General features: G+C 43.4%; 4 protein-coding genes across 4 annotated transcripts; all 4 read right to left on the reverse strand.

Annotated features, from left to right (window-relative positions):
* Positions 1 to 2,029: 2,029 nt before the first annotated feature.
* Positions 2,030 to 2,974, reverse strand: LOC125444362 (olfactory receptor 2D3-like). The gene has a single exon (XM_048516770.1). The coding sequence runs from the start codon at positions 2,972 to 2,974 to the stop codon at positions 2,030 to 2,032; it is 945 nt and encodes a 314-aa protein (XP_048372727.1).
* Positions 2,975 to 6,955: 3,981 nt separating this feature from the next.
* On the reverse strand, positions 6,956 to 9,758 carry LOC125444363 (olfactory receptor 502-like). The gene is made up of 3 exons (XM_048516771.1): positions 9,320 to 9,758; positions 8,828 to 9,126; positions 6,956 to 7,006 (listed from the first exon to the last, which is right to left on the reverse strand). Exons 1-3 carry the CDS (start codon positions 9,756 to 9,758, stop codon positions 6,956 to 6,958), a joined length of 789 nt encoding a protein of 262 aa, XP_048372728.1.
* Positions 9,759 to 15,235: 5,477 nt separating this feature from the next.
* LOC125444364 (olfactory receptor 502-like) lies at positions 15,236 to 16,180 on the reverse strand. Its single transcript, XM_048516772.1, has one exon. The coding sequence runs from the start codon at positions 16,178 to 16,180 to the stop codon at positions 15,236 to 15,238; it is 945 nt and encodes a 314-aa protein (XP_048372729.1).
* Positions 16,181 to 22,495: 6,315 nt separating this feature from the next.
* Positions 22,496 to 25,245, reverse strand: LOC125444365 (olfactory receptor 2D3-like). Its single transcript, XM_048516774.1, has 2 exons — positions 25,114 to 25,245; positions 22,496 to 23,452 (listed from the first exon to the last, which is right to left on the reverse strand). The coding sequence occupies exon 2, from the start codon at positions 23,438 to 23,440 to the stop codon at positions 22,496 to 22,498; it is 945 nt and encodes a 314-aa protein (XP_048372731.1). The 5' UTR covers positions 23,441 to 23,452; positions 25,114 to 25,245.
* Positions 25,246 to 54,257: the final 29,012 nt, after the last annotated feature.

Raw genomic sequence — 54,257 nt, forward strand, 5'->3', positions numbered from 1 at the left:
TCTTCCTTATTACGTCACCTTACTCTAATATTTTATTGCTATGCTACAATATATTAAGCTTGGAATGTAGCATGTCTCTGTAGCTGCTTCTGAAATGTTTATCTGCGGTATTAATTTTAGATTTAATATGTGTTTGTATTTCTGTCTCTTGCTAATAGTAATTATAACAAACATGGCCAGTATGATGCAGACAGAATTTGCTTGTTGTTGGGTGATTCGGGCCCAGTGGAGTGTGAATTTGGGGCCTTCTTTTTGTGTGAAGATGTGAACATGGACTGATGTGTCTTGCGGGTTGGCATTGGATATGTTTTGCTGTATTGGTTTGTTTTGTAGCTGCGGTGTTCTTTTAACATGCCAATAAAGGCTTTCTGTTTTTTTAATAGTTATCTCTCAAAAGACCAGCCGTTTTACCTCAGAAGTTCATAAACATGAAGAGAACTTTACTTTTACTGAGAGAGAAAAATAAACTGTATATACATATCAACAAAGGATCACATATATTGTTACATTCACAGCTCATGGTTTGTTACAGTTTGGTTGTGATAGTAAGCTTATACAGTATCTTTAGTCAAAAAGCACTTTTACATAGCATTGGTTAGCAGTACACAGAGAAGCCTCTTTTCTCTCAGTCAGTCAGGGAACAACAGAACACTACCAACAGTTTTTAACTGTCACCTTTAGAATGTTCGTGCAGCTTCCCAGAATTCCCTGCTGCTTGTGCTGCTGCTGCATGCAAACAAGGCTGAAAATTCCAACAAAAAGCACCTCATTTCTAACTCAACAGGTGCTGGGGCTCAGGTCTTCCTCGAAGCAGGATCACAGCTGGGGTTGGCAACCTGACCATCTCCTGGAATTACAACTCATCTCCAGACTTCAGAAATCAACCTCCCTGGAGAAATTGACAGCTTTGGGATGTGGGGTCTATGGAATGACACCATGCAGAGGTCCCCCCTCTTTCAATAGCTGGGATGATGATGATGATGATGATGATGATGATGATGATGATGATGATGATGATGATGATGATGATGATGATGATGATGATGATGATGATGATGATGATGATGATGATGATGATGATGATGATGATGAACATAAGAACAAGCCAGCTGGATCAGACCAGAGTCCATCTAGTCCAGCACTCTGCTACTCGCAGTGGCCCACCAGGTGCCTTTGGGAGCTCACATGCAGGATGTGAAAGCAATGGCCTTCTGCGGCTGTTGCTCCTGAGCACCTGGACTGTTAAGGCATTTGCAATCTCAGATCAAAGAGAATCAAGATTGGTAGCCAGAAATCGACTTCTCCTCCATAAATCTGTCCAAGCCCCTTTTAAAGCTATCCAGGTTGGTGGCCATCACCACCTCCTGTGGCAGCATATTCCAAACACCAATCACACATTCCGTGAAGAAGTGTTTCCTTTTATTAGTCCTAATTCTTCCCCCCAGCATTTTCAATGGATGCCCCCGTGACCTGTTTGAAGGATGGTTCTAGTATTGTGAGAAAGAGAGGAAAATTTCTCTCTGTCCACATTTTCTACCCCATGCATAATTTTATAGACTTCAATCATATCCCCCCTCAGACGTCTCCTCTCCAAACTAAAGAGTCCCAAAGGTGATGATGATGACAATGATGATGACAATGATGATGACAATGATGATGATGATGATGATGATGATGATGATGATGATGATGATGATGATGATGATGATGATGATGATGATGATGATGATGGTGATGGTGATGGTGATGGTGATGGTGATGGTGATGGTGATGGTGATGGTGATGGTGATGGTGATGATGATGATGATGATGATGATGATGATGATGATGATGATGATGATAAAATGGTCATGCTACCGTCCCCCATGTTATTTAGACAGTGCAATCTCTAGAGCTGACCTCAGGAGCCACTGAGTCAACATCTAGATGGAGGCAGAAATGTAATGTTCATTGCAAACACCCCTCAATAACTTTATTAAATGCATTGATCATTGACACACAAAAGTCTACTTTGGACCAGGGTCAACTGTCAGTTTCTTGGCTTACAGCATAGTCTTCGCACCACCTTGGCTGTCGCCTCATGGACATCCTTGTTCCTCAGAGTGTAAATGATTGGGTTTAGAAAAGGGGTGACCACAACATAAAAGACAGCAATCCTCTTTCTGTTATCAAGAGATGCTCCAGACTGGGGTACGATATAGATAAAGGTGGTGGTGCCATAGAACAAGGTGACCACGGTTAGGTGGGAGCCACATGTAGAGAACGCTTTGCGCAGTCCCCTAGCCGACTGCATTTGGGACACAGAGAAAAGAATGAGCCAATAGGAAGTCAAGATAATTGAAAGAGGTCCAAGGATTACCATTGCGGCAAGCAAGAAAACAACGGTTTCTGTGTTACGGATGTCACCACATGCAAGCTTCAACACCGCTGGCAGTTCACACATAAAGTGGTTGATGAGGTTGGAGCCACAAAAGGGGTGGGTAAAGGTGAGGAACACACATATTACAGAGCCAAAAAAGCCACCTACCCAGCAGGCGGAGGCAAGTTGGATCTGGCGCCATCTTCCCATGACTGTGGCATAAGTCAGGGGGTGGCAGATGGCCAAGTAACGGTCGTAGGCCATGACGCCCAACAGAAGTGCTTCAGTAGAACCCAGGGACAAAGCTACATACATCTGTAACGCACACCGGATTAAGGACAATCCTCCGTGACCTGTTTGAAGGTGAGCCAACATCTGGGGTATCGTGCTGGTGATGTAACAGATCTCTATGCCTGAGAGGTGCGTCAGGAAGAAGTACATGGGTGTGTGGAGGTGGGAGTCCACCAGGACCAACAGGATGATCCCCAGATTCCCCACAAGGGTAATGGAGTAGATGAAGAGAATGGCCACAAACAGCAGAGTATGTGTCTCTTGGTCACTGGAGAGTCCCACTAAAAGGAATTCTGAAACAGATGTGAAGTTTTCAGCCCCCATCCAGTGTTTTTTCCCTGCAGAAAAATAGAAATAATAAGAGAATCACTAGGAATAAAAGTAAGCCTGGCTTTCCTATCCAGGTGTTCAAGTGAGTACAAACTACCCCATTTAACTCAAAACTAGGGAGCGTCCATTCAGCGAAGCCAAAACGGCCACTGAGCTGAAAAATACCTTATTGGTGGTTTTGGCATCATTTGGGCTGCTTCAACCCCACTGCCATTTTTTTTAAAATAAATGGGTTGGGGGTAGTGGTGAGATTCAAATAATTTAACAACTGGTTCCTGTGGTGGGATTCAAATAATTTAACAACCGGTTGTTTACAAGTACCATTTTAACAACGGGTTCTGCCGAAGTGATGCGAACCGGCTGAATTTCACCACTGGTTGGGGGGTATTCTCTCCCCCCGTCCTCCTCACTTATCAGCTGGCTGAGTCAGTGGTGGGATCCAAAAATTTTAATAACAGGTTCCGATGGTGGTGGGATTCAAACAGTGGCGCCGCCGCGCACACACACCTCCAGTCCCTATTGGGCAGGGAGGTTGCTTTAGTGACCCCTTCTCGGCACTCAGAAAAAATTAGTAACCGCTTCTAGAGAAGTGGTGAGAACTGGTTGGATCCCACCTCTGGGCTGAGTCCTGCGTTCAGCTCTGTGTTGCCACCTGACTCCAAAGTCCACATGGAGTTATTTATTTGTTATTTAGTCGTTGCTTGGATTTTTATCCTACTCTCCCTGGCCCAGCAGGCTCAGAGCGGCTTCCAACAACGTTCCAATCAAGCCGTACACGATTCATGATGACGCCCTAAAAACCCAACTGAGGGTGAAACAATGTAAAACTTCATCAAAACGTTTTCCCCAACCTGCAATCAAGCCCAGAACAGAAGAGGAGAGAAAGGGAGGTCACCCAATACAGATCAAACCCTACTGCTGCCCGGAACGGTAGGTCTGAGGGAATTGGCAGGAATGTTTCAGGTTTGGGTTTAATATGCCCTAAAAATCTCAAATGTCTAAAAAAAAAATCAGAAACACCCCCCTCCGTATACCAGTAAGGGGATTTGGCTTTTTCAAATTTTTCAAAAAAAACTCTGAGTCTATTAAACCTGAACAATTCCCCACCCCCTAAAAAAACGGTGCACCCCCTACTGAGAATCCTGATCTCAATCCAAAAAATAGAAAGGCTCTATAGTTATTCCTCCAAGATTCCTGTAACTGAATATACCTGCAAAGTGTATTTTTCTCCAACAGTCAAGAACTGTAAGCAGCCGGACCCTCATCCTGCTAAGAGGTAAAACAAAGGCACTGTTTGTTCCCCCTGTAATAGAAGAAGAAGAAGAAGAAGAAGAAGAAGAAGAAGAAGAAGAAGAAGAAGAAGAAGAAGAAGAAGAAGAAGAAGAAGAAGAAGAAGAAGAAGAAGAAGAAGAAGAAGAAGAAGAAGAAGAAGAAGAAGAGGAGGAGGAGGAGGAGGAGGAGGAGGAGGAGGAGGAGGAGGAGGAGGAGGAGGAGGAGGAGGAGGAGGAGGAGGAGTTTGGATTTATATCCCCCTTTCTCTCCTACAGGAGACTCAAAGAGACTTACAATCGCCTTTCCCTTCCCCACTTACAACAAACACCCTGTGAGGTAGGTGGGGCTGAGAGAGCTCTAAGAAGCTATGACTAGCCCAAGGTCACCCAGCTGGCATGTGTGGGAGTGCAGAGGCTAATCTGAATTCCCCAGATAAGCCTCCACAGCTCAAGCGAGAGAGCTGGGAATCAAACCCGGTTCCTCCAGATTAGATACACGAGCTCTTAACCTCCTACGCCACTGAAGCAAAGCATATGGAATTCCCAAAATGTTCTCAAGATCCTATAGAATAAGTTACTATTGTGCATACACATACACACAGCTGAAACATATAGCTAAGCTTACTCCATTAATTTGAGAAAATAACTTATCAAGATTTTCAGACAATGGAAACCCCTGACAGACTTTTGCATAACACAGAAGAAAATGAGTTGATGTGTTGTCAGCTACAGATCCTCTGAAGATGCCAATCTCTGAATAGGCCAGCCATAGATGCATGTGAAACGTCAGGAGAGTATAACACAGGAACACGGTCATACAACCCACAACACCCTAAATTAGTTGCTGCTTCTCAGATTTCAAGAATAGAAAAGTAAGAAAAAGGATACGACAGAGAAAAGTGTGAGGCAGATTAGTGAAAATAATTTAAGAATAAATTTTAGAAATGCATGTAGAAAGAAAGCGTGTTGTCTAGTAAGTGTGTTGAGCCTTACGGACAAAATCGGGAGCACTTTTCTTAAATGTTTTCTCTAGAACGTCTATGTTGCCTCTTTTTTTCTTTGCCAGTTTTTTAAGTCTTAATAATATCAGACACTTTTCAAGAAAAATGTGTAAATCATGTATACATACCTGGTTGGGAGTAGGTTGCTTACTTGCTCCTGATGCAAACCCAAGTCTCATGTAGAAAGACAGAACTTATTTCTGATACGCATCTTTCTCAAACAGGTCCTGACCTTTAATACTGGGCTTTACGCTTCGCTAGAAAAATGGTCCTTCTAGCTGAGCATATGTTGCTTTGAGGAACAGTGACTGTCTATGGCCTCGGGTAGACGGCCATTCTTATCGTAGACACGTTGGAGACCTTTGAGATGAATGCAAAGTCTGTCATCTGGATTTCAAATTCTAAACCACCTTGAGAATTTCTCCTCCAGCCCAGATGTGAAGCCCTCTTAGATGAGGGTCAGTCCACACTGGGCTGTTTGGCTTCTGGATGATTCTCAGCTTTAGAAAATGGCAGCATGGTGTGTGGTCTCATCTCAACTGTTTCAGGATTCATGAAGACGACAAAGAATATAAACCTTCTCCACAAGGACCATGTCAACCCCTTGGGTATTCTGAATCATTTATAGTTTGCTTGTGATCTCTTGTGTGCACCTCTTGAGTCTGAAGTGCATGATGTAATTATATTTTTAAAATCCTTTTTTTTAAGCCCTTTATCTGGGCAAATGGAGGATTTCTACGGGGAAAGGTGTTCCAGAGAACACAGCTTGTGGAGCAATGAGAAGGGAGTGGATGGAAGAGCAGCCATCTTTGAGATGTGTGTGGGTTTTCTGTTTGCTTCTCAGCATTTGTAAACAAGAGAGACCTTGCCAAATACCCAGACCTTGAGGAAGTGTAAGAGTCGGACATCAGAGACTGAGATTTCCTTCTTCTGTTACCAAGACTTTGGGATTATTTAATATATTTTATTGTTGACACAGTTCGTCAGATTCTAGATTTCAGATTCTGGATTTCAGATACTTGAGAATTTTTTCTCCAACCAATATGAGAAGCCCTCTTAGATGAGGGTCAGTCTACACTGGCATGTTCAGCTTCCAGATTATTCTCAGAAAAAGGGGAAACAGTGATGGGGGGTGGGGTTGGACCTGTTTTCAAAACAGGGCCACTTAGTTCCCTGTGCAAGCATTCCCTCAGCCCATCGAATAGCTGTCAGACCTCAGGTCCAGAGGTGGGATCCAGCAGGTTCTCACAGGTTCCCGAGAGTAGGTTACTAATTATTTGTATGTGCCGAGAGGGGGTTACTAATTGGTGATTTTGCCACGTGATTTTTGCCTTAGTTACGCCCCTCCTCTCAGCAGTAGCGCGCAGAACTTGAAGCAGTCTAGCAGGAGGTGCACCAGCGTGCGTGGCAGCCTGCGCCTGCATGCATTCGTTTCCCACCCAAGGACCGGCGCAGCGGCTGCATCCTTGCCACAGCCCCGTCCAGGAATGCCCCCCCCGGAATGTCTGGCCACGTCCCCATCATGCCCCGCCCAGCCCCATTGGCGCTACGCCACAGTTTGAATCCTGCCACCATGGGAACCTGTTACTAAAATTTTTGGATCCCACCACTGCTCAGGTCCGAAAGTAAGACAAACTGTAGGTTTGTTCAGTAATATTTATTTGGAACCTTTTCAGATGTTTCTGAAAAACCCACGTAAACCCCTAGCATATATTCCCTTCGGCACCCTGCCCCCCTAGTGAAAAGGTGCCACTCTACAAAGCAAAGGCAAAGAAACAGTTTCACACTTGGTAAAGGAATGTGTTTCCTGTCTTCAAGGCCACACTGAGCAGCAGCGATAACCAGACACCTGCAGAGAAGAAAATGCTCTCAGTCTCCTCCCATCCTCCCGCTGTTTCTCGATTCCAGGCTCCAGCCTGGCATTCCACCTCCCTTAAGACTCCCCCCCACACACACACCATGTGGGGCCTATCGTGATAGGCGCGATGGAACGCCTTCACTAGTTTCGGAGCCTGCACATGTTGGGAGTCAACCCATTTGTTATGCCCAGCCAAGAAATGGGCCCATGCCACCAAATACTGTAGGTGCTTGCGGTGGATGTGAGAGTCCAGAATCAATTCAACTTCATAAAGCAACTCGCCCCATACTCGTATGGGAGGGGTACTTCTGGACTGCGATGCCAGTCATCTGGGGGAGGTGCTTTTCCTAGCCCATTGCCTTTGCAACAAATGGGGCTGATAAGGAAAGGCATTTTGGATGACAAAAGGGTACTTTAACTTGCTGCAAGATAGGTGTAATTTGTCTGCATATGTAATGGACCTTTCCCTCCTTTGAGCTTTATTGCTTGGTACAATTGTAGATAACTAGACTGACCCTGACAATATGTGCCTGTTGCTCTTTGGGAGTGACAAGCCAGGTGAATGTATCTCTCTCTTTCGTGACCTTGGATGCCTAGCTCTTTTCCCTTACTTTTCCCCAACTCTTTTCCAACCTCCATTGGCCAAACAGGAGGGGGGAATTCTTGGGGATAAATGGGCTAAAGAAAGCCAGGTCAGGCTTGCTGTGTTCTAGTAAACACGTCTGATCAACAAATCCAGAGTCCGTTTATTGACTGAAGATCCAGGACATAACATTGAATAAAAATCTGACCTTTTAAAAAAATAGTTTAGCTACTGGTCCTTGATGTTCTACAGGTTATTATATAGTGTTATCCCAAAGACCCCTCAGTCAATATCTATGCTGAACAGAGACCAAATCTACATTATAAACACACAACTTTCAATGTGTTTGTTCACAAGATCCATACTCTCAGCCAATGACTCTTTGGGCTTTCCAAGGCAAAGTCTGATCTGCGCAGTACCTTGGCCACCGCCTGATGGACATCTTTGTTCCACAGAGTGTAAATGATGGAGTTCAGCAGGGGGGTCACCACAACATACAACACAGCAATTTTCTTGTCTACATCAGGAGATCTTCCTGACAGGGGTATAATGTAGTTAAGACTAGTTGTGCCATAGAACATCTCCTTTTTCATTTTGGATTAAAACAGTTTATCTACTGGTCCTTGGTGTTCTACCAGTTATTAGATGGTGATATCCCAAAGACACCACCATCAATATCTATGCTGAACAGAGCATTGTAAACACACAGCAGTAAAGGTGCTTATTCGCAAGCAGTAAAGGTGCTTATTCATCCTCCCCCCTGCTGTATAGGGTCCCTAACATCATCGGGACCCAACATTCTTCTTGGGAGGGTTGCATATGGGTTCGTGGGATACTGTTTTAGAATGAAAATTTTAAACTTTTATATGTTATGTTTATATATGTTTTTATATTGTTCACCGCCCTGAGCCCTTTGGGGATAGGGCGGTATATTAAATCAAATAAATAATAATAATAATAATAATAATAATAATAATAATAATAATAATAATAATAATAATAATAATAATAATAATAATAATAATAATAATAATAATAATAATAATAATAATAATAATAATACGCTCAATCAATTACGCTTTGGGACAACATTAACATTCACCTTTCAAAGGCAAAGTCTGATCTGCGCAGTACCTTGGTCATCGCCTGATGGACATCTTTGTTCCGCAGGGTGTAAATGATGGGGTTCAGTAGGGGGGTCACCACAACATACAACACTGCAACTTGCTTGTCTACATCAGGAGACCTTCCTGACCGGGGTATAATATAGACTAGTGTGATGGTGCCATAGAACAGGACGACCACCAATAAATGGGACGAGCATGTCGACAAGGCCTTGCGCACTCCACTGGCTGACTGCATTTGCAATACGGAAAAGAAAATGAGCCCGTAGGAAATCAAGATAGCTGACAAGGGTATCAGGATGACCAGCCCTGCAAATAGAAAAATGACGACTTCTGTGATGTGGGTGTCGTCGCATGCCAGTTTCATTACCATCGGGATCTCACAGATAAAGTGGTTGATGTGGCAGGGACCACAGAAGGGGTGGATAAAGGTGATGCTGACACAAACTCATCTGCAGATAGAAAAAGCCATCCTTAGCAAACAAGATGAAGCCAGCTGTACCTGGGCCGCCTTCCTCATGCTTCCCATAGTGCAGTGGCATAGACTCAAGGGATGACAGATGGCTAAGTAACGGTCGTGAGGCCACTTGTACACCCACCAAAAGCGCTTCAACAGAACCAAAAGCCAAAGTGGCATTCATCTGAAGAGCACATCTGACTAAGGACAATCCCCCATAACCCATCAGAAGGTGACCCAGCATCTGGGGGACAGTGCTAGTAACGTAACCCATCTCCACGCTCGAGAGGTGTGTGAGGAAGAAATACATGGGCGTGTGGAGGTGGGAGTCCACCTGGATCAGCATAATGACCCCTAAGTTCACCACAAGGGTCAAAGCATAGGTGACAAGAATGATCCCAAAGAGCAATTTCTGTGTCTCCCGGTCGTTGGTGAGTCCCACCAAGATGAACGTGGTGTCACAGGTGAGGTTGTCGGCCCTCATTCACAGCTTCTCCTGTAGAGAGAGAGAAGTAAATGTTCAGAAACTGCAGTGTGTGTGTGTGTGTGTGTGTGTGTGTGTGTGTGTGTGTGTGTGTGTGTGTGTGTGTGTGTGTGTGTGTGTGTGTGTGTTTGGCATTCAACACTTTTCTAATGAATTTTACCTTCCCTGATTGTATCAGTTGTGCCAAACACTGTATGATTTTTGAATGAATATTCTGAGGAGAAAATGAATGCCCTGTTCCTCCAAGACATGAGGATGTGCTACTAGGAGAAAAATCTCCTCACACTAAACATTCATTCTGAGCCATTAGGAGTGACTTCCAGTGAGCGTAAGGCTGCGTTTTTTACTCCCTCAACTTTTCTTTTTTAATTCTGAAGAACTTTCCTTTCTCTTGTTGCTAAATAGAAAATTTAGCAGCGTTGAATTGCTCCTCTCTTTGAACTGATTACTTTCAATTCCTTAATTAACAATGAAAATGAAAACGATGTTATTCCCACTTATGGCAACTGTCTCCTTTATTTTGAAAATGCTTAAAGATATTCCGATCGTGGTAAACTCACTTTCTTTGAACTTGGAGACAACTCATAAGGAGCTGCAGAAGCTATAATTTTCCCACATACACACAGTCAAAAGTATATAGCTAAACTAACTACATTAGTTAGTGAGAAGACCTTATATAATTTTTCAGACCATTGGAAACCCCCGACAGACTTTTTGTGTAACACAGAAAAAAATGAATTGATGCTTTTCAGATTTCAGGAATACGGGATCAAGAGAAAAGATATGTTGGGAGAAAAATGCGAGGCATATTAGTCATAATAATTAAGAATTATTATGCAAATGAAAATTTAATAGACAGTTGGAAAAATTTAAAGATTGAGAAATATATGGAGTTGGAAAGAAAAGTGATATTGAAATGGTATAGAACACCAAAACAACTAGCATATATGATTAAAGGACTCAGTCCTAAATGCGGAGATCAGGAGGCATATTATAGCCATATGTGGACGGAATGTATAGAATGTATAGAAGTGAAAAAATTTTGGACAACCGTAATGTTATATATCAAGAAACTGGTGAAGATTAATATTGGGATAAATAATGACTTAATGTTCATAAATGTAATGGAGGATAGAAGGGTGGATAAAAAATATGGCTATATGTATAAAATAATGATCAAAGCAGCACATGCAACAATAGCTTTAGGCTGGAAAGAAAAGAAAAAATGGACAATCCAGAAATGGTTGCAATACATCTGGGAACAAGTGGCACTGGACATTTTCGAAATGATAACAAAAAATAAACTGTGGCAAGATAAACAGAGCGAAATTTTGAAGATATGGACAATATATGTGGACTGGATGAAAGAAGCTGGAATCAATGAGGAGATATGGGAGAAGAGATTGCAAAGAATGAACTTACTGCTGTTTGTTTGATAAAACTATGAAGAAAATACAGGGGGGAGGGGAAAAGGGGAAAAATGTATTGTTTGAAAACGAATGAAGAAGTGTATTAATATGAAACGGAATATTCAAATGATACAATAAAAAATTATTTAAAAAAATAATTAAGAATTAATTTTAGAAATGCATTTAGAGAGCAAGTGTGTTATCTACAAAGTGTGTTATGCCTTACGGACTAAATCGGGAGCCCTTTTCTTAAATGTTTTCTCTGTGTTCCTTCTGTTTTTTTCCTTTGTAAGTTTTTTAAGCCTTAATAATATCAGACACTTTTCAAGAAAAATGTATAGACCATATATACATACCTGGTTGGGCGTAGGTTGCTTACGTGTTCCTGATGCAGACCCAAGTCTCACGTAGAAAGACAGAACTTATTTCTGATGCTCATCTTTCTCAAAGAGGTTCTGGACTCTAACTCTGGGCTTCATGTTGAGCTAGAAAAATTGTCCTTCTAGCTGAGCACTCATTGCTTTGACCATCTATGGCCTTAGGTAGATGTCCATTCTTATCTTAGACATGTTGTAGACCTTTGAGATGAATGCAAAGTATGTCATCTGGATTTCAGACTCAAAACCATCTTGAGAGTTTCTCCTCCAGCTGATATACGAAGCCCTCTTAGGTGAGGGTCAGTCCACATTGGCGTGTTCAGCTTATGGATTATTCGCAGCTGTAGAAAACGGCAGCATAGTTTGTGAGCCTGCTATCATCTCAACTGTTTCAGGATTCATGAAGATAACAAAGAATATGAACCTTCTCAACAAGGACCATTTCACTCCCTTGGGTATTGTGAATCATTTACAGTTTGTTACTCTAGCCTCTGGAGTCTGAAGCGCCTGATGTAATGATATTTTTAAAATCCCTTTTAAAAAAAAGCCCTTCCCAATAAAGAACTGCTTCAAAATCATAAGAATCTGTAGTTCTGATTACTTAAAATGTGACCCCCTTGGGTTCCAGTGTCTCCAGGATCAGCAGACAGATTCAGTCGAGTAGGAATAATGTGTTTTAACAGCCACGTCATCCATCACCAAAATTCCGAATGGCTCTTTGAACCTCTGAACTTAACTTTCCAATGTCCCCATTTCATTCATATACTGGACTGTCACAAGTGGGAATGAATAAACTGCTGCCATTCCTATTCGTATTCTAGCTTTAAGGTAGCAAACCAGGTTGGAGGGGTCTGCCAAGGGAGCGGCTTGTACTCTCAGTGGTGATATCCTCACTGGCGATTAATCCTGGGATAGTCACCTGAAATATCCAGGTTCCCTCGAGATCTCCTCACAGCCGAACCAGGGAGCACGGATCATTCTCGTTTCTGGCGCTCCTCCCACCCCTTATCACAAGACTTTCCTGGACCTGCTTGTATATGCACCTTTTTGGAAAAAAACACTCCAATGGGAGTGTAACGAACCAGTAAAGTCCAGTCAAAAGCAACTGTATTAAGTTCTTTATTGAGCTGGCATTCTAAGTCAGTAACAGGCAATGCAGGAACTAACTCCCCCACACACAAGCAGCCACTTTTACGGGCTTTAGAGAAGTTCCCGCTAAGAGCAAGAAAACAGTAAACAATTTAGGTTCTCACACAGAAACTCACCCGGACGGTTTCACACAGGCAAGAAAGCATCAACTGATAACTATTCCGGGCGCCCCGCCAGAACCTACAGCAGGAGCCACCTCAAGGTTGAAACACAACCTTACAGGGAGCTAATAGGAAATGGGTTCATGTGAGTGTCCATAACTTTGGCCCCCATTAACCAAACTTCACCAAACCTGGGTGGTATCATCAGGAGGGTTTCCTAAAGATACTCAGGGGCAGGCCTGGACGTCTTCACTTGAAACATGCTGCAGTGAGGATGTTGGTACCTGGATGAAAAGGTGCCGATTCTTTTGAAGCTTGGTTGTATCTAGATTAAATTTTCAGTGGGAATTTGGCCAGTGTCACCCTTTGGGGAAAAATGCTACCTGGTGAAGAAGGGCAGTCGGAAATGGCGGGGCAGGCCAAGCCGGGCACTTTCTGGCATTAAGTGGGCATGGTGGGAACACACCCCAAGTGAGCAGCTAATGTAACCCCCATGCTCAGAATGGGTTGACCCAGAAAGGGGTGGAGACTCAAAGCAGCAGAAGGCTGCAGAGCTCATGTAGTTTGGAGGAGTCAAGGCAACCAGACTCGGACCTTGATTTGTATAAGCCCTTAACAAGGTGTTTTTTTGTAATGGGTGAGAGTTCTCCTGGAAACCTTCATCATGTTGAATCCTGTTCATCAAGCCCTTGGAGTCTTCAGGAGCCAACCCACTTGCAAAGAAGAATTGGACTTGGCAATATCAGAAGACTGTAACTAGAAGGACTTGAAATGCAACCTGAACAGGACCTTGAAGTGTGATGTTAAATGTTGATGTTATATGTTAAGAAAGTAAACCATTTTGTTTTTAAAATTTGTTGTTGCAAACTCATTCCAAGTTCTGCCCCACAGAACCCACAGATAGAGGTTACACTAACTCCGTGGGAGATGTCATGGCCATGCCTGCTGCAGTCCCAGTTCAAGGTGCTCCTGCTGACGAGCAGATCAAGATCGCACCTGCCACCCTTCTTTGCTTAGTCCTCCTCGGGTACACGCAATCCCCTGCTACCCCCACCCCACCCCTTGCTTCTGTGTGGCGCTGCCGAGGAAGCCCTACCAGCCAGGGTGCCACATGGAAGCTCTGCACGTCTCTCCTCGTGACCTGCTGCCCGTCTTTTGTACCTGCCCAGGTGCCCACCGACCTCAAAATGTGCCTGTCATGGGGAGACCATGTGACTGTGACTGTAAGTCGCTTTGAGATTCCTGTAGGTAGAGAACAGCGGGATACAAAACAGACCTCTTCTGATGCTGATGCTGCCTCTCAGTTCTAAACAATTCCCACAAACGTAGGACTGCCAGGTGCATCCCAAGGTGTTGTCACCATATTTCTTGGATGTTTTATTTCAAAAGTAAAGAGTGCGTAAAGATGTGTTGGGACGTTCTCCTCCTAGGACATAAAACGCCAACTCCGTTCTAGCGAGTGGGTAGGTTGCGGTTGGTTTGATTTTAAGGCTTTTTTAAATTGTAGTTTTGCTATTTTATGGGTGATTTATATTGTGGTTTTTTAAAAAAAATAATTTATTTAAGCTGATTCGATGTGTTAGTATGAAATGGGGTATAAATACTTACAAATAAAAAATACCATTTCAACTTTCTGCCACTTTGCTCTCTGTAGTTTACTCAGCCAGTCAAATAGGAATAATGTGTTTTACAGCACATCACTACCATAACCAAAATACCAAATGGCTCTCCAAACATTGTATTGTCGAAGGGTTTCACGACCGGAATCACTGGGGTGCTGTGTGGTTTCCGGGCTGTATGGCCGTGTTCTAGCAGCATTCTCTCCTGACGTTTCGCCTGCATCTGTGGCTGGCATCTTCAGAGGATCTGATAGATCCTCTGTGGCATCTGTTGCTGGCATCTTCAGGGGATCTATCAGATCCTCTGAAGATGCCAGCCACAGATGCAGGTGAAACGTCAGGAGAGGATGCTGCTAGAACACGGCCATACAGCCCGGAAACCACACAGCTCTCCAAACATTGTTTAGTATAATTCACAACAGGGTTCCAATCCTTAAAAAGCTTGTTTAAGTTTTTATATTTTAACAATGTTGATAATTCATCTACAGTAGCATATTCCAGGTGAAACATTAGGAGCAAGATCTATCAGACCATGGACAAACAGCCCAGAAAACACACAACAACCATATTTCAGAAGCCTGCATTTTTGCTAGTTTTACCAAGCAAAACCTGACCTTTTAAAACCTGACCTTTTAAAAAAATAGTTGAGCTACTGGTCCTCAGTGTTGAACAGGTTATTAGACAGTGTTATCCAAAGGATACCCTGCGTGAATATCAATGCTGTACAGAGACCAGATCTTCATTGTAAACACACAGCAGTCAAGGTGTGTATTCACAAGATCCATCCTTTCAACTGGTGACCTTTTGGGCCAATATTAACATTCATCTTTTCAAGGCAAAGCCCGACCTGCGCAGTACCTTGGTCATCACCTGATGGACATCTTTGTTCCGCAGAGTGTAAATTAGGGGGTTCAGCAGGGGAGTCACCACAACATACAACACTGCAATTTGCTTGTCAACATCAGGAGACCTTCCTGACCGGGGCATAATGTAGTTAAGAGTAGTTGTGCCATAGAACAGGACGACCACCAATAAATGGGACGAGCATGTCGACAAGGCCTTGTGCACTCCATTGGCTGACTTCATTTGCAATACGGAAAAGAAAATGAGCCAATAGGATATAAAGATAACTGACAAGGGTATCAGGATGACGATCCCTGCAAATACAAAAACGATGGCTTTTGTGATGCGGGTGTCGTCGCATGCCAGTTTCAGCACCATCGGGATCTCACAGATAAAGTGGTTGATGTGGCAGGGACCACAGAAGGGGTGGATAAAGGTGATGCTGACACAAACCACTGCAATAGAAAAGCCACTTAGCCAACAAGATGAAGCCAGCTGTACCTGCCGCCTTCTTCCCATAGCAGTGGCATAGATCAAGGGATGACAGATGGCTAAGTAACGGTCGTAGGCCATGACACCCACCAAAAGTGCTTCAACAGAACCAAAAGCCAAAGTGGCATTCATCTGAAGAGCACATCTGACTAAGGACAATCCCCCATAACCCATCAGAAGGTGACCCAGCATCTGGGGGACAGTGCTGGTGACATAACCCATCTCTACGCTCGAGAGGTGTGTGAGGAAGAAGTACATGGGTGTGTGGAGGTGGGAATCCATCCGGATCAGCAGAATGACCCCTAAGTTCACCACAAGGGTCAATGCGTAGATGACAAGAATGATCACGAAGAGCAATTTCTGTGTCTCACGGTCGTTGGTGAGTCCCACCAAGATGAACGTGGTGGCACAGGTGAAATTGTCGGCCCTCATTCAGAACTTCTCCTGTAGAGAGAGAGAAGAAAGTGTTCAGAAACTGGACACGTGTGTGTGTTTAGCATTCAACACTTTTCTAATGAATTTCACCTTCCCCGATTGTATCAGTTGTTTCAAACGTTGTATGATTTTTTAATGAATTCCCTGAGGAGAAAACAGGTGCCTATTCTTCTTAGACATGAGGTCGGGCTGCTAGGAGAAAATTTCCTCACACTAAACATTCACTCTGAGCCATTATCCTAACAAAAGAATGATCCCTAACTGCATACTGGAAGAAAAGCTACTTTTACCCTCAAAATTGTTGATTTATAGAAGAATCTTATTAGATTCAGAATCCTCTGAGGAGAAAATGAGTGCCCTATTCCTCTAAGACATGAGGTTGTGCTACTAGGAGAAAATCTCACACTAAACATTTATTCTGAGCCATTAGGAGTGACTTCCAGTTCCTGCAAAGAGCCGCAACAAGGCTGCGTTTTTTTACTCCCTCTACTTTTCTTTTTAATACTGAAGAACTTTCCTTTCTCTTGTTTCTAAACGGAAAATTTAACAGTGTGGAATTGCTCCTCTCTTTGAACTGATTACCTTCGATTGCTTCATTAACAAAGAAAATGAAAATGATGGTCCTAACAAAACAAAAGATGATGCAACCCCTATTAGCAAACAGACAAAAATATCAGATTATTTTCCTTTTGGAAATAAGATGCTGTTTAACATCCCGATCTCTAACTGCTTTGCTTTTTTGGAGGAGAATCATAACAGCCCAGAACGACCAATCACAACAAACTTAATAAGATTGTGGGCGGGCTCTGTTTTGAGCCCAAGCGACAGCCCATAAACCTGTCCGTGAACACCGATAAAGACCTTTTAAATTGATATGTTGAGCTAATAGCTAATTCAGTCTCTTTTTTCTTTCAACGTAACCTCAATTCTACTTCTATCTTTTTTGCCTCCCTTCTCACTGTATACTTTTTGCTACTTAAAGTAAGTGCACTTGTAACCCCCATGCCCAGAATGGGTTGAACCAGTAAGGGGGGTGGAGACTCAGAGCAGCAGAAAGGCTGCAGAGCTCTTTGGAGAAGACAAGGCTACCAGACTCGGACCTTGATTTCTATAAGCCCTTAACACCTTGTTAAGGGTTTCTTTTTGTGTTTGTAATGGGTGAGAATTCTCCTGGAAACCTTCATCATGTTGCATCCTGTTCATCAAGCCCTTGGAGTCTTCAGGAGCCAACCCACTTGCAAAGAAGAATTGGACTTGGCAGTATCAGTAGACTGTAACTAGAAGGACTTGAAATGCAACCTGAACAGGACCTTGAATTGTAATGTTAAATGTTGATGTTTAATGTTATTTGTAAAGAGAAGTAAACTGTTTTGTTTAAATTTGGTTCTTTGCAACTCCTTCCAAGTACTGCCCCACAGAACCCACAAGCTGAGGTTACACACTGTCTCATATTTTGGTAGGGTATCAAAACTGAAACTAAAAGCTTTGAAATGGAAGTTGGCAAAAGAAGGAGATGAATTGACAGTGGCAATGAAAATGATGTTGCTAACAAAAGGAGGGATGATGCAACCCCCTCCCCTGTTAGCAAACAGACAAAAATATCAGATTATTTTACTTTTGGAAATGTGCCACTTAACATTCCGATCTCTAAGCGTTTTTGCTGTTTTAAAGTTAATAAGATAAACTCTTGGTGGTGAACCTTTGGCACTCCAGAAGTTATGGACTACAATTGGCCATGCTGGCAGGGGCTGATGGGAATTGTAGTCCATAACATCTGGAGTGCCAAAGGTTCGCCACCATTGAGAGTTCCCTCTGCTTTGAGCCCAATCAAAAACCCATAAATCTGTCTGTGGGAACTGGTGAAGGCCTTTTAAGTAGATGTGTTGAGCTAACAGAGTCTCTTTTATTTTGAAAATGCTTAAAGATATTCAGTTCGTGGTAAAGTCACTTTCTTTGAACTTGGAGACAACCCACAAGGAGCTACAGAAACTGTAATGCCTCCACGTACAAACAGTCAAAATGTATAGCTAAACTAAAATCATGAATTAGAGAGAAGACCTTATATACATTTTCAGACCATACGAAACCCCTGACAGACTTTTTGTGTAACACAGAAGAAAATGAGCAGATGCTTTTCAAATTTGAGGAATAGGAGATTAAGAGAAAAGATACATTGGGAGAAAAACAAGAGGCACATTAGTCGTAATAATTAAGAATTAATTTTAGAAATGTATTTAGAGAGCAAGGGTGTTATCTTTTAAGTGCGTTAAGCCTTACGGACAAAATCGGGAACCCTTTTGTGAAATGTTTTCTCTGTGTTACTTCTTTTTTTTTCTTTGTAAGTTTTTAAAGCCTTCATAATATCAGACACTTTTCAAGAAAATATATAGGCCCTATATCCATACCTTGTTGGAAGTAAGTTGCATACTTACTCCTGATGCAGACTCAAGTCTCATGTAGGAAGACAGAACTTATTTCTGATGTTCATCTTTCTCAAAGAGGTCCTGGATTCGAACACTGGGTTTTATAGGTTGAGCTAGAAAAATAGTCCTTCTAGCTGAGCACTCATTGCTTTGAACAACAGTGACTATCTATGGCCTCAGGTAGATGGCCATTCTTATCTTAGACATGTTGGAGACCTTTGAGATGGATGCAAGGTATGTCATCTGGATTTCAGATTCTGAATTACCCTGAGAATTTCTCCTCCAGCCGATATGCGAAGCCCTCTTAGGTGAGGGTCAGCCCACACTGGCGTGTTCAGCTTCCGGATTATTCTCAGCTGTAGAAAACGGCAACATAGTTTGTGAGCCTGCTATCATCTCAACTGTTTCAGGATTCATGAAGATAACAAAGAATATGAACCTTCTCAGCAAGGACCCTTTCACTCCCTTGGGTATTCTGAATCATTTACAGTTTGATTGTTACTTTAGCCTCTTGAGTCTGAAGCGCCTGATGTAATGATATTTTTAAAATCCTTTTTTTTAAAAAAAAAAGCCCTTCCCAATAAAGAACTGCTTCAAAATCATAAGAATCTGTAGTTCTGATTACTTAAAATGTGACCCCCTTGGGTTCCAGTGTCTCCAGGATCAGCAGACAGATTCAGTCGAGTAGGAATAATGTGTTTTAACAGCCACGTCATCCATCACCAAAATTCCGAATGGCTCTTTGAACCTCTGAACTTAACTTTCCAATGTCCCCATTTCATTCATATACTGGACTGTCACAAGTGGGAATAATAAACTCCTGCCATTCTATTCGTATTCTAGCTTAAGGTAGCAACCAGGTTGGAGGGGGTCTGCCAAGGGAGCGCTGTGCTCAGTGGTGATATCCTCACTGGCGATTAATCCTGGGATAGTCACCTGAAATATCCAGGTTCCCTCGAGATCTCCTCACAGCCGAACCAGGGAGCACGGATCAGCCTCGTTTCTGGTGCTCCTCCCACCCCTTATCACAGGATTTTCCTGGACCTGCTTGTTTTTTGGAAAAAAACACTCCAATGGGAGTGTAACGAACCAGTAAATTCCAGTCAAAAGCAACTGTATTAAGTTCTTTATTGAGCTGGCATTCTAAGTCAGTAACAGGCAATGCAGGAACTAACTCCCCCACACACAAGCAGCCGCTTTTAAGGGCTTCAGAGAAGTTCCCGCCAAGAGCAAGAAAACAGTAAACAATTTAGGTTCTCACACAGAAACCCACCCAGACAGTTTCACACAGGCAAGAAAGCATCAACTGATAACTATTCCGGGCGCCCCGCCAGAATCTACAGCAGGAGCCACCTCAAGGTTGAAACGCAACCTTACAGGGAGCTAATAGGAAATGTCCATGTGAGGGTCCATAACTTTGGCCCCCATTAACCAAACTTCACCAAACCTGGGTGGTATCATCAGGAGGGTCTCCTAAAGATACTCTGAAGTTTTGGGGCTGCTAGCTTAACAATCGCACCCCTGACAGCAGCAGCACCCGCCCCCCAAGGGGCAGGCCTGGACGTCTTCACTTGAAACATGCTGCAGTGAGGATGTTGGAACCTGGATGAAAAGGTGCTGATTCTTTTGAAACTTGGTTGTATCTAGATTAAATTTTCAGTGGGAATTCGGCCAGTGTCACCCTTTGGGGAAAAAATGCTACCTGGTGAAGAAGGGCAGTCGGAAATGGCGGGGCAGGCCAAGCCGGGCACTTTCTGGCATTAAGTGGGCATGGTGAGAACACACCCCAAGTGAGCAGCTAATGTAACCCCCATGCTCAGATTGGGTTGACCCAGAAAGGGGTGGAGACTCCTTTCTTGTAGTTAATATTTCTTTATTAAATTTTATCGGCAAAACGTCACGAATCAACTTCAATACAACAAATATCAAATAACTCACATGTGAAACATCTGCACATAATCTGTTAAGTACAAAAACAAATAGAAAGAAGAGAAAGAAAAATATATCTAGTTCACTTCCCACTAACCTCATATTTTAACTTTAAACCAATTTCTACCTAACATTATTCAGGATTTTTACCAATACAATCTTTTAATGTAACATATATACACTTCCTAACATTTATATTTAAATTACAGCTACTGTACCATATTTGCACTTCGACAGCAGCATATTCCAGTCGTTTATTCAGCCAGTCAAATACCCTGTTTCCCCGAATATAAGACATCCCCTGAAGATAAGACGTAGTAGAGGTTTTGCTGAAGTGTAAAATATAAGGCATCCCCAGAAAGTAAGACATAGCAAAGTTTTTGTTTGGAAGCATGCCCGACGAACAGAACACAGATAAATAAGACAACCCCTGAAAATAAGACATAGCGCATCTTTGGGAGCAAAAATTAATATAATACACTGTCTTATATTCGGGGAAACACGGTAGAAATAATGTGTTTTTACAGCACATCACTACCATAACCAAAAGACCAAATGGCTCTCCAAACATTGTTTAGTATAATTCACAACAGGGTTCCAATCCTTAAAAAGCCTTTCCAAGTTTTTATATTTTAACAATGTTGATAATTCACCTACAGTAGCATATTCCAGCAGGCTATTTGCCAGTCTTCAGACATTGGAAGGTCCTCGGATTTCCAATTCCTGGCTATTAAGATTCTAACAGGTTATGTCAATGTAATATGGCCGTTGCTGAGACTGTTCAACATGTACTATTGGAATGTCCAATAGTCGAGTCGTTACGCTCTATGTACATTTGTCTATTGATAGAGAGCTCAAACGCTGTCAGGCTACCATCTGTTATGAATTTTCTACTCAACGGTTCCTGTGGTCTTGTATGTGGGAATGTTGCAAGTTTTTTGAGGCACTATTTGGTGAGGAGCAATCATTGCCTACATAGTAGTAACGGCTAAATTATTTTATGTGTGCGGTTTACAAGGCGTGGTTGTGAATGTCCAACGTTGTTTTAATGTATTTTAATGTTTTAATGTCTCAGTTAGTAGATAATTGCCCCTTTTTACTAACTCTGTAATTTATAATGCCAATAAAGGCTTTGGAATTGGTATTAAGATTCTTGCTGCTGAGATCACATAGAGTTAATTTTTCACTTTCTGGTTTTACAAAGGATGCTCTCATATTGAACATAAAAATCTCCTTTTTCATAAGAAATTCATAACCCCAAATTCTTTTCATTTCAACATGAATACCTTGCCAAAATTGACTTATTTTTATACAACTCCCCCACATATGGCGCCATAAACAGGAATAATAAACCCCTGTCATTCTATCTGTAATCCAGCTTAAGGTAGCAAGGAGATTGGAGGAGGACTCTTTCTCTTGATGGCATCACAAACATATTTCAGAAATTGTCGAATTTCCCAGCCGGATTCAACTGGTGGGTTTCAAGGGCTGTGTGGCCGTGGTCTGGTAGATCTTGCTCTGAATGTGTCGCCTGCATCTGTGGCTTGCATTTTCAGAAGTGTATCACAGAGAGAAGTCTGTTAAGTGTGCGACAGACTTCTCGTTGTGATACACCTCTGAAAATGACAGCCACTGATGCAGGTGAAACGTTAGGAGCAAGATCTACCAGACCACGGCCACACAGCCCAGAAAACACACAACAACCATATTTCAGAAGCCTGCATTTTTGCCAGTTTTACCAAGCAGAGGGTTGGATAAAAACCCGACCTTTTAAAAAAATAGTTGAGCTACTGGTCCTCGGTGTTGTTCAGGTTATTAGATAGTGTTATCCAAAAGATACCCTGAGTGAATATCAATGCTGTACAGAGACCAAATCTTCATTGTAAACATCCACCAGTCAAGGTGCTTATTCACAAGATCCATCCTTTCAACAGGTGACCCTTTGGGCCAATATTAACATTCACCTTTTCAAGGCAAAGCCCGATCTGTGCAGTACCTTGGTCATCGCCTGATGGACATCCTTGTTCCGCAGAGTGTAAATGATGGGGTTCAGCAGGGGGGTCACCACAACATACAGCACTGCAATTTGCTTGTCTACATCAGGAGACCTTCCTGACTGGGGCATAATATAGTTAAGTGTGGTTGTGCCATAGAACAGGACGACCACCAATAAATGGGACGAGCATGTCGACAAGGCCTTGCGCACTCCACTGGCTGACTTCATTTGCAATACGGAAAAGAAAATGAGCCCGTAGGAAGTCAAGATGACTGACAGGGGTATCACGATGACCAGCCCTGGAAATAGAAAAATGAAGGCTTTTGTGATGTGGGTGACGTCGCATGCCAGTTTCACCACCATTGGGACCTCACAGATAAAGTGGTTGATGTGGCAGGGACCACAAAAGTGGTGGCGAAAGGTGATGCTGACGCAAACCGCTGCAACAGAAAAACCACCTAGCCAACAGGATGAAGCCAGCTGTACCTGCCGCCTTCTTCCCATAGCAGTGGCATAGATCAAGGGATGGCAGATGGCTAAGTAGCGGTCGTAGGCCATGACACCCACCAAAAGCGCTTCAGAACAACCTAAAGCGAAAGCGGCAGTCATCTGAAGTGCACATCTGACAAAGGACAATCCTCCATAACCCATCAGAAGGTGACTCAGCATCTGGGGGACAGTGCTGGTAACATAACCCATCTCCACGCTCGAGAGGTGTGTGAGGAAGAAATACATGGGCGTGTGGAGGTGGGAGTCCACCTGGATCAGCAGAATGACCCCTAAGTTCACCACAAGGGTCAATGCATAGATGACTAGAATGATCACAAAGAGCAATATCTGTGTCTCACGGTCGTTGGTGAGTCCCACCAAGATGAACGTGGTGGCACAGGTGAGGTTGTCAGTCTTCATTCAGAGCTTCTCCTATAGAGAGAGAGACGAAAATGTTCAGAAACTGTGGTGTGTATGTGTGTTTAGCATTCAACACTTTTCTTTTCTTTTTTTAAATTTTAAATACTTTATTGAAAGCTTAAAAGAAGTTACAAAATTAAAAAGAGAGAAGAAGTAAAAAGAACATAAAGATAAATCTATACAAGTTTAGTTTATATAGTTTCTTGGTACATAGACTACCGTTTCATTAGCATTATCAATTCATTCACTCATTTAATGTTAAACGTTTTTTCCATAATCCGTATATTGCTACTATTCATTTAATAATAAAATAAAATCTATAGTTATTTATACGTTCGAAACAATTGTGTTGGTTATGAACGAAGGGAAAGGGAAATCGAGAGTGTAGGTTGCGGAGGTAGGGAGAGGAGGGGGGAATAAAAAGACATAGAACAGAAGCAAAACTTATAAGATTGACTTCTCCTTCAACATTAGATCTTTGATCTTTTGATATCTCAATTAATATAAATTAAGAAGCTAACTTTCATCGTTACATTCTCTTGGATGTCCAACATTATCATCCTTAATCTACAAAGAAAACTTAACAATCATATCTTCTACGTATTAATCTATTATCCTACACGTATTAATCTATTATCTATTATCCTACATCTATTATCCTACAGTGTAGCATTCAACACTTTTCTAATGGATTTCACCTTCCCCAATTGTATCAGTTGTGCCAAAAGTTGTATGATTTTTGAATGAACTCTCTGAGGAGAGAACAGGTGCACTATTCCTCTTAGACATGAGGTTGTGCTACTAGGAGAAAATATCTTCATACTATCATTCATTCTGATCCATTATGATAACAAAAGAACGATCCATAACTTCATAGTGGAAGAAAAGCTACTTTTGCCCTTAAAATTTTTGATTTGTAGAAGAATCTTATCAGCACAGTGAGGCAAAAATTCTCCTTCTCAGACATACCCAATGTAGCAAGTGTGGTATAACAGTCTGCTGGAATGATGAGTAATCAGTATTGCAGATAAGGAACTACGTAGAAGCTAGAAAATCACTAGCTGATTGCAAAGTGCTTTCTTGTAAGCTACACTTTTCTGGATTTTGAAACCCTGAAGCCTTGACTATAATTTAATTAATTTTCAATTAGTTTTTCAAAGACGCAGTGCACTACAAGACATAGTAAATATATATTTACAAAACCTAAATCTTAATGAGATCGAAAATAATATATGCACTATCTCATCAAAATGCAATACAATAACCAGCTTATAACCAACACATTCTTTGAAAGTACAACATAAATGAAGTCATGCAATTCAATAAACTTTCACAGCCTAAATCAACAGGCTGTTGTGGGTTTTTCAAGCTGCGTGCTCTGGTCTGGTAGTTTTTGCTCCTAACGTTTCACCACAAAATTTCACGAAATCTTAGGAGCAAAAGTTACCAGACCACAGTCACACAGCCTGGAAACCCCACAACAGTCACCCCACAAAACCATAAAACAGGATGCAAACCCTAAAGCCAACTCGGGTTCATTCTCTTGCTGTTTGGCTTGTACTGAAGACCCATGTCTCTGGTCACTCCAGGTTTTACATTATCTGGGTGGAAAAATGGGTGGAGAAATGCTCTAGGTGAATGTTTATATCTTCCAGTTTTCCCAGTTTCCTTACCTCCTCCTGCTACTGGGGGAACAGTCACCCAGTCACTTTATTGCTTTCCACTACTGGTCTTGCCACTTAATTTTCTGCCTGTTGGAGATCAGTCTTGATCAGAGAAAGGACAAAGATTATTCCTGATGCACGTTTCCCCAGGGAGGTCCTGGTCTCTCTGGATGCAAGAGCTAGCCAATGTTGAAAGCCCTCTAAGATGAGGGCCAACACGGTTTGGTCAACTTCATAACCATTCTCAGCAACAGGATCCTGACAGCACAGTGGGTGGTTCTTTTTCAGCCTATGACCACAAGTGTTTGTGGATCCCAAAAAATAATAAAGACTATGGCTCTTCTCCCTAGGGATGGATACAAACCCTTTGGTGCTTTTTTTTCTAGACCATTAAAATTTGTTTTTTTCCTCTCTCATGATCTCTGATTCCCTCATGAGCTCTGGCTCATGAAAGCTCATAGGGGAATTCAAGTTGTTATTCCTTGAGGTGCCACTGGTTTTGTTTTCTTACCTCTGTCTCATTACTCTGATGAACACTTAGAAGCTGATAAAAAATTGTGTTGTTGTGGTTGAACAGTCCTGGTCATCTGGAAAACAACAATCCGAAGGTCTTTAGGACAACTAAACTGGTTTGCAACTGGTTTGAACTCAGCATGTACACCTCAGCTGCACGATCAAAATAGCACATTTGTAGTGAGAAGGAAGGGGTCATGGTGGCATCATAAAGTTGAAAAGGAAGCTACTGGGGAGGTTCTTTGCAGTGCCCAGGGGTCATGTGACAAGTCTCGTTTCCTTGTCTCCTTTCTCCATGAAACCATAGTGAAACTACTCACTTGACTCAAACCACTGTGCAGAACTCCTGAAATTCCAAGAATCATTTTCTTGAGGATGAAGTCCTAAGCTGGCAAGGAAGGATGGGATGGTGGCCAGAATTTTGCATCTTTTTCTCCTTGGGAACCCAAGGAGAAGGGTGGGGATATAAATAAATATGAGGGGTCTGTTTCAGAGCACAAGCCTAAACCCAGGTGGAGTGATTGAAGGATGAGACAATTCAACGCACAGTGACCGATGAGTAAGTCTCCACAGCAGTGAAGATTGGTAAAGCGGGCATTGCTTTCTTGAAGACTACCTTCAGGATGGAGAAAAGAGTATGCCATTTGGACTGAGGGGGGCCCCAGGGGTATCCATGAACCTGATCCATGAAATTGTTATTAAAAGGGGTGGTGGTTTATTTAGATGATGTGTTAATATATATGGAAACCATGGAACAGCATGTCAAATTGGTCAGGGAAGTTCTTTGGTGGTTTAATGTTAGGTCTCGGACCCTGAATCAATAAATGGACTCTGGATCGATGATCAGGAGTATTATTTATTGGAAGGCAATGAAGTATCCAATCTGGCAAACCTGGCTTTTGCTACCCCCTTTATTCAGAACCAACCCCCCCCCTCCCATTCTCCCAAAGAAAGTGAGAAAAAGTGATTGTAGGGCTGAGGCTCTCAAGGTCAGCAAAAGATAGAGATAAACCCACCGGGCCTCCTACCCCCACAGAGAAACAGAAGCATCCCATTTCCCATGAGAACCAAATGTGTCAGGGGTAAGCCCAGTTATCTATCTAGTGTGTGAAACCATAAAACAGCGAGATCAAGGAAAGAATGCCCCATCACATAATGGTAACAGGCTGGTTACATATATTTTTCAGCTGTTGCATTGGTGTAGGAATGCATCTCAATCAACTAGATACAATCACCATCAGTATTTTGCATCGAGCCAGGAATGCCCCTCAATCTCTGAGACGCATCCCTGACACAGGGGTCACTATGGCTATTTCAGGTCCAGTCAGCCAAGAACACCACAGGTCTCGGTGTTTTTGGTAGTTAATAGTTCTTTATTAAATGTTATCAACAAAACATCACAAATCAACTCCAAGACAACAAATATCATATAACTCACATATAAAACATCTATATACAATCTGTCAAGAACAAGAAACAAAAAGAAAAAAAGAAAGTAAAATACATCTACCGGTACTTCACTTCCCACTAACATCACATTTTAATCTTAAAACAATTTCTACCAATCTTTATTCTGGAATCTTATAAATACAATCTTTTAATTTAACATATGTACCATTCCTAATATTTACATTTAAATTACAGCTACTGTACTGCATTCCATTAATTCATACACACGCGCGCACACATATAAGTTCAATATCTTAATGTTACAAATATTCTGACAACTGCATGAGAGCAGCTCTTTGTTTAGTATAATTCACAATAGGGATCCAATCCTAAAAGATATTTACTGGAAGGTGGTGGCACGAGGCTCGACCTTTCCCTTCTGGATCTGGAGGAACCGGCAGGGCTTGAGGCCTCGCTGGTGGCTCTTTCCGTCCTCGTATCAGCACGAGTCTTCCTTTACTCACGTTGGAGCAGGGGCGATGGCGGCGATATGGGGACTTCCATGATGGATTTGAGCTGTCTATGGATGCGGCATGCTGTGGATCCGGATCTCTACCCGTTTACCGGTGTGGATTACCAGGCCTCCAGTGCAACCTGTCATGGAGGAGGCGGAGAAACTGACCACCTTTCATCGGCAACCCAGGAATCCATTGAACGTTCCTGGACTCGTATTTTGGTGATGCTCCGGGGCCACCGTGGCTGTACTGGGGCCCGTCAAGGACACGGACTAAACCTGGAATTGGGAGGGTGTCCGTGCAGCTTCCCAATCGGGCCCCCTAATCGGACCAGCGACGCACCTGAGGTGCCACCGAGAACGCGAGCCTCTGGCGTCTCCGATGTCGCTTCCAGACTGACGAAGAGTCGAGGAAAGCCTGCATTCAGCGGACGGTTTCCTCCCATCGAGAGGACTGGGATGAGAGGTAGAGCGACTCACCCGAGATACCCAAAGCGGCATGGAACCGTGAGCATGGCTATGGGAGGAAGGCAGGTACAGTTGCAACAAAATGAAAACCTGCAGAGGGACGGGAACAGCTTAGCGTAAGAGAAGTCCAGCTCGAGGATTGGACCCCGTGCGCCAAAGCCAGCTCAAACAATATACTAAATCTGTCAGTCCATGATAAGTCCTGGAACATTTCAGACTGGATTTACAACGGCAGCGGCGTTCGGAGCTCTCGCCATAAAGCGAGCTCACTGAAGCCCATGCAGCGGGACGAACTGGCTAAGTGGAGCGAGAAAGCTGCCTTGCATGTACCGGGATGCGATGACTGCGCCAAGGAGGGGCTGGCTGCGTTGGAGAGGGAACTAAGGAGGCAGCAGACCAGGAAGCCCCAAGTTGGAGTCATATGCTGTTACTGATCAGGCGGTGCCAGGGCGGCGTACCTGGGTCCTGCCACTAGCCAAGCGCACGCCAGCGCCCGGTTGACCCCGTTACAACAGCTGCCTGCCCAACCTGCTCAACCAGCGCAGCCACCTCCAGCGAAGCCAGAGCCGTCCGAGCGGGGCTACTACTGACCCCGATACCAGCCCGTTTTGATGGGACGTAACTTCCCTGCTTCATCTTGCAACTCAATGCCCACTTGGAGGAGCTATGATGGTTATACGGTCTGGCCCGAAAAATCACGGGACATGGTTCAGTCCTGGATGGGGCAGCAGCCGACTGGTTACGTCAACTCTTTGGATTTGCAGGATGAGGACTCTCGCACAGTGCCCACATTCCTCCCAAGCCTTAGGCCAGCAAGATCAGGCGAAGATGAAGCTATCCAGCACCATCAAAACTATCCAGCAAGGAAGGCAACCGCCCGTTTGCAGAATTGCCGATGAATTTCGTGCGGCTGCTGGAAGAAGCTACTCCTGAGTGGCCTGAGCGCGCGGAAATCGCAGTACTTCTCGGATGCTGTGGGCTGACGAAGCTTCGTGAAGCGGTGTTTTAATTCGGGTTCCGTGCTATTGCAAGTTGGATCAGTTGGGGTCCCAAGTGGCGTCTCGTTTGGAATCACCTTCGTCAAGGAGGCATGCAGCGAAAACCACTACTGTGTCCCACCAAAGTCAAACCCAGCGCCCCTACGAAACCACCTCGTGCGTCATGACTGGGGTTGTGTCTTTACTGCGGAGGCCAGGTCGTGGCAGCCAACTGTCCCAAGAAACAAAACCAACGTACTCCAGCTCCGGCGCACTCCGTCTGCCAAACCACCCGCGCCAGGTGGGCCGCCTCCACAGGCTTCGTCTAGCGGTTACGGCTGACAGAGGAGGAAGCAGCTGTTTAACCTTTCTTCAGCCCCATGGACGTAGGTGACTCCTGGCGGTAGTGAAAGGCAGCGCTCATTTACTGTTCAAGCATTCACAGCCAACCCAGCTAAACACACTCGCATTATAGCCTGGAAGCCCTTGTGGATTCCGGCTGCTCCCACAGCTTAATGCGGCCCCAGGTGGCAGAGGAGCTGGGTCTGGCCCGAATTACCCTGGCTACGCCCATGCAATTCACCCAAATGGACGGCCAGCCCCTGGGGAAGAAAAGTTGACTGATACAAAACGAAAGCGGTTCTCCTCTAGCCCGACCATTGGGAAAATTAGTTTATTTTGGCCAGTATTCAAACACTCCATAGTTTTGGGCATGCCTTGATTCATTGTTACATGAACCAAAGTTCATTTGGAAAGAGCGGATCCCTGGGTCACTGACCCTCCCTGCGGTGGAACACATGAATTGGGGAGAAAACCGCGTCCTGATACACCTCCTGGCTTCCTCAGTGGTGCTCGATTCATTGGCATCCCACCTGCATATCATGATCTAATGAGTTTTCAGGAGCAGGAATCTGCGATCAATTGCCACCCACAGGAACACTGACTGTAAAATTGTCATACAACCAGGGGCACAACTACCCAAGGTAGAATCTACATGAGGGAGAACCGTGCCTTCTTGGACAGAACCTTGCTTTCGCGGGTTCATCGGCTACCAAACGCACGCTGCTCCCGTTTTGTTTTGTCCAAAAGAAAGATGGTCACGGCTGCTGGAGTGCTCCGAGGTCTCAATGCGGTCTCCCTGTCCAATAAATATCATGCCTTTGATCAAAGGGACCTTTTAAGATGCACCGGCAAGGCGCATTTTAAATTGGACTTGAGAGAGAAGCTTACTACAAGTCAGAATTGCTGAAGGCTATGAACACCTGACTGCGTTTAACACAAAGTTTGGACAGTTTGGATATTTAATAATGCCATTAGATTTAAGTGGGGCCCCAGACTTTTATCGAAAACATATCAGCGAAGTTCTCCATGATTTACTGTACAAAGAGGTTGTTGGCCATACTTAGATGACGTTTACTCTAAAACCATAGAAGAGCATGAAATATTGGTTAGAATTATTAAAGCGGCAGCTAACAACTCTCTCTTTGCCAAACTCTCAAATCTGTTTTCATCAGACCTCCATTATTTAGGTTACGGATCTCGTGAGGCTTAACAATGGATCCTGCTAAATTGAAGCAGTCCTCAATGGCCTGCTCACCAACGCAAGAACTCCAGTCGTTTCTTGGTTTTGCTAATTTCTATAAAGTGACTTTATGCCCCAATTGGCTGAACTGACTCTCCCTCTCACAGACCTCACTACGCTAAGGGTAAAGATCCTATCCCGTAAGCCGGGGCCCCCCCCTTTCCTGGTCTGAGGGTGTCAAGCAGCCTTTCAACTATTAAAATCTGCGTTTACCTCGAACCTATCCTAAACACCCTGACCCAGATCTCCGTTTGTGGTTCGCGTGGATACCTCGGACAAAGCACTTAGAGGGCAGCCTGTTGCGAAAATAAAGATGGTAGAGCTGGTTCGGTATTGCTTATTTGTCCTAAAATTCTCTGGTGCCGAACTCAACTGGACTGTGGGGACAAAGGGCTGCGGCCATCAAAGTAGCACTCTCACTTGAAGCCACTGGCTGGGAGGGCTAAGCACCCTTTCAAGTTGGTGGGATCGCAAAACCTGGCAGCTCAACACCCCCCTCAGATGTCCATAAAACAACCGTTGGGCGATTTCTTTTCTCGTTTCTCTTTTACAGTCCATTTTCCTAGGAAAACCAACAAACTGGCTAGCTCGCCTACCCGGTGGAGCTGCCTGCGAGACATTCCCGTATTCTTTCCCCCTCCCAGTTGGGGTTGGCTGTCACCCGATCTCGCGTCCGCTGCCACTCCACCCCATTCCCAGTCTCGTCTCTCGGCTTTCCTGCGGGAACTGGGAGGCGGGGCTGCGAGCCTCAGCGGCGAAGGAGACTCCCAATTGCGTTTGGAGAATGGAGTTTGGCAAGAGGGGAATGTTGGTCGTGCCCCTCCTTAAACAGGTTCTTAAACTTGCCACAATGCCAATTGACTGGACATTTTGGCTTTTGAAAGCTCTGCATTTAGCCATGACGTTCTGGTGGCACTTAATGCACAAAGACGATGAGGCGCCAGTAAAAGGCTGCTTTCGGTTTATTGCAGAAGCCGACCATCGGGAAGCCCCATGGACTATTGAAACCTCTCCCGGTAGCCTCCACGCTATGGGAAGTCATCTCCATGGATTTTATTAGATTTGCCGAAAGTCATGGCAACCGCGGTTTTATGGGTGGTGGTAGACTTATTCTCTAAAGCAAGCCCATTTTATTCCATGGCTAGCTACATCCCTCCGGCTCCCAAGTTGTACGGCTGTTTATTCAACATGTTTTACCGTCTCCATTCCGCCCCCCCGTTAAGGTGGTCTCCGACCCACATGACCCCAATCATCTCAAAGTTCTGGAAGCGTTTTTTGGTTGTTGAAGTTGCGCCCGTCGCCGCCCTACCACGTTCAAAGTGGCGAGGCGGAAGCGGAACAGAACCCTAGAGCAGTATTTCACGTTGTTACTACCAACTACCACCAAGACAATTGAATAGCGACATTCCGTTCGCGAATCACGCCTACAACAATGCGGTTCCATAGTAGTACAAAACCCGAAATTGTGTCTGGTGTCCTTCCGCCGTTACCCGCAACTGCCATGACATTTTGGACCCCAGAATTTTGCCGTGGATTTCATCCCTAGCCGAGGGATGGAAGTCCCGGTCCAGACAGCTTTACAACAAACAAGGACTCTACAAAACTGGCGGATAAGTAGCACGCTCGGATTTTCTGCTCGATGTAGGCTCCTGCAGGTGTACTTATCTACAAAATCTCAGAGAGCGTGCATAAATATTCCAAACTTGGCAGAGATTTGTAGGACCTTTTCTGGTCCTCGAAGTGATTAATGATGCTCACTGCCAGCCGATTGCACTAACTCACCAGTAACATCCCATTACTGTCTTTCATTCCCAGCTTGCTCAAAGGGAACTCCAGCTTCCGATGCCTGGCTTTACGACCATGGGAGAAAACCCTACAAAACCAACTGGTAGCCACAAGCACTACGAAAGTGACACTATCCTGGACTCTACAACTGTCATGTAAGCGCTTGCAATGGCTAGTCTCGTGGGTGGGATGTTCTCTGGAGGTATAATCAATGGGTTTTATTCGAAAATGTTAGAAGCCCCACCCTTATTTCTACTTTCACCGTGCCTTTCCGCGCCAAACCTGGGGAAGGGGTCTTGCTAGAGAGGCAGAGTGTAAATTACACACTGGAATTCCGCCACTGCCTGTGCTCCAGGTCACTGTTGCCCGGGGAGAGGTTTGCAGAGGGTGGCAGGGGAGATGCCGAGAGAGCGCCGGGTGAACATGTGGGACTTTCTGGGAGGCTACAGCAGGCTGGCTCCTGCTTGAAGGGAGTTATTCAGGTTTAAATTGCCCAGGTTGGCACTCCTTGATAAATAAATTAGGTTTTGGGTTTTGCAATTTGGGGCACTCAGTCAGAAAGGTTTGCCATCACTGCTCTAGAACCAGAGTAAATACAGCATTCCTGCGTAAGGCTTGAGAACTGGCTTGCCATATTGTTTGCCCTCATGCACAGAAGGACCTTTGAAATATGACAGATTTATACTGCAATCAGATGGACAGTTACTGTGCTCTAACCTTTAAATGGACTTACAAGAGAGTAAGAATTGCATTGACAGAAACCTTTTCCCACTGTCTTAAAGGGAAAATGGCCTCTGGAACAATATTGATTGTGATCTTCCTGTATATGTATGAATGAATGTAATATTGTGTGTGTGTGTGTGTATTTGTGTTTATGTTGCTGTGAAGTCACAGCTGACTTGTGGCTACCCTGCAGTGTAAGAAGTTGTCATTGTCTGCCTCTGGATCACAATCCTGGTATTCCTCAGAGCTCTCCCATTCAAATAACTGCCAGGGCCAAGGCTGAGAGTGTGTGACTGACCCAAGGTCATCCAGCAATTTCCATGGCAGAATGGGGATTTGAACCTGGTTTTCTCAGGTCCTAGACCCGTGGTGGCGAACCTTTGACACTCCAGATGTTATGGACTACAATTCCCATCAGCCCCTTCCAGCATGGCCAATTGGCCAGAAGGGGCTGATGGGATGGGTATAACATCTCAGATATAAGGTCGCCACCTATCTAATAATACTTTGCCCTGCTCTATTCACGAAAAGGTCTCTGTGGTTTCCTAAGAGATGTGAAAATTTGATCTGCATATGATGAAATGCAGAAGAAGACGCAATACAAGGGGTTGGATCTACCCAGTTTTTTCCACGGTTGAAAAGGGAAGGAAAACCCTTTGACCTCCAGAGAAGGTTATGCTGGGACCTCCACGGACCAAATCCATGTGTGATGAGGAATACAGAGAAGAAGAACATCAGGTGAGATTGGTTGAATCCCCACTACCGTCTTAGCCAGGTTTCAGAACACAAACTAACCAGGTTTGAGGTCGTTTGTGTTCTGAAACCTGGCTAAAGGCAATCGAACTCATTTCGTGAAGAAAATCTGCCTCACATTCTCATCCCCTTTATCAGAACTGCTCCTCCAGTTTTGATTAATGAAGAATGAGAACATAACCTGTCTCGTAGATATACATATGTGTGGGAAAATGCCGGAGATTAGAATTGTGGTAATGGTATTGTCATTTTTATTAGCAATCATATTGTTTGGTGCCCTGGTTCCTTTAGTCATCTTAGAATATGGGAAGTTATTTTGGAAAGGTCACCCAGCACAGCTGAAAAATGTTAGACTCATTCATCATTTTTAGATTCAATAAAAAAAGTTTCCAGATGTATACTTATTAGTTAATAGAGAACCAATATTTCTGTCCTTTCCTTTATGCTGGGATTTATTTAACCATTTCTGAGGACCATTGATATAATTTATTCTTTGTCACTGTAAACCCAGAAGATGCTTTATCTTATTTAAAGCTCCGCAGGACTAGCAAAATTTCACGCCCTTCCTCCGGAGAAGGAGAGGGGGCAGACATTGCGAACAGATTGTCCATGACATTTATCTTCCTTGTAAGTAAAGCCGGAAGATTCTTAGTCTTAGCAAGACAGTTTAGTTAGAAATGAAGGTAATTGAACTGTCTCTCTCTGTCTTTAATAATTAGCTGCAGATTTTGGATCAGGAAATAAAATATTATTATGGATGGATCTTTGTTCATGAATTTATGTTGCATATTTACATGCTGAGGGTGGGGGAACTGGCCACACCATAGGTTGATCACATTCCACATGCCTGGCCTTCCTCTGGCTCTCAAGACTGCCTGCCTGCCTGATTTCCTGTCTGTGCCTCGACTCTGGATTGCCTTAACTATGCCTTTGCCTGCCCTGACTCTGGACTGTTTGGACTATAACTCGCTTGCTGCCCACCTGGACTCTGGTCTATCAAGCTACACCCTAGTTAGCCCCTACCAACAGACCTATAGTGAGGGGAAACTGTGCCCGGGACATGTGTGTGCCCTGTGCTACTACGCACGCCACCTGGAATGCCCCTGCCATGGCCTTGCACCAGCACGCTCCTGGAGCAAGATGTCCCCCCGCCCCCTGGGCGCTACACCACTGCCTGCCAGCAGCATAGAACTAATTTCACAGCATATAATCTAAACCATAGCAATCCGGTAAAACAATACCAAGCCCTGAAAAGAAGACCATCTAGTTTCACAACGGTTTGCACGGCTTTGAAGAGCACTGAAAGCAGTTTGAAAGTGCATTATTCTGCAATGCTTGGAATGAGCCTTGAGGCCCCTTCCTTTTATGCAAAAAAAACTCAATCGCCTCAATACCTTTGCAGCTGGATTTTACTGTGCGGAATAGCAAAATCCACTTGCAAGCAATTGTGAAAGTGGATTGAAAGTGCATTAGTCTTCATGTGCGGAAGGGGCCCCAGACACCCAGCAAAACTCAAATCTACTGTCTAGATCAGGGGTGTCAAATTCTGGTAACCCAGATGTTCACAGACTATGAATTGGTCATGCTGGCAGTGGTAGGGCTGATGAACATTTGGGAAGCCAGAGTTGGACACCCCTGGTCTAGATAATTGATTGCTAAGCTACATGGTAAAGAGTTCAGAGCATTCTCTGATTTTGCCACTTCTCTCATTTCTTTTTGCACCCTGAACTCTTTGGGAAAGAACTGAAAATGAAATAAGCATGTATTACAACACGAAATTTTCCCCTGCCCAGTCAAATGCAGCCCACAGCCAGGAATTGCTTGACAAATGTCCAGGTTCTGCAACAGGTCAGTTGATCACCAATCAGCTCCATGCCCAGTCACATGTAGCTTAGTTGGGGGTTCATTGTAAGGGTTCAAGTCATCATCATGTAGTGCATCTGAAGTGTGAAGAAGATGCAGTGCCTTTATTGGAGGGGTGTCAGAAACTGGAAATGCCTTTATTGGTGGAGTGTCAGAAACTGGAAATGGAGGCACTGGGGTTAATGTCACAGCAACAAACAGGGGAACAATAATGTGCATGGATTGCAGAACTTGGAGCCACAAGAGAGATCATCACCTTCACACACTTCAAGTCCACTCAGTGGCCATGTACCCAAATGATGCTGCAGGAACGGGTTTGATTCCCAAGCTCAGCGCCTGAGCTGTGGAGGTATCACAGAATTCAGATTAGCCTGTCCCACATGCCAGCTGGGTGACCTTGGGCTGATCACAGCTTCTCTCAGGAACTCTCTCAGCCCCATCTACCTCACAGGGTGTTTGTTGTGAGGGGAAGGGCAAAGGAAGTTATCAGCCCCTTTGGAGTCTCCTGCAGGAGGAAAGGGGGGATATACATCAAACTCTTCTTTCTTCTGTAGCAGCATCCTGCTGTCTCCATTGCCACCACATCCATTGCCCCATCTCATCTGATAAAGGGCACCTCTCTTTCCCTTTCAGAAATGTTCAGTGGTTTAGATACAGCAGCTTTTTCACTGAAGAGCAAACATGATTAAGAGATGTGGACTCCTAATGTGGAGGAAGGGACTTGATTCCTTGCTCTTCCATATGACTAGTGGACTCCAATCCCTGAACAACAATGGGGTTCAATTCCCCTCCTCTGTAATGAGTAGCAGACTCTAATCTGGACTACAGGAAATTTTACTCCTCCATAAGAGTGATGTCTCTAGTCTAGACAGGCTACATTCCCCCACTTCTCCATATGAGTGGCACAATCTAAGTTAGAGAATAGGGTTCTATCCTCCCTCCACACACACAGCCTTTTCATTGGTACTGTTGCATGTCCCATTATACTCTGTCTGCTTGACAGGTCTCATGATCACAGCATAGTCTTTTAAGTGGTGGAAGGGGGCTGTCATGCTCACCTTAACAGTGGAAAACCTCAGTAGTTGTATATAGAATCTCTCAGTGAATGGTGCACAAGCCATGCTTGTATGAGGTTCTAGTAGTCCAGTCTCAAAAATGATACTATATAAAGCTGGAGAAGTTACCAGAGGCCCAACTAAAGTGACTGAATAGGGGCAAGCATCTTTCCATAAAGGAAAAGCTGGGTGGGACTTTTTGTTGGTTTAAAAGGACAATATCAGGTTTGCCCAGTAGGAAACATTGGCCATGTTTGGTAGTAAGAGCTGCCCCAATCTGCCAAAATTTAATTGCATTATATCCCACTGAAAACGTGAACTGTTTACATACAACTAGAGTGATCTTTAGATTTCTATGAGACTCAAAGCGTGACTAGTTTTCTGTTTATTGAGGTTAGAATATTTGAGAGATTAGATGGGAAGGCTTCCTTCCGTGGCTTTCTTTATTCATTCTCCTGGTCCTTTAATGGGATGCTAGCTTCTCTACAGCATGTTTCCTTTGGAACCTCTAGGTCATGTATCCACAATGAACTAGCATAGGGATCAGTCAAGATCATTTGCAATAATATTTGCTGAAGTGAATGATGTGGAAGAAACCAAAGCTTTAGGCGAAATGAATTTAGAGCTGGAAGTTGGTGCTATATCCTTTAGTTATCCATAAATAAAAATGAATGATTTAAAAAATTAAATGGGAATTTTTTTAAAAATAAAAAAAAAGAACTTTAGAGGAAAAAAATCTATCTAAAAATAGTTTAAACAGTTTTCTATTTAAAAGATACATTATAGTCAAAGATTATTCATCATGAAATAAGTTAATTTTTTGAGTATGTCACATGAGACATGGTGAAATATTTAATTTTTTTTGGGGTAAATATATTGAGTAGCATTAAATTTGTGCTCTTCTAGGGTTTCTGTAAAATTATGTTGGGCAACTTTTCAATGGCTGATATTAGCACGTTTGTTTTACACTTCTCAAACTATGGCTTTGTGTCTTCAGTTAACATATTCTTTACAGTACACATTTATCAAATGGCTTTAGAGAGTTGTAAAAAAAGATCTTAATCCCATTGTTCTTTTGCAAATCTATGTACACAGAACCAACCCCTTCCCTCTTAAGTGCTAAGTTTCTCAGTAAATCCATTTGGATGCTAGTGTAGTCTATTTTGCTGTTAGAGGAACGTAGCTCTTTGCAAATAAATTCAAACAGTTGTAGCAGCAAAATGGAATAAGTTGGATATGCAGGTCAAAGTTTATCAGTTACTTTCATATCACCCTTTTAATTAAATGCTCCATCATGGTTTTACAATTATTTTCACAAGAAGAACTTTTTTTGTTGTCAGAACCTCCTAGTTATTTGGTGTGGTACCACTTCAATTTACATCAGTTAAGTCAGTTAAAACTGTAATTTACAGTAGGAGATCTATGTTTGATAAGAAGTCTATCATTTTTTTAGCTTAAGCTGATGGGGGAACTCCTCAGTGTCTCTCATTTATAGTTTAAGTTTGAAATGTTGTTAATTCAAAAGGAGCCAGAGTGAAAGAGTCTTCCAGCCTACTAAAACTGTAGGCGTAAAAGTAAAAGATTCAAAATGATAAAACAATGTTTTAAATGCCAAAAGTGGAGAACTACTCACAGCAGCTATCCTTGCTGAGGCTCCCCAGGTGGTATCAAGAGCAAGGTTTCAAGATCATCATCATCATCATCATCATCATCATCATCATCATCATCATCATCATCATCATCATCATCATCATCATCATCATTCAATTTAATAGACCACCCTACCCCCAAAGGGCTCAGGGCGGTTTACAGAACAATCAACATTTGAATACAGCAAATAGTTTTCAATTAAAACAATGAGTAAATTAAACGATAAAACACTGCTTGTAGTGATCTTCCTAGCTAAAATAAATGTAGATGATGTTGGCATAACCCTCAGGTTTATAAAGATGTTCAACAAATGAGATGGTTTGGAGTGAAATGGATCTGAATGGAATAGTGGAGGAAGACAGTGGTATGAGGTTTGACAGTTCCCAGGCCTTGCATGGTTTTACCACTATCACTCTTCTGGAGAATATCTATAAGCAGGCCACAAAGAGACATGTCTGGGAATGTTTGTGAAGGTCCTCTACCTGTGGGTAAGGCAGGCATTACTGTGAAATGAAACCCTTCCATCTGGTTGTGAATAAGTAGGGTCTACCAGCAAGAATGAGTCATGACAGGAAACCATGATTTAAATGAAGTCTTGCTGACTAGAGATTTCAATCACGTTTTATTTTGATTTATTTTTGATTTAGACTGATTTGATTTCAATTAAATCCACCTTAACTATCACTGAGAAAAATCTACTTTCAAGAGAGTAATAAATGGCCATGTTAAGGTTACCAGCTCAGGTGAAATTTCACAGAGAGTTGGTGGGAGAGGGGGATCAGGAGGTGGGAAGTGGGGACCCCTCAGCAGGATTGGACACCATAGAGTCACTCTCTAGGATGTGAGAAGTGATCTGGCTATATGCCACCCACTGATCCTTAGGGTTGGTCAACTGAACTGGCACAGCTGGTAGGGTGTCCCCTACCTCCCTCACCGCTCCGTGTGCATCCCTCCCGAAGCTGCGCGCTCAGTGGAAGAGGATGACCATCCCAGATAGGAGTGTATCATTCTTCTTTGGACTGAGTCCACTCTCCAAAACTTCCATTTTCATTAGAGTAAGCATTTTCTGGAGTTTGGAGCACAGTAGTAATTCCAGGAGGTTGTCCATGTGCATGAAAACACAGGCTTAATGAAAAAGAATCTTTCCACCACTGATATTTTCAGCAATTAAAAGCCATCTTCTCGATCAGGAGTCTTCCAAAGCCCCAGTGATCTCTCCCGTCACTGTGGGCTGAGAACTTTAGTACATTATCTGTTGAAGGAGGCTTTGTCCAGTGCTCTGCATTACACTTGAATGTGTGACCCCTTATATAAGCTGCCTGGAGACACAATGAGTCATGGAAAGTTGGAACAAGCAGGCAGGCAGGCTTTACGACCAGAAATTGTCACTGTATCCTTAAGGATGTGACAAATGCAGTAAGTAAGAAAAGGTAAATCCTTTAGACTTCTCATAGTAATTATGAGTGCAATAAACAATAGAGAATTGCAAGTCAAATCGCTAGCGTGAGAGTAATAAAACCATATAGGTTCATCTATGACTGTGACCTTCAGATGTTAAAATGGCATAAGTGATGTCATCAGCAGTTTTATTGGGGAGATCATTATTTATTTTATTCCATGGTTTCAATCCTGTTTTTCCTGTAACAGAACATTCCTGTAACAAACTCACAGCATTTGTTTTACTGCAACTTCTCTGTGGCTATTGATCCTCGTAGCTAATTTGAATGCAAGTCTCCATGACCTGAGCCCATTATCTCTTCTAAGGATATATGCATCATACTTATGAGGTAAAACTCTGAGTTTGAAAATATTGAGGGTTTTTTTTAAAATTACTTTGTCACCAGCTACAAATTTTCTATCTATAAAATAATTTGCTGCCATCTAGTAGTGCTATTTAAGCTCTTTTTTTACTTCAAAATTCTTCAGAAATTTCAATAAGAACATCACCATGGTGCTAAACTGAATGGGATGAAGTCCTTCAAAATACAAGATGTGCCTAACTTAACAGTTATGAATATATTTTCCAAAGTAACAGTAGGAAATAACTCAACAGCAGTGCAAGAGGCAGGCTAAGTGGATCTTTTAGACAACTATACCAGAATTGGCTTTTGAGAGCATTCCACAATGAGACATGGAGAAGCATCACAGTTCCTAAGTGATGTAAACAGGGAGAAAAAGACAGGTTTGGATAGGTTGGGAGGGAACAGAGGACTTATCGTTACCTAAATTCTGCAGAGAAGTTCTGGAAGAGGCAGGGATTCCTATGCTAGTGATGGGGGCCAGTAGCACCTGGAGCCAGCAGCAGCTAAGGAGCCAGCCTTGGAAAGCCAGCATGGAGAGCATGGAGGCTTGTAAAGCCAGCACTGAGAACTTGAGCCAGCAGCAGCTGGAGCCAGCATTGAGAATGGGGAACTTGGTTGCTGTATTTTATACCTTAAGCTTGAGTGAGGGGAGGGAGCTAGTAAGTTTCAGTTTTCCTGTAAGTTTCTATTAAAAAGAGAAGTTTAATTTTCCTGGATTTTCTGGGTTTCCATGCTGGGATTGCAGGCTTGAGCTAATTAGTGGTTCTATCTATTGTTTCTAAGTGTTGGGATAATGGGAGTCAATTGTTCATGATTACATTAGGGCTCTGAAGGCTTTATGCAGAGTAACACCTTAGGTTTTCTGCTCAATTATTCAATTTGGTTGAGGCTTTGATTGGATCAGGAAGGGATTGATTGTTAGAGGGAGATCGTATCTAGAGGCAGAGGAAGGCAGGGAAAGGCAATTGTTGAGAAATGGTTTCTCAGGTAGATTAAATATAATGTAGCATCAGGGAGTTTCAGGATTCATTGTATCAGAACAGCTTAGCGGAGATTATGATGTCAAGATGTGTCCATGGTCATTAGGCTTCCAGCTCCTGTTGCCTGGAGTATCATTCACTGATTTAATCTTGCAAGCAGACCTTTCCTTGGACCTGTTTTTAGGGGTGACACTCTGCTACCTACACAAATATGAAAAGTGGCTTTTGCCAATACAGTTCTGAAAAATGATATAGGATCCATATTTCAACAATGTGGGATGTGAGGGTAGACTAACAAAGCCATTGATAATTTAAAGAAATATACAGCTGTTTCAAGGGCTAATTCTTATCAGGTCACCAGCACAGTGGTCATGCCCCATTCTTTTTTTTTAAAGTGATGAAATAGCTGTTGGGGGGGTTCTAGAAACTTTAGCTATTAATAAGGCATTAATAAAGGAGGTGAATAAGGTGCCTCTGCCAGCCAGTTCATTGATCCTTGCACCATTTTAAATAAAGTAAATGGCTAGGACACCCTCACATGGAGTGCTTACAAACTGATTAAAATTAGTAAAATTTATAACTTAAGAATATTTTGATCCCACCCTTCATCCAAGAATTGACCTTCTCCTTTTAATCCTCACCACAATACTTCTAGGGAGTAAATTGAAAATGGGAAATTGACCTTCTCCTTTTAATCCTCACCACAATACTTCTAGGGAGTAAATTGAAAATGGGAAGTGAGTTAGTGCAGTGGGGTAAAAAATCTGTGGGCAGATTAATTTTTAAAAAATACTAAAAGCATAATCTCAGGCCCAATGGGTTAAAATATCTAAATGATCATTTAAACTTTGAATTATCAACAATCCTTTGAGGTAGGTTAGACAGAGGCCCACTCCGCATGGGCCAACAGACACGGGTGTAGGGTGATGAAAATACAATTGGGTGGGGACTTCGCATGGATTCCGCCCCTAAAATGAGTCTGCCGCATGTTATTTCCCCCAAACTGGGTTTTTTGAAAATCATGCTATATGCCAGTCTTTTGAAAAATCCCGGGTTGCAGTTGCTTGTGGTAGCGGCCCGGAACAGGAGGGAGTATTATTAGAGGCTGTACTCCTTTTTTCATTTGCTGCTTCTATCTGCATAGCCATGCAAATGCAGATGGTCATATCGTGGTATCATGAGATGTCAGCGTGGCTGTGGGGGGTCATTTGTGCATGCCTGTATAGCTGTGCATTGGTGGGAGGTAAAGAAATAAAAAAGTGGAGCATTACCTCTATCTTGAAGGCATGACAGCCACTGCATTGTTCTGTAACTCCAATCACTGCCTGTGGGTATGCGGATGTGAAAACAGGAAAAGCGAGTTAAGCACAGCCCAACTAAAGTAACTGCAGCTATTCATTTGCTGTGTGGAGTGGACCACCTGAGAGAAAGGAGACTGATTCATGGTCCCTTGGATCCGAGTTAGACCTCTAGCTACTATGCTGCACTGCACAACTAGTGTAATTTTTTAGAAGCAACTCTCCTCTGTACAACACAGGTATCCCAATGATGGCAGAAAACCATTTTAAAACTTGCTTGGTGTTCCACCAATGTAAAGAAATGTCCCTCTCTCTCTAATGCTGGATTAGATCAACCAGCTTTCCACTGAATTGAAAAGGAGTCCTTTTGATGAAGAAAAGGGTATGCTGGGGATCACAAGATCTGCATGAACCAAAGCCATGTGGGATAGAGGCTGTTGTAATAGGAGGGATTATTGTCAGGATCCAATACACTATCTTTCCTCAGGCACATGTCATTTTCACAAGAGGATCACCCAATTTCCTCTCAGTCTTTTTGTGCTTGCTTTAATATCCTTGTTTACATTTCCTATCATCTGTCATTCAAATTCTCAGGGCTTATTTCCCTTGATTCTGCAGGACAATTTCCATTCCAAATGCCTCAAGGAATTTTCTAATAATTTTGAAAGTTTAGGCCTCTCACCCCAGGCTCTCTGGCAGCAAGGAAGAGACCAAGACAAACAATTCATAAAGCAAGGAGTGGAAGACACTGAATGCCAAATGGACATCTCAAGATCTCCAGCAAACACTAGACACATTCTTGCATCAGCCATATATTTGTCACTGTTGGAAACAGACAGTTCCAAAAGGATGCTCACTTTAGCCAGAGGCTTGGCGTTACCCTCTGCAGTGCTGATGTAACCCCCATGCCCAGAATGGGTTGACCCAGTAAGGGGTGGAGACTCAAAGCAGCAAGAGGCTGCAGCAGACCTCATGTAGTTGGAGGAGACAAGGCTACCAGACTCGGACCTTGGTTGTATAAGCCCTTAACACCTTGTTAAGGTAACTGCAATGTTGTTGGGAGCTAGTGGGAAGGCAGTTGTTTGTTTTTGCTATGTTGTAAATGTTGGAGTTTATTGTTTCTGGGTTTCTTTTTGTGGTTGTAATTGGTGAGAGTTCTCCTGGAAACCTTCATCATGTTGCATCCTGTTCATCAAGCCCTTGGAGTCTTCAGGAGCCAACCCACTTGCAAAGTAGAATTGGACTTGGCAGTATCAGTAGACTGTAAATATAAGGACTTGAAAATGCAACTTGAACAGAACCTTGAAATGTGATGTTAAATGTTGATGTTATGTTAAGAAAGTAAACCATTTGGTTTTTAAAAAGTTGTTGTTGCAAACTCATTCCAAGTTCTGCCCCACAGAACCCACAAGCTGAGGTTACACTGACAGATAGGAAAATCCCCTACCCAGAAAGGCTATGTCCTTGTTTGTCAGATCAGTGGAGTCGTCGGAGCACAATTTTTTCCCACTGTCCACATAATACAGATGTTTGCTCTGAGATTATCAACACCTTACTGGACAAGTTTCCAAGTTTCTTTGAGAGAGGTAGGCCTGAGCATCTTTTGTCTGATGGGACTCCCACGAACTCCCAAGAAGTTGCTAGATTCTGTGCACAGGTCTGCAAAGCTTGGAAATTGCACATAGTTCCTCAAGCTGTTTAATTTTGTAATTCAGGCATTTTTTTATCTTAAGCAGTTTTATTTTTTTTCCAAATTAATTAATGATGACTGTTTGAACTAGCAAATCTGTTTAAATTAGCCCAATTGCTCCAATGTTAAACAGTATTTTTATCTTGTTTGCATGTACATATTGTGGGTTGATGACTGTAATGAGGACTGAACTGAACTGAATTATCCCAATTGCAACAGTTATATTGCACATTTTAGTCAGCACACAGAGATCTTGGGGAGGCGGGGCGGGGGCAGAATCACGTAAGTTCCAATAGTTCACTGGAACATTGCTGAGAGAAATGATGTAATTTGGAGCAATCTGTTCAGTGCCTTCTTCAGAATACCATCCAGCTGTGTTTGAGCTAATGCAATGGGACCAGTGATAAATAAAGGGCTTAATTGATGTAATTATCAGTTCAGAGCTTCTTTCACAACAGATGTTGCATCTTGTTCCTGAATGATCATGGCAGTAGTCACAACGTACCACTATATTCTCAGTACAATCCTGTGGGGAAAGGGTTAAAGTGCTCTGGGATCTGACTGACTACAGTAAATATACACCAGTTTAAGGTTTAGTTACATTGGGGCAGGCCCCTAGCACCTCTCCACAGCTCTCTGGCTAGTGTGACACCGTAGCATCCACCCATCCATGCAACAGATGTATTTGGCCCATGAGCCAGTGTGGTTATGAGTGGGCTTGGGGCATTACCCCATTTAGTCACCTTCCAAAGTTCTTCCAATGGGAAAGTTCTTAGTGCTCTCTCACAGTGGGGCCGTGAGATGAACTAGTGCCACAGTTCAGACTGTAATGAATAAATCCCAGTTTAACCAGTGCATTTTGTTGGATATCTTCCTTTTGAGGCATGGAGGCAAAAAGAAGCTTACAGCAGAAGAAAGTGGGGAAACAGAGGAAGTGATTTTCCAAACTTCTCTCCCATTTCTGTTTGGCTGGCTGATTTAATTTATTTATTTATTTATTTATTTATTTATTTATTTATTTATTTATTATATTTGTATACCGCCCTCCCCGAAGGCTCAGGGCGGTTTCCAACAACATAAAAATTTAAAACATCATAAATATAAGTTAATTAAAATACATAAAATATTAAACTAGAGATGGCTTCAACTATTATTCATTTTGTGTGAACAGGCCAGATGTTTACCCAATTATTGCGGTTGATATCATTCCGGCTGGCCAAATGCCTGGCGGGAACAGGTCGTTTACAGGCCCTGCAGAGAGCATGAAATCCCTTGGGGCCCTGAGAATCTCACCTGGAAGCCCTGTTCCACCAGGTGAGGAGGCCAGAGCCCGTAAAAGCCCTGGCCCTTGCTGAGGCCGGATCACCTTAGAGGCAGGGATCACCAGTAGGTCACTCGATGAGCGGAGGGGCCTAGAAATATAGGAGAGCGGTCCCTTAGATATGCAGACCAGGCATGAATGGCTTTAAAGGTGAAAACCAAAACTTTAAACATGACCCGGTACTCGATCGGCAGCCAGTGCAGTTGGTATAGGACCGGAGTAATCCGGTCCTATACCAATTAATTAATTAATTAATTTATTTATCATATTTATATACCGCCCTCCCCCAAAGGCTCAGGGCGGTGTCCATCAGTCATAAAACAATTTAAAACATATCATAATATCGTAAATACTAAAACTTTGCAGATGGCTTCATTTTACATAACCTTATTATGGTGGGCCCCCTGGCCCTGCGCGCCTGAAGCAGGCGCGCAGGGCCAGGGGGGCGTGTCCCCAGGCCTCGGCGACGCGCCGGAGGCCCGGGGAGAAGGTGAGTGCCGGGTGGGGGAGGCGGCATGAAGCCGCTGCCGTTCGCTCGGCAGCGGCTTCATGCCGGCGTTTCCCCAAAAAGAGCGCTGGGAAGCGCTCTGGGGAAACGCCGCCTTCAGGCCGGCCGGGCGGCGCGAGGGCGGCGCGGCTGCGTTGCAGCTGCGCCCCCCGTGCGAATGGCGGCCTGGAGACGGTGTTTTTACCGTCTCCAGGCCGCCATGAATTGCCCGTGCAGAAATGGCCTTAGAGAGTTTCCTGTGCCTGGAAACCTAATTCAAACAGGAAAAAAAGCATTTTTATTGAAAGCAGGTTTATTGGAAGCAGGGGAAAACAAAGCAGTTCTGGTCCAACTGGGTCAACAATAAAACATATTAAATAATCTCTGTTGCCTGGAGATCAGCTGTAATCCCAGGGGGATCTCCAGCTACCCCCTGGAGGCTGGCAACCCTGTAGGAAAGGCCTAAACACACTTGCTGATTTCCAAAGCCTGCTTTCTCTCAAGCGTTTCAAACCCAACAGGCTGAAGGAATAAACAACTGACGATTAACAGTCCGGTGAGGAAAGTGCTCGGGGGATCGTGGCAGCCCCTTTGGAGCAGAGCGACAGTCTTTATGATCTTCCCGAATCCTCAGCCCTTTGCAGTATCTACTGCCAAGACAGATCAACGAAGAAGAGCATGCCCCCCCTTCAGTCTGGGGGTACGTCTGCCCAGCTTCTGAGACCTGACGAGATGAGGCTGGGTGGGCCGTCGAGGTCAGAGAAACTTCAGCTTAGAAGGCTTCAGATACAGGCAGGAGTCCCTCTCAGCGTGGCTCACGAAAGTCGAATTTAGAGTGCATTCTCTGCACGTATTGCAAAGCGTCCTCGAGTTTCCAGGGCAAGGTGGGGCCCCTGCTTGGCTGGTTTGTACACCTGCGGCCTGTCCAAGTAGAGAGTGTTGGGTAGAGGGCTCGTTTCCCTGATTTAGCAGACGACAGCTTCTCTCTCAGACTCAGAGCCAGGAAAAGATGGGCACCAGGAACCATTTCCTTCCATCTTCCACTTGTGATTTGCATCAGGAACAAACTCGGCAGCATACTTGCCAGCCAGCAATGCATGTGGCGTGGCTGGGAATGTATGTTGAGAAGCTGTAATTTCTCCCGGAGGTTCCTCAGACACTTCTGGCCATTTTACTGTCGGGGGATTCTAGATTTTCCTGCTCTTATGCTGGAGAAATAAGTTTTTGGAGTGAAGGCATCAAGGAAGCTATTCAAAGTAGGCTTTTTCAGTAACCCTCACATGATAAGTTCTGCCAATCTCCCTAGTAAGTTAGGTTGGGAACCTCCGTGATAGAGAAGATGGAAATCCAGTATATGGCCCTAGAGGGACAGGCATCTCCACTGAAAGGGTATCTAGAAGCAAGATTCAGATAGACATCTGTTTCGACACCTTGGAGAACTTCAGGCATAATTCTCGGCTTGGTGGACCAATTCCCTCACTTTGGAAAAGGCTTACAATCCTACTGTCTCCTGAAAGAAACCCAAAGGTATGACTTGGGAGTAAAATGTTGGGGAGCGGGGTGGAGATTTCCCTTTTGTGGCTTTAGCTTTCTCAAGTGTTCGCTTTACGATGTGTCTGGCAACTGTGAAGGAAACCAAAAATCCCTGACGTTTTACACAAAATGTGCAGGTAGCGTTCACAACAGCCGTTCGTAACCCTTTTTTCACTCCCATAACCCTGGGCAACCCATTTCCCTAAAACTGTACCCCCATATTAGCAAACTCATTGCTTAACTCTTTTTGCGTATCTCCAACTGATCTAGGCTTTCAAAAGATACAGTTACTAACCACACAGGTTCACATTTGATTAAGTTCTGTTTACAATTTGATTTAGTTATTTTAAATGGGCTGGTTTAGTTCAAATCTATAACCATTATTTTTTGGAATTACTCCCCAGAAATTCTACCCTGCTACTTACCTAGACCAACGCTGTTCTTTATATTCAGAAATAAGGAAAAGGTTTTTGGAACCAATACTACCTAGGACAGCTTTTTTGTCCGATGATGAGAAACTGATTTTCTTACTATCTGATATTGATTCCTATGTTTCTTACAAGATGGCTCTCTTTGCCCTGGCGGCTAGGAAATTACGAGCAAAGTATTTAAAGCACTGTTTGAACTGATGTTCCAAAGTACTGGAGGTTAACTTAGGCTCATTCCGCACATGCAGAATAATGCACTTTCAAACTGCTTTCAGTGCTCTTTGAAGCTGTGCGGAATAGCAAAATCTACTTGCAAACAGTTCTGAAAGTGGTTTGAAAACACATTATTTTGCGTGTGCGGAAGGGGCCTTAGACTAGCTAAAGAAGCTGCAAAAACATCTGACGTGGAAGTATTTGATGGGGCATTTTAATGTAGAAATTGCGAATACAAATAATTTATATTTTAATGTAAAACTAAGTTATTGTTTTAATTTAAATGTTTTAACTGCATGTATCTCTGTATTGTTATAGCCAATGGCTCAAACAATAAATACTTGACTTGACTTGACTTGACTTACCTAGACCAACTGGTAAATTATAATCTTAGGCCCCTTCTGCACACGCAAAATAATGCGTTTTCAAACCACTTTCACGACTGTTTGCAAGTGGATTTTGCCATTCTGCACAGCTTCAAAGAGCACTGAAAACAGTTTGAAAGTGCATTATTCTGCATGTGCAGAATGAGCCCTAGATAGGTTATGACTGGAGCAAGATGAAACTCCTTTCCCTCAGCTTTACTCCAAGGTCGTTTTTCTAATATTGCTCATCTTGAGTGAGGCTGCCTGTTCAGTCTCCATATACCAGACACACTTGCTCATGTCTTACTTCACTGCTCTAAACATAATAATCTTAGATCTGACCTGGTTGCATTATTTCCTACAGGATTTGTGTCTCTTCCAGACAAAATAAAAATGATTATGGAATAATCCTGAGGTAGAAATATCCAAAGCTGTAGCCACATTCTTAATACTGTTTTGCATGCCTTCTAATAATGTTCTTTTAACTGTAACTTTATTTAGTTTTAACTGTTTGGGGTTTTTTTTTTAATGCGTATTAAAGATTTCTGAAATCTGGGTACACATACCCGAGGTTGTTAACTGCTGGTTGAAGAATCAGTTTTTGCAATGGATTCACGGCCCCACCCCTCTGTTAGAAGAAGGGACGGTCACAAGAACTCTTGCTTTGTAATCTATTTCTGGGAGACACGCTTGTCTCTTCATGGATGGACACACAGTTTAACAGGGAGGACAGTACTTTGTGGGGAGAAAGGGTGGGGGAGATTTTTGTGAGGGGAAAAGAGCCGCGAGGTCTCTGATAAAAACCAACCCCTTCCTGCCTTGTCATTTAAGTTGTGATGTACACCTGTCACCACAGGCTTGATAGAATTACAACAGTTCTGTCATAATTAAGTCACTAATATGCCAATATGCCAAGAGATAGTCATGGGATGGTCTTAGGCTCATTCCGCACATGCAGAATAATGCACTTTTGCGGAATAGCAAAATCCACTTGGAACCAGTTGTGAAAGTGGTTTGAAAACACATTATTTTGTGTGTGCGGAAGGGGCCTTAATGTTCCCAAAACATGCAGAGATTTAGCTTCGTTGTTTGACCTGACTTAGCACATTTCACACCATTGACATCCTGTTCTTTGGATGTTTCTACTTTCTTATCTGAATGTGCCTTTATGGCCCTGACTTAAACTAAACAAAGGGAGCAAAGTCTTGGCGCTTCTCTGGGGAATCTCAGAATCCTGGTGCCAGGGAGGGTTTGTTTCTTGGCAGAGACGGGAGTTTTTCCTCTTTATCATTGAGATGCCTGAATTCCTGGGCATGATTTAGAAATAAAAGGGGTCTTCTGATGACACTATGCCAAATGCTAATAGACTAGGTCAGAGAGCCGACATGGCTTCTCGCTTAACAGATTATGGCTGTTGCCATCCAGGCCTTGGCTAGGAAAAAGGGAAAAAGGAAAAAAATATCTATTTTTCTGATATGCGCCCACGCACTTGACTGGAAGCGGCATTTGGATTCATGCCGTGTGGACTTTCCGCACCTTCCTCTGAATTGCAAAAAAAATTATAAACCAAATTGGTTGAATTAGGCAACAGAATTGGTCGCCGTTTCCAAGTCGGGAGCTCCCTTCTCCCACCACACCTGACATGTACAAGTCCCGGGGATGTATTCAAGGAGACCTTGTCAAGGAGAGGAGGAATTCTTCCCATTCTAGAGGTAATTGTGATTCTCACTTGCAAACTGCAGCGGGGGTGGGTGCGGGGGTGGGAGAGCTTAGTCAGGAGGGCAGGAAGCAGAGCCTAGTTCACCACATCTGCACACTTCCTGTTGGCTAAGCATTTGACCTCCAAAGCAGCCAGCGTGGCGTGGTGGTTAAGAGCAGGTGGATTCTAATCTGGAGAACCAGGTTTGATTCCCCCCTCCCACATAAGTGGCAGACTCTTATCTGGTGAACTGGATTTGTTTCCCTGCTCCTGCACATGAAGCCTGCTGGGTGACCTTGCACCAGTCACAGTTCTCTCAGAACTCTCCCGGTCCCACCTACCTCACAAGGTGTCTGTGGTGGGGAGAGGAAGGGAAAGGAGTTTGTAAGTCACCTTGAGCCGCCTTACAGGAGAGGAAGGTAGGGGTATAAATCCAAACTCTTCTCTTCTTCTTCTCTCCAGGAGGACTGATCTCAACTGAGATTTGATGCTGAGTTCAGTGGGCTGGTTTGTGTCCACTTTGACAACAGAGGAAGAAGAGGAAGAAGAGTTTGGATTTATATCCCCCCTTTCTCTCCTGCAGGAGACTCAAAGGGGCTGACAATCTCCTTGCCCTTCCCCCCTCACAACAAACACCCTGTGAGGTAGGTGGGGCTGAGAGAGCTCCGAGAAGCTGTGACTAGCCCAAGGTCACCCAGCTGGCATGTGTGGGAGTGCACAGGCTAATCTGAATTCCCCAGGTAAGCCTCCACAGCTCAGGCGGCAGAGCTGGGAATCAAACTTGGTTCCTCCAGATTAGATACATGAGCTCTTAACCTCCTACGCCACTGCTGCAAAGGTTGGCTTTTTAAAAATAGCTTTCTACCTCCCAGAGAAGGGCCCTTGCTGACCCATGCGTATGGTTCTCTTTGGTCCTCCAAAACGACTAGGCACCTGGCACCTGTTTCTCGCCCTTGGAGGGGTTTTCTCTTCAGCATTATGCTGCCACTAAGTGGCCGTTTTGAGAAGCTATGAGAGTATTCCCATCATCCATAAAAACAGCTTACTGCTTTTTTTTTAAAAAAAAGACTGCATTATTCAGACTTAGAAAACTTACAGGGGCAAAAAAACCTGATGCAGAATAATGCACTTTCAATCCGTTTCACAATTGTTTGCAAGTAGATATTGCTATTGCACACTGTAAAATCCAGTGGCAAAGTGGTCTGAAAGTGGATTGGAAGTGCATTATTCTGCACGTGCGGAAGCGGCCTCAGAAAACACATTTCACAAGAAGGCTCCCGATTTGCCAGTAGGGATGTCTGTCTTGATTTGTGCTGCCATTGTTCTCCCCCCCCCCCAATAAATGTATTTCCAACCAAAGATCACTGACATATATATCAATAATCAAGCTGTTACACAACATAAATATATGACAATTTAACAATCCTTACTAAATATAGATTATTATATTCTAATATTAAAACTTGACATATTGTTATTAATCGCACAGATATTTACAAAAAAATCCTATTTACTATATCCACTACTATTCACTATCTATAGCGATTCGTAAACCTTCCGTAATACACCAGCAAGACAACTATCAGCAGAGTAAGACAAGTTCAATGTCCCCCTTATTACACTAAATGAGTAATATTCCCCCCCTTGTTTCCTCCTATTGGTCATCCAGAAAATCATTTTTAGCTATTTATCACTAAGAGAACAATTGGAGCCATTCATTCACCCATTTCTTCCTGTATTTGTTTTTATACTTGATATAAAGTTCAGTATGTAATGTAGTGATGTTTCATATCATTTGTTTCCTTAAAGTAGACAAACCAAGGTTCCCATCTTTCTTTGTATTTTTCATAAGGTATTTTCCTTATCCTATGAGCTGCCCGATCCATTCTGGAGAAATATTGGACCTTTTCCTTCCAGTCCTCCAGAGTTGGTATCTTATCAGTTTTCCATACTCTTGCAAGCACAATTCTTGCCGCTGCTGCTAGATGAAAAAACAGATGAATGAATTGTTGGTCAGCAATTTACTTTTCAGAGTATTATATATTTGATAGATTAATTGTAGCCCAGTACCTTTATCTCCTGGTTGAGGCCCGGTGGCGTAGAGCAATCACCTTAGCTAGGTGTAATGCCCTGCCTTCTTCCTTAAGCCTTGGACGCCACCTTGGAATCCCACATAAAGAAAGGAAATGCCCGTGTGGCATGGGTTCTGTGGAAACAGTATCTCATATGCTGTTGGATTTTCCTTTTTATGAGATAGGTAGGAAGAAGCACATAATCCCCTTCCTGCATGGAAGTGAAGGCATTGCAGATAAACAGAAGGTTATATATCTGTTAAACAGCCACAACTACAGGCTGTTGGAAGCGGTGGGTAAATTTTTAAATGGTGTTATTTTAACTCGTCAGAAGTTGTAAAGTTGTAAAGGCTGTTATTACCTTGCTAAGTTAATCTTAAACAATTTATATGCCATTAAAGGTATTTGAAATCAAAATATATTTGGTAAGTCCAACTTTGTCTGGGAATGAGCTGCCGAAAAAAATATTATCATCTGTTTTGTCATCTTTGTGCTGTCATTGTTCTGAAGGATCACTGAGTATTACTACTTATACAGATATTCCTACTTGCTCTTCGGCTCATTCCGCACATGCAGAATAATGCGCTTTCAAACTGCTTTCAGTGCTCTTTGAAGCTGTGCGGAATAGCAAAATCCACTTGCAAACAGTTGTGAAAGTGGTTTGAAAACGCATTATTCTGCATGTGCGGAAGGGGCCTTTGAAAATGTTTGCACTCTCAGGGAAAGAGCAATTTAGCAACCGATGTTTCCTTTTCCTTTGGCACCCGTTTTACGTGGAGCGTTCTCACAGTGGATTTAGAGAACAACTGCCCGTATATAAAATAGCAAAGATTTTACTAAAATGTATTTTTGAAGGCTTTCATGGCCGGAATCAACAGGCTGTTGTGGGTTTTCTGGGGTGTGTCAATGTCGTCTGGTAGTTTTTGCTTCTAGTTTTTTGCCGGCACCTACGTCTGGCCTCTTCATGTCACAACTGGGCACAGCGAGCCATGGAGAGAAACATATCTTATTGTGACTTGCCTCTGAAGATGCCAGCCGTAAATGCAGGTGCAACATTAGAAGAAAAAGAAGAAGAAGAGTTTAGATTTATATCCCCCCTTTCTCTCCTGCAGGAGACTCAAAGGGGCTTACAATCTCCTTGCCCTTCCCCCCTCACAACAAACACCCAGTGAGGTAGGTGGGGCTGAGAGAGCTCTGAGAAGCTGTGACTAGCCCAAGGTCACCCAGCTGACGTGTGTGGGAGTGTGCAGGCTAATCTGAATTCCCCAGATAAGCCTCCATAGCTCAGGCGGCAGACCTGGGAATCAAACCCGGTTCCTCCAGATTAGATACATGAGCTCTTAACCTCCTACGCCACTGTTTTAGGAGCAAAAACTACCAGGCCATGGCCACGCAGCCCGGAAAACCAGCAACAGCCAAATTACTAACAATTTAAAAGTCCACATACATACACTTCTCTATTGATCGACAACAGCATTCTCACAGGCCAACAGAAAACTCTCTTCCTTCTGGACAGCTGCTCAAGAGAAATCTTAGGCCCCTTCCGTACACGCAAAATAATGCGTTTTCAAACCACTTTCACAACTGTTTGCAAGTGGATTTTGCCATTCTGCACAGCTTCAAAGAACACTGAAAGCAGTTGAAAGTGCATTATTCTGCATATGCGGAATGAGCCTTAGAGTTGACTGCCAGGTTCCTCTGTATTGTAATTGCATGGCGCTCTTAATGTAATTTTTGAAACATTTTTTCAGTTTTAAAACCATCATTTTACAGGATTTTTTAAAATATAGATCCCTATTTTATTATATGGAGTGAGTAAGGAATACAAGAGGTGTAAATACAGCATTTCCCTGTACCTTGGGCAATACTTAGCAGCCTAACTATCTACATCTTCTACATGAGCCCACTCTGAGACGCGCTGTCACCTTAACCAGATGCAATGTTCTTCCCTCTACCAGACGATACAACAGAGAGCACCATCTTCCATCCTCTG

Source organism: Sphaerodactylus townsendi, linkage group LG15 (genome assembly GCF_021028975.2).
Source record: "Sphaerodactylus townsendi isolate TG3544 linkage group LG15, MPM_Stown_v2.3, whole genome shotgun sequence".
Lineage (NCBI taxonomy): Eukaryota > Metazoa > Chordata > Lepidosauria > Squamata > Sphaerodactylidae > Sphaerodactylus > Sphaerodactylus townsendi.

What these genes read in the sequence shown, in the direction of transcription:
- LOC125444364 (XM_048516772.1), bottom strand. Translation starts at nt 16,180, where the DNA reads ATGAGGGCCGACAATTTCACCTGTGCCACCACGTTCATCTTGGTGGGA.
- LOC125444362 (XM_048516770.1), bottom strand. Translation starts at nt 2,974, where the DNA reads ATGGGGGCTGAAAACTTCACATCTGTTTCAGAATTCCTTTTAGTGGGA.
- LOC125444365 (XM_048516774.1), bottom strand. Translation starts at nt 23,440, where the DNA reads ATGAAGACTGACAACCTCACCTGTGCCACCACGTTCATCTTGGTGGGA.
- LOC125444363 (XM_048516771.1), bottom strand. Translation starts at nt 9,758, where the DNA reads ATGAGGGCCGACAACCTCACCTGTGACACCACGTTCATCTTGGTGGGA. An exon ending in GCATGAGGAAGGCGGCCCAG is followed by an intron (nt 9,127 to 9,319) that starts GTACAGCTGGCT and finishes TTCTATTTGCAG; the next exon opens with GGCTGGTCATCCTGATACCC. An exon ending in TCCATCAGGCGATGACCAAG is followed by an intron (nt 7,007 to 8,827) that starts GTACTGCGCAGA and finishes TTTGCTTTGTAG; the next exon opens with AGTGGCACCTTTTCACTAGG.